Genomic DNA, 72089 nt, shown 5'->3' on the forward strand with positions numbered 1-72089 from the left:
AAAGAAACAAAAGACTACTGCTGGAGCTGCCAATGTTATATTAAACAGCTAATACGAGGGTAACCCTATAAGGGAACTTTTTCAAAAGCAGGGAAGAAATCACGCTACATGATCTGGTAGTGTGGTAACCATTGTTGCAATTCCTCCTATGAATCCTTCTCCTCTTACATCCCCACATTCACCGAAACCATCAACCTAGGATACTTTTGGTGTAATTGTTTAGCATGGTCCTCTTGGGGGTTCACTGAAGTTTATGTCTACTAGTGGTAAGACACAAACATTATTTCCATTGTGTAAGGACTTGAGTATACTTCAAGAAGCTAAAAAGTATGTTTTTCCTTCTACATCATCTAGTTGCGTGAAGAAACCATCATTGAAGGAACTTATATTATCCTTTTAAGTGGCTTTGGCTGAAGCTGGTATGGTCAGTGGAGGGCTCACTGAAAGTATTAATGAGGAGGAGATAAAAAAAGATGGAGTCTAAGAATGCCTATTAATCCACCATGGGGGCTTTGGAAAGGGCTTGCGAGTTGCAAAGGCAATTAGATGAAGAAAATAGGAGATTGGTATATTAGAATAATATGCTAAAGGATTGCCTCACTGTTTTTGAAAAAGAAATCAAAAAATTACATTGAGATATTGGAGGTATGTGAGCTGATAAAATTATTTTGGAAGAGACCCTGAAAGCCATAGGTGAGCAGCATAAACTTTTTGTGGCTAATCTGGAGAAGAACCATTAAGAGGCCTTGGAAAAATATAATGCTGACACAATGCAAGCTTTCAAGATTACCTGCCAGATTTAAAGTCAAATTTTCTACTGCATGCCCAAGTGGTTGGCAGTCCCTTTAATGCTCCCAGGGTAAATTTTAATGCTCTTGGTCACCTCACGGGTGCTTAATTGAATTTTGATATTCACTTCCCTTCTGTAGTTTCTTGGGAGGAGTTTGTTGGAGAGTGGAAAAATTTCAACAAGCTTTATTTTGCTGATATTCCTACTGAAACAAACATAGCTCCTACCACTGGATGTGAAGGAAATGCTATCGAAGAAGAAGAAGAAGAAGAAGAAGAAGAAGAAGAAGAAGAAGAAGAAGGAAAATGAGAAAGAGAAGGAAAAGAAGAAGGAGGAGAAGAAGAAAAAGGAAAATGAGAAGAAGAAGGAAAATGAGAAGGATGAGGAAGAGAAGAAGAAGATGAAGTAGAAGAAGAAGAAGAAGAAGAAGAAGAAGAAGAAGAAGAAGAAGAAGAAGAAGAAGAAGAATAGCTCACTGACCCTAATGATACTAGTGTCAACTCATGATTTCCTTTTATTTAATATACTTGCGATCTTTTGAAATGGAAAAACTATCTTTGCTTAGTGTTTAAACCTTGTAGTGTTTGATTGTGATTTTGTTCGAGCAAATTGCATAACTAAGTTGTTATCGTAAATAACTTAAATAATTTTAATTTTAATGGTGATTAGGAACCATTAAATTATTCAAATCAACTGTGATTTGAAATCATTGTACCTAAGTTGTGATCGTGAATCAACTAACCCAGGAAAAATTATTCAGGATCGTGAATCAATGAACTTAGGCTGTGATCGTAAATCAGTGTTAGGAGTAGTGATAATAAATCAAGTAACTTAAAGGAGATTGTTCATGATTGTGAACCAATGAACTTAGGTTGTGATTGTAAATCAACGAGCCTTAATAATATCAGATGTGGTTGTAAATTAGCGAGCTATTTGGAGTAGTGATAATAAATAAACTAACTCAGAGAATATTGTTCATGATTGTAAATCAATGAATGTAGGTTGTGATCGTACATCAGGGAGTCAGTTGTGACTCGTAAATCAGTGAGTTGTTTAGAGGAGTAGTAGTAAATCAACTAACTCAGAGAAGATTATTCATGATTGTAAATCAATAAACTTAGGCTTTGATCGTAAATCAATGAGCCTTAATAATATCAGCTGTGACCATAAATCAGGGAGCTATTTGGAGTAGTGATAGTAAATCACCTAACTCAGAGAAGATTTTTTATGATCATAAATCAATAAACTTAGGCTGTGATCGTAAATCAGCGAGCCTTAACAATATCAGTTGTGCTCATAAATTAACTGTCACACCGTAAAATTGGGCCTAGGATTTTTAGGGGTATTTTAGGGATTTTAGGTCTACTATGCTCGAGAATTGCATAACATGGTTAACCAAAAATGTTTTCATTTATGGCTTTTTTAAAATCAAATCAATTTTTGAAAATAACATCGAAAATACTTTCAATTTTTAAATAGGGATTGATTTGTAAAAGGGTCTAAATTATGAGTGTTTATAAGACATTTAAACCAAATTTAAAAAATACAACCTAATATCATCCCCCACCTATAGGTTTCACGTTACTTTCTTCCCCTTTTATTATTGTTGTCCCTTACTCTCCCAAGCCTCTCCCATTCGATTTTATTTTACAAACCTTAATCCTTTTGATTTCTATCATCACCTAAGCCATAAATCTCCATAGAATTTCAAGAAAAACATTTAAAAACACCATTGATTGTGTTATCTCTCAAGTTTTGGGTTTTTCAGATTTTTGACTAAACCTCCGTTTTTCTTCCCTCAAAGATAACCATTCGTCTTACTATTAGTTGTAAATGTTATATGGTTTGTTAAACTGAGTTTTTAGCCATTAAATCGCATGTTTCAAATAAAAGTCAAAAATTGGGTCATTAATGGTGTATTTCAAGATTTTGAGTAAAAACATGGTTTCAAAGTGTTTTTCAATTAGTTTTGACATGATTACAAGGTTTCTAAAATGAGTTTAAAGTTTCATTAATGATTTCCAATATTTTAATAAATTTTCATGAAAATTCCCATAACATGTTAAAAATTTTGATACCATGAATTGGGTATGTTTGTGTAGTTTAAGGGTTGAAAATCAATCGTATGTGAATAATTAGATGAATGTAATTAGTTTTAGGGAAAAATATTAAGTTTAGATTGAGATAATTGAAGTTCAAGTTTGCTATGTCGAAGGATTCGATTTCAAGATAATCTATTTTAGGCTTGTGTTTTTGCTTATTTTAAGAGGGTCTTTGGTTTTATGTTGATTATGCTTTTTGTGTGATTTATTTGGTTGAAGCTTCAGATTCGTTAAGACCTCCTACAAGTTAGGGAAATGCTAGTTTGAGCTTTCAATGTCTCGATGAAAGCGTAATTGGTCAGTGTTTGGAATTGATGCTCGTAGACACGATTCATTGTATAAATTTGGGAGTTTAGAAGTAGTGTAAACCCCTATTCTAAATTTTGAGTGTAAGCTTTTTCATACCTATGTTTAGATTGTGAAATATGTACTTATTTGATGTGAAAATGAGAACTAAAATTTGATGCCATGACATGTGTTATATGCTTGTGATGCTTATTATGAAAGTGGAAATGTAGACATGCTATGCATGTCAAGTGACAGAATTAATGTTGTGACTATAATATGAGGTTGCAGTGAAAAACTACAGAAAATGGTAAGTAAAATGTGTGTTTAATGATGGATATTTTGGCCTTGTGATTTTTGAGACCGTTGGATATAATTGGCATGCCATAGGATTGTGACTACTCACCTATATGTGTTGTGTTTTGGGGGCATTAAGGCCTAGGAAAATTTTGGAGAGATAAGGGAATGTGAGCTAAGCTCCATTCATCAGGATATGTTTGGTGTGTTAGAGAGTGCAAGCTATATGCTACACTTTTTGGGATATGTTCGACTCTATGAGTCATTTGCTGTAATGGAGATCTGTGTATTCGATGTGTAGTGATAGAGCCCACTTTTATGTTTCATAGCTCAAGTGCCAAATTATCATAAAATGTGAATATGTTTAATGTGATATATGTTTAATTGAGTGTGGGATAACTAAGTAAATGAATAAATGAATGTCGCATGAACAAGTAGTATGATACTAAAGTTTGAGATGTTGTAATTGTGCTAAATGATTGTTTCGATAATGCATGTTGACATGTTTTCATAGTAGCTGTTCTGATCATTCATTGAGCTTGTAAAGCTCACTCACTCTTTTTTAAACCATTGCTGATTAGTTGTGTTTCGGTTTTAGCGGTGTGGTTCCAAGGTAGTGATCTAAGCATGACATTTGAATTATTTCGTAGGTGTTTATTTGTTCGTTTATATTATGGGGGAAATAAAGGCAATGTGGTAGAATATTTTCATAAATGTTTCCATGATGTTTGGATATTTTCATAACTTAATTGTCCTTAGGTTTTATGGATTTTGTTCTTGTTATATCGTTTGCTTGCTCGGACATTTCTACGATGCTTTGAGCTATTAATATAGATGTTTTGATGTTCTTTTGATAATGTAATAGTTGAATGTTGAATTGGTATAAGTTGGAATGATCTAAATGCTTAAATATGTTGTATTTTTACTGTTTGGAGCAAGGGTATCGATATTCATGTTTGAAAATTGATACATCTATATTTTTTGAAAGTGCAAGAAGTTAGTAACGTAATTTGGTATTGATACCATATCACAAGTATCGGTACTCGGGGTAAAATAATCGGTACTTTATGAAAGGTATGAATAATTTTTAGGGTTTTAATTTTTAAGCAAGAAATAGAATGCTTCTTTGGTATCGATTTTCCAAATAGTATTGATACCTTTGATATAGTATCGATACCTATGTGATTTGTTTCAAAATTTTGCTGTGGTTCTAATGCATGTTTAATTCGTGTTATAAGATCACTTGATGTATGATTGCATGTTTAAATGATGAATAGAATATGTATGACCCAAAACTCGCACAAATGGTAAAATAGAGGATGCTTTGCTTAATAATGTGACAATTTATAATGTGTATAATGTATGGTGGTGTAACATCTTGATATTCAGGCTCGACTACCGGGCCAGGTATAGGGTGTTACATTTGGTGGCAGCAAAGCCTAGGTTCATTAACACTCAAACCTAGGTGATTGTTTTGTGAATTGGGTTGCGAAACCCAAGTGTTTACGTTACTCTAATTGTTTAAATTGCTTTAAAATTTCTTTGATTGTATTGCATATGGGGTAGGAATGGGAACACATTACTTTAATCCTAAAGTTTTCTTTTAGGAATGTAACTTGGATCATTTCCCCACCACTCATACCCTTGCTTATTTTTTTTGTGTGGTAGATTGTTAGACATGCCTCGTAGACGCGTGAATGTGAATGCTAATGCTCAAGAGGATGGTACATCTTCTGCACCTCCTACTCCGCTGCGTAGGGTGTTGGCCCTCTGATGGAAGCTACGATAGGAACATTTTAGAGGATTTCTGGTGCTAACCCTACTCTTGCACCTGCTAATCGAGGGTTACCGCTTGAACGTCTGCAGACGTTGGGTTGTAAAGAGTTTTCTAGAGTAAAAGAGACCAATTCAACCGTGGCTTAGTACTGGTTGGAAGGAGTTGAAAGTATCCTCGAGCAGATGTCCTATTCTGACGAGGAGAAGTTGGGTTCTACTGTATCCCTACTCGATGGTGAAGCTTATCACTAGTAGAATATGGTTAAGAGAGGTACTACTACTGATCGTTTGACTTAGGGTTATTTTCTTAAGGTTTTTAAGAGGAATTTTATGGGTGAGCAGTATATGGAGGCTTGTAAACGTGAGTTCCTTGATTTGATTCAAGGTGATTTGTTAGTGGTTCACTATGAGGAAGAGTTTGTGTGGCTTAGTCACTACGCTCCTAAGGTGGTTCTTTCTAAGGGGGACCGTTGTAAGAGGTTCTGTTTTGGGCTTAATCATGAGATTCATGTTTATTTGGTAGCTCAGAACACAGAGATGTTTGATGAGTTGGTTGAGAAAGCCAAAGCAGTTGTGAAAAATTTAACTAAACTGCCTCGTTCTGTGGTTACTGAATCTGGTAAGAGGATTTCCAATGCTTTATCTGGTCGACCGTATAAGAGAGGGCGTGATAGTCATAGTTCTGGTAGGGGTGCAAGATGTGGGTCTTGACCGAGTTAGTCTCGGTAGTAGAGTAGTGTTGTGGTCAGTATTGATAGATCCACTGGTGGTTCTGGTTGGCCATTTTTTGCACACTGTGAGTATAGGCATCTTGGTGAGTACTGCTAGTTAACAGGTGGCTGTGTTAAGTGTGGTTTGAAGGAACATTTCCTGAGGGATTGCCCAAATAGAGTGAAAATTTCACAGGCTCAAAGTTCGGCACCTACTTCTACGCCAGCTATAGGCCGTATTCGTGGTAAAGGTAGAGACCGATTAGGCAGCGAATTATTGCTCATATTGTTGCTACACAGGTTAAGCTTAGAGATCTAGTTCAGGTTTATGCTATTAGGGAGCCGAAAGATCAGGATTCTACTAATGCCATTGCATGTACTTTCACTTTGCAGTCTACTCCATTATTTTCTTTGGTTGATTCTGGTTCTACGCATTCATATATCTTGAGTGAATAGGTTTGTAAGTTAGGGAGTCCTGTAGAGACTATTGATTTGGGTATGACTGTTATTAGTTCTTTCGGTGATAGTGTGGTAGTGAATAAAATTTATCGTAGATGCCCTTTATGATTCAAGGGCACGTTTTCTCTGTTGACCTTATGGAATTGGCTTTCTACGGTTTTGATGTGATTCTTTGTATGGGCTGGTTGACTGAACATAAGACTAAGGTAGATTTTGAGACAAAACAAATTACTTTGAGGAATAGTGATAGGTTGGAAATTGTCGTTGTTGTTGAAAGACCAGAATTTATGTCTAATGTGGTTTCAGCTATGAAGGTTGAGAAAATGATGGGAAAAGGTTATGAGGATTATTTAGCTTATGAGATGAATTAGATTAGTAAGGAGTTGAGAGTTTAATATATCTGTACCGTTAAGGATTTTCCTATCGTGTTTCAAGAAGAACTACCTGGTTTGTCACCAGAACGTGAAGTTGAGTTTGATATTGAGCTTTATCCTGGTATTGCACCGGTGTCTATTGCGCTTTATCGCATAATACCAAAAGAGCTCAAGGAGTTTAAGATTCAGTTGTAAGATTTGCTTGACAAAGGGTTCATTCGACTGAGTGTATCTCCATTCGGTGCACTGTCAATGTAAAATGATGTGCAAATTGTGCAAGTATACACGTTAGTTCAAGTAATAAAGTGGTAAGTGAGTATCATTCCCACAAGGATCGAATTGAAGCATAAAAGTTGTCAAGTTACTATAATAAAATACGATTAATGCTATGGTAAGTATGCAGTGGTAATTCAAAGGAATAATGATGTATGTGATAGATGAAATTGATGAATAATTGGAAATGCTATGGCAAAAGTGAGAGCAGAAATGTAATGGTAATAATGAGAATTCTTATGGGAATATTATATAAATGATCAAGTAAATAACTAAGAATGATATGTGATAACTCTTGAAAAGAGTTATACTTCATGCCTCTAGATTGAATTAACGGTTCGTAATTAAGTAAATATGTTTGCATTTTTAGGATATTTTTAGAGCATTACATAAAAAAACTTGGATTGTACTATAAATGTCATTATTTGTTACTTTTATTATTGGCGAAGAAAGGTGTTGGTTGTTGTTGGCAGTAGGTGCAGGATGAAGAAGAGAAGAGAGAAAGGAGAAAGAAAATGAAAGAATTGAAATATTGACATGACAAAATGTTGGTTACACTGCCAACAAGAATGCCATGCAATTCCAGGAAGATGACGCAACACTTAGTCCATGTCACTCTCAGCCAGCTATACTTGTACCCGATAAACCACTCTAAAAAAGAGGAAGCAAAAAGTGTGTGCTGAAAGGGAGGGACTTGCCTATAAAAGAGGAAAGAGAAAAAAAAAGACGAAGATTTTTGGGAAAGAGGAATTGGAGAGCAGTTCTTTCTTTGCATCAAATTCTCATGGAAAATTTCAAAGAAAAGATAGGAGGAGGTAGCAGCTTACAGAGAAAAAATCACAGATGCAAGGAAGGGGAAGAGAAACCTACCCTGGGTTTTGCATCAAATCTCAATGTTAAAGTGAAAGCTGGAGTAGCGAGAGCTTCCTGTAGTTCTGCCTTTATTTTTTGATTTGAACTTTGTGATTCATAAACTTGAATGATAATGTTGAATGGTTTTGTTTTGGATTTAAATGTCCAATCCATGAGCTAATTCTCATTGGGTTAGAATTATTTGGTGAATTTTTACTATCTCTAATGCCCATGGTCTGGTTGTGAATAGATTACTGTTTCATTCAATTTATGATTATTTTAAATGCATGCATGCAAGCTCTAGACATAGATGATTGTATGGTATGTTGTTAGATCTAATTTCATTCAATAGATTATTTGATACATGCGACTGTTCGAAAGAATATTTGTAGCACTCTAGACGTAGAAGTTCTGATCTGTGTAGGGAAAAGAATGATAGTTTGGATATCATTTTTGAGTTCTCTAGACATATAAAAACTCAAAATAATAGCTTAAAGTCTGACTCTCGAAAGAAGCAAACTGTAGTAGTGAATCCCTGAGCAGTAGAATAGTCAAGATTTTTCCATGGCATTATTATGATACAAAAATAAAACCAAGTAATTCCAACCTTTATCATTCAGCAGTACAAATCCTCCTCACTTTTTCTTTGAGAATTGCCACAGTATTTCAATTGCCCTAGCATTTTTTTATATTCATAATTGATTTTATTAATCCATTCATTAATTCTCTTCATCAATTTTTCATTTGTTTCTTTTGCACAGTATAATTAGTCAATTTCATAATAATAGTATAACCATTATTTTTTAATCAATTCTGATCCTCGTGGAGACGATACTCACTCATCACTTTATTACTTGATTCGACGTGTATACTTGCACATTCGCATTATATATTCAAACGCGGCAATATGGTAAAGATATGGCGACAAAGAATAAGGATAGAGTGATGTTGATTCATAGTGCATGGATAATAGGTAGGTGATATGTGTTTGTTTCATATATTTTGGCCTTATGATCTTGAAATCGTTAGATATAGAAGGCATGCCATAAGATTGTGAGTACTCACATATACGTACAGTGATTTTGGGATTTGAGGCCCTGAGACATGTTAGAGGGATAAGGGAATGTAAGGTAAGCTCCATTCAACGGGACATGTGAGGGGAAATAAGGAGAGTTTTAGCATTATGCTTCACTATTGGGATATGTTTGACTCTATGAGTCTATGTTTGGTGTGTTGGAGATCCGTGTATCTAATGAGTTATGATAATGCTCACTTTTATGTTTCATAGCTCAAGTGCCAAATTATCTTAACTTATGAATATATGTGTATTGTGATATGTGTTTATATGACATGTGACCATTATGCAATTTATCAATAAAGATGTTTTAGAGTATTATGGTATATGCTTGAATGTTATATGACTTTACGAGTATTATGACATATGCTTAAACGTCATGAGATTCTATGAGTATGGTGATATATGCTTGTATATTAGGTGACTATATGTAAAATATGGTATATGCTTAAAAGTGAATATGTTTACCATGTAAAAAAACTAGTAATAATGCACAAGTAAGAATATTATGACACTAAACTTGGAACTATTAAGGTTGTGTTATATGGTTGTTTCATTAATTCTTGATGAGCTGTTTGCATGGTAGTTGTTCTGGGCATCATTGAGCTTGTTAAGCTCACCCACTCCCTTCTTTAACCATTGCAAATTAGTTATGTGTCGGTGTCAGCAGTATGGTTCCGAGAGGTGATCCAAGTAAGACTTTTGCATTATTTCGTAGGTGTTCTATATTTATTTACGTTTTGGGGAAAAAGGCAATGTGGTAGACTTGTTTATAGCCATGTTAACTTCTAGACATTTTGCTGGTTTTTGGTTCAGAATATAAGGATTACATGTTATTATTATACTTGAGTTCATGAGCATGATGATGGATTGACATTACTTGCTCGAACACAATTTTGCGATATTGAACTGCTAATTAGGTCGTTGAATGATTATTTGTCAAAGTAATTGATGTAAGATGTTTAGGAACTAAATTGGAATGGATTAATTGCTCATATATGCTTCATTTTTTAGGTCTGGGGCAGAAGTATCGATAATCGGGTTTTAAAATCGATACCTCTATGTTTTGAGACATGCAGGAAGTCAGAATAGAGATTTGGTATCCATACCTTTACTTGAGTATCGATACTCCGGGTTAAAGTATCGATATTCCATGACAGGTACCGATAATTTTCAATACTTTGGGTTTTTAATCGAGAAATAAAATGCAAGTTTGGTATCATTTTTCTGGGTGGTATTGATACCACTTAACGAAAATATTGACACCCTAGTGTTAGTATCGATACCTACGTGACAGTTTTAAGATTTTGTTAAATGGACCTTATGCATGTTTAATTATTATTTTAAGACCTTTTGATGTATGTTCAGCATGTATAATCAATAAATAAGAATATGTTCGATCAAGAACCTATACGAATGATTATATGAAAGAAGTATCGTTTAGAATGAGCTTTTACTTGTTGTGTATGACATGAGACGGTGGTATGGCATCCGGATATTTGGGATTGGCAACCGAGCCGAGTATAGGGTGTTACATTGGGGGGGCTTATTTCAGTTGTGGATCTAGAGATCACCTAGTTAAAAATTTCCCATCTAAGCTTGAGTTTAGTACAGAGTAATCTATTAGGAGCCCACAGAAGTTCCAAAATGAGAGTAGATCAAAGATGGCAACCAAATCTAGCTTAATGAAGGGTTCGTAGAGAAAGAACTATAGCAAGATAAGTTCTGACACCTTAACTCCCTACGAACCCTTCATTAAGCTAGTTATAACTAATATTTATACTTTGATTGACCTTGGGTTTACTGATTCTTTTCTCGACAATAATAACTTTTCTCGACAATAATATTTATGCTTTGATTGACCCTGGGTTTACTGATTCTTACTATGTACTAAAGTCATAAAGGGTCTTAGTCTTGAGGTAAAATATTCTGAGACGAATGTACTAATAACAAATCCTTTGGGTTAGAGTACAATAGTGGATAAGTTAATCAAAAATTGTCCTTCGTTTGTTGGCGAGCATGTGTTTTTGGCAGACTTGCTATTATTGAATTTCCACGAGTTTGACGCTACTTTGGGATTAGATTGGTTGACTAGGCATAATGCTTTGGTTGACTGTCGAACTAGAGCTATACACCTTGCAAGTGTAGGGGATGAATAAATATTGTTGTTAGGTAAACAGTCAGAATTAGCGAATAGTATTATTTTTGTGGTGTCTACCAAAAAACTAATTGTTCAGGGTGTAGATGTCGATTTGGTGTATATCTTGGATACACCCGAGTCTAGAAGTGAAATTAGCCAAGTACCTATAGTGAGGGAATTTCTGGATGTGTTTTTAGTTGAACTGTCTGGTAAGCCCCATGAAGGAGAAATAGAGTTCTTGATAGAGTTAGAATAAGGGAAAGCTCCTATATTATGCAAACCCTATAGAATGATGCCATTGGAGCTTAGGGAATTAAAGGAACAATTTCAAGACTTGTTGAGTAAGGGTTTTATTAAGCCCAACGTGTCACCTTGGAGTGCGCTGATTTTGTTTGTTAAAAAAAAGGATAGATCTATGCGCTTGTGTATAGATTACCGATAGTTGAACAAGGTCATAATAAAGAACAAGTACCTGATGCCAAGATTGAATACTTGTTTGATCAGTTAAGTGGGGTTTTAGTTTTCTCCAAGATCGATTTAAGGTTACGGTATTATTAGATAAAAATCAGGGATGATGATATGCCAAAGACAACCTTCCGGTCTAGATATAGTCACTATGAGTTTTTGATGATGCCATTTGGGTTGACGAATGCACCAACAGTGTTCATGGACTTAATGAACAAGGTATTCCAGCCTTACTTGGACCAATTTGTTGAAGTCTTCATTAATGATGTACTTGTTTATTCTAGGAGTGACAGGGATCATGAGAAGCATTTACGAATTGTGTTGAGAACCTTACATGAACATAAGTTATATGCAAAGTTCAATAAATGTGAGTTCTAGCTGAAAGAGGTGCACGTCCTGAGATATGTTATCTTTGCGATTGGTATTATGGTAGACCCTGCTAAGGTAAAGGTAGTTTTGGAATGAAACTCACCCAAGAATGTATCTGAAGTTCACAACTTCCTGGATTTGGTTGGATACAACAGGAGGTTTGTAAAGGATTTCTTAATAATAGCATCGCCTTTCACCAAGTTGTTGAGAAAGAAAGAAAATTTTGTATGGAGTGATGAATGCCAGCAAAACTTTGAGGAATTGAAAACAATCCTGAATAAAGCTCCAGTGTTAGCACAACTAGAGCCTAGTGTTGAGTGCACGACTTATACTAATGCCTATTTGAATAGGTTAGGATGTGTCCTTATGTAGAAAGGACGGGTCATAGCTTATGCATCATGCCAACTGAAACCTCACGAGAAAAATTACCCTACGCATGATCTGGAATTAAAACAATGGTCTTGACATTGAAACTCTAGAGGCATTATTTGTATGGGAAAGACGCCACATGTTTTCTGATGATAAAATTCTAAAATACTTGATTACACCAAATGATTTAAATCTATGCCAAAGAAGATGTCTGGAATTGTTGAAGGACTACGATCTAATCATTAAGTATCACACTAGGAAAGCAGATGTCGTAGTAGATGCTTTGAGCAAAAAGACTATGGTGACCCTGTTGTCCCTTCGAGCTAAGGTGACCATGTATAGTGATAGAGTCCTGGTGGCGGAGCTTGATGTGAAACCATCTTATCTCTCTCTAATAATGGAACAACAATTGAAAGATGTCTAGTATAATAGGTTTAAACAAAGGATGCTGTCCAATAAAGTATTGAACTTCATATAGGCAATGGTGGCGAGCTCAGTTTCAGATACAAGTTACTTGTTCTAGTAGGATGTGGGCTGAAAAAAGAGTTGTTAAGGGAAGCTCACTAGGGACCTTTTTTAGTCTTCACTAGTAGCATTAAGATATACAGAGATCTAAAGGACTCCTATTGGTGGTCGGGTATAAAGAAGGAAATTTTGGAATATGTCTCAACTTGTCTAACTTGTCAAAAGATTAAGGTGGAACATCAAGTTCCTTCTAGAAAGCTTTATCCTTTGGAAATTCATGAATTGAAGTGGGATAAGGTCACCATGGGCTTTGTTTCGGGGTTACCCTTTAGTCTGTCAAAGAAGAATGTTGCCTGGGTAGTAATTGATAGGCTTACTAAGTCAGCTCATTTTCTTCCAGTAAATACTACCAATTCATTGGGGAAATTAGTTGAATTGTATATTGTTGAGATAGTATACCTGCATGGGGTACCTTCGTTCATAGTTTCTAACAGAGATCTAAGGTTTACATCAAGGTTCTGGCATCAGTTACATCAATCGTTAGGAACTAAGCTGAAATTCAGCATTGCGTTTCACCCTTAAACTAATGGCCAATTTGAGAGAGTTATTTAAATCTTGGAGGATATGATGCATTTTTGTGTAATCGATTTTGGAATAAACTGGGAGAAATATGTCCCTCTGGTCAAATTTGCCTATAATAACAGCTACCACGCTAGCTTGAAGATGTCTCTATTCGAGGCCTTGTATGGTAGAATGTGTAGGACACCTACCTATTAGATGGAATTTAGCAAGAGAAAGATCGTGGGTCTAGACTTGGTACGTGAAATAGAAGAGAAGGTTGTCATCATCTGTAGTTACTTAAAAGCAACACAGGACTGACAGAAAACATATGTAGATTTAAAAAAGAAAGAAATCTTTTTTGAAGTAGAAGATGAAGTAGTTTTGAAGGTCTTTCCATGGAAACAAATTATCCATTTTGAGTAAAAAAAAAAATTGAGTCCGAGTTTTGTAGGGCCGTATGAGGTTTTGGAAAAGTATTGGACCAATGGTGTATAGGTTGGCTTTACCTCCTGAGTTATAAAGATCCACAATGTATTCCTTGTATCAATGTTAAGAAGATATAGATCCAAGCCTGATCATGTGATACATGTTAAAGAACTTGAAGTTGAGTCGAGCATGTCTTACGAGGAAGAACCCGTTTGTATTCTAGCCAAAGAAATTAAGAAGCTGAGAAAGAAAAGAATTCCCTTGGTGAAGGTGTTATGGAGGAATCATGGCACTGAAAAAGCTACTTTGGAAAGAGAGAGCTTAATGAAATATCAATACCCTCAGTTATTTTTAGGTATGAATTTTGAAGACAAAATTCCCTGAGAGGGGGAGAGTTGTAACATCCCACCCGACGAAGCCTGAATGTTCAAACACTGTTTGTAGAAGTAAGGTATATAGAGCAAGTTCAGAGTAGGTAGGTATTAAATTCAACTAAGTATAAGAATTCTTTGAGTGTGCCTTCGGGCGAAGTCTGCATAGGTCGAGCTTGATGGTTTTTTAAACTCTTTTAAAGAGTATACGCTACCCCAACTATTAGACAAAACGTTAAGTCATTAGCGTTAAGACCCTATTTTGAAAGAATTTTATGCTTTATTATTTTTTATTATCCTGGTTGAATAATCTGGTTAGACGAACGAGAATTTGGTTAGTATAGGACTAAGTTTCTGTAACCTGTTAAACTTACAATTATGAAGATAGAGAAGTGCTTAGTCAGAAGGAATGATGGGTTTGGAGGAAAATCAGACTTATCCACTAAGGTTTCCTTCCGTGTATATCTGTATAAAGTAAACTTTGTCTTCTCAAGCAAGTTTTATCTTTCTTTGGCAATCACATTTTCTTTGCAAGCTTTTTTTGCAATGTTTTCTCTCGAAAAACTCTAGACTTAGGATTTTCTTGAAGACTTGGGGTCGTTGTACTCAACTAACTCCATCGTCGTTTGGTACCCACTTAAGAAACTCTTGAAAGCCCTCATGATAAGGGCAAGAGTCTTATTGTCTGATATTGCTACAATTTCTAATAAGTTCCTTCTTACTTCCATGTGTGTGTATTACGTTTTCATTTTTGTCGGTTGGGGTAAGCACTCTTATCCTATGAGATGATGTGTTAGTGCACAAGTAATAAAAAGTACGTAGTTACAAGTCTGAGTTAGCTGCCTGTGTAAATGGAGTAAGGGCCTTTCTTCGTGCTTAAGCCATCACCCATTGTTTCTGGAATAAACAATGTGAACTGAGCTATGAAAATAAAATCATTTTGATGCCTTCAATGAAATAAGCATTGAACTGGCAGATCGCGATGCATGAAAAAGGATCATGTAGCCTCTGGTAAGGCACGTGTGAATGCAAACGAGATTGGCAAATCATGATGAAAAGAATGAAATAAATACAAAGGCTTGATCACAGATTTGGGTGTAGCTAGCACGAAGGACGATATCTGCATGGTTGCATGGGCGCAATGTATGTGCCAAAGTAATAGTGTCTGTAGTAAATTCTACTTGTGAATGGCATTCGCTAACAAGAGAATTGTATGATTTGCTAAGTTGGAAATGTTTATTGATATTATATATATATATCTATTGATATGTTTGCTCTAGGACTCACTAAGTTCTCTGAACTTATGTTGTTACATTTCCTTCTCAAGATCACTGATGACGTAAAGACCTTCTCGAAGACTACGCTAGAGGACATCTATTCTGTGAGATTTCTAAGTATTTTGTATTATGCATGACAAAGAGGGTGGTGTCAAGATGGTGTCAGTCAGAGACTAAATTTTTGTATTTTAAAGCTACTCTTTTGAAATTGTTAGTTTAATGAAACCTCAACGAAGGGATCATGTTTTCTTGTGAAGTAACGAATTATTTATGTTGAATGATTATTGTCAATATAATTATATGTGTATGTTTATAACACCGTAGTCAAATATGGGTTACGCTAAACATGGTTTTAAGAGCTTCTAATGGAGCTACATTGTTCTTCATTTTTCCTTGGAAATGTATAACCTTATTTATCTCTAATTTCGCAAGGAATTAACAAATCACATTTGTTTGAATTTTATTTTTATGGGGACCAGGCATGTACAAGTTTAAAGGAAAAAGCATTAAGTCAGTAACGCGCCAATCATAGGTCTTCCTTAAGGATCGAGTTTGAGACATTACATAGTCTCTCTTAGCTTCCTACGCAAGGTCTCAAAATCACCTCGTAGAGTCTGAAGTAGTGTACATTTTTCCTTACATTGTCTTGATACTTCTTCTTCATGGAATCCTGAATATGCTTTGTCGTATCCTTGTAAAGAATCATCTCAATGATTGAACGGGCAATTGCTTAGAATAGATAGTTCTTGGCCTTTAAGTCTTTCAGCTTCTCTGCTTCCATCTCCACCATTTGTGCATCTGACAAATGAGTTCTAGCTTTTGGCTCCTGAATTCCACCCTCAACTATTGACCAATATTCTTTTAACCTCAAGAAATTTTCCATCAGCATGCTCTAATGATCATGCAACATTGTATCTAGAATAGACTGCACAAAATGTTTTATCAACCTAGCTCTGGTACCACTGAAACAAGCTAGAAGAGAATATTTAACATAGAGAAGATGGAGATAAACTTGAGAAATTCATTCAAAAAATAACTTCAGCAGCTAAGCCTTTATACAGTCTTACATAAAAGCGAAAACGTGGACATAAGACCCATTAACTAACCATTGAGAAACAAAATAATCCCACGAAAGACTAAACAAACTATTTTAAACTGTCTGACTTCCTAAAAGCAAGAACCAACAATAACGAACCAAACAAAACACTTAACATGGTGTGCGTATTGTCAACATAGACACCATTTCGTACTATTTTTTATTGATCCTTTCAAGCTTGGAATCTATTTGTGCTATTATTCTCTATTTGTTTTATTTAAAAAATTGGGTTATTTGGTTTAAGGTCCCTTATATTTTTGAAATATATTTTTTTTAAAAGCGATATATGACCTTTTACAATTGGACCATATGCTTTGATAATGTAGCTCATTGATAAATAAATTAAATATTGAAATATTGAAATAGATATTTTCAAAACAGATTATTTTAATATTATAAAGTATATGAACCAAATATAAAAGTATTATTTTTTCTTTTGAGGCTTTGGTTTCTTCCTCCCCAATCACTCAGATACCAAATCATTAAAAAAAATTACTATCAAACATTAAGGGCTAACACATCTACAATGCCTTCGATGTATGTTATTTCTATGTGTTGATGTTTTTGTCTTTGACATGTTACTTGCATATATTTTTCTTTTTTTAGTTTGGGCAAACTTATCTAATTAAATTAGGGTAAATTATATTTAATATCATTAAACTATTAGTATAACAACATACCTTAAATCCAAGTTGGTCTAACGATCGGTGTTAAAGATTGAAAAAAAAAAGTTGTTTAGATTTTGGTTCATAGATTCATGACGTTCAAAGCTATTTCGTGAAAAAAATTAAATTGTGGAAGAGAAGGGGAATGAGCACTTTTAAAAACAAAGAAGGCCATATAGCAATGATTTTAACAACCTAGTGACTTAAATGAAAACTTTTGAATAATTTGATGACCATTTTGTAACTTTTTGAAGTTAAGTGACCAAAACATAAATTTACTAATAGTTTAGTGACATTTGGTGTAGCTTAGCCATTAAAATATACTAAATTATGAGATATTAAAATGTGGGTGAAAATTTTATACAACTAAATTTATAAAGTTTTATATTAAAAACAAATGAGAGTTTAATTAAATTGAAAAAGTTTGATGTTTTGAAAATAATTATGTCTTGTTTTCAGATCATACAATAATTTAAGTTGTTGTTTTTTATAGATTTTTTATAAAATTTAAAAGGTCAAAATACTCTTAAACTAATATTTATTAGTTTGTGAAACAAGAAAATTTTAATTACTTTCTAACTGAATTGATGTTTGGTTAACTCATAGCATCAACTTCATTATATATTTTATATATATTATAGATAATGACGTATTATTTTACTAGTTTGTTTTAAATAAAAACATATTGGCTTAAAGATGTAAAAGTCCTCAAACATTTTCAAAAAAAAAAACAATTAAGTCATTCCTCTTTTTTTTTGCGCTCAATTGGGTACTTAAATTTTCAAAATGTATCAAAAAGACTCTAAATTTTTTTTATAAAAAGAAAAGCAATTAATGTAACAACCCGATTCTGGGCCTAGTCGGAATAGTGGTTTCGGGACCACAAATCCGACAAGGGAAAATATGGTTATTCTTATATTTTTATGGTCTACAATTTCACAGAAAATTTTCGTAAAAATTTCGTTCGAAAATTTCGACGTTTGGGCACTCAATTTAGTCAAAAGGACTAAATTGTAAAAAGTGCAAAAGTTGAGTTCTACATGTTAGAAGTGTCTAATTGTTATGAAATTATAAGTTGGGGGTCCTTATGTGGTAATTAGACCATTAGTGGTTGATGGACAAAAATAGACATAAGAAATGGGTGAAATGGATTTTTTTAAGTGGGGGCATTTTAGTCATTTGGTAATAAAAAGAATAAAATGGGAAAAAGATGACAAAAATCATCATCTTCTTCATTAGGACGAAATCAGCAAGGGGGGAAGCCATAGTTAGGGTTTTCAAGCTTCCAAGCTCGATAATCAAGAAAGACGAGAAGACTACCTCAAACGAGGAAAAGAAAAGATAGTGGAGTAAAGTGCAAAATTACGATATTTTGCACCGAGGTAAGTAAACATGTGATTTAATGCATTATTTGGATATCGTTCAATATAAGTTGAGATTTAATTGAACATAGAATAAATGTTTGGCAAAATTCTAAAAATGTTGTTAAATTGGGAAAGGTGGTAAGGTGTGGTAAAACACGGGTTTTGGTTGAACACTCGGAATAGGCCGGAGCATATTGCATATAAAGGGGTTCTTGTGTCTGATTCCCTAATTATTAGTGGTTGCTAAGTCTGATCCCACCGTATTTTAAATGTGAAAGGGGTTGCTAAGTCTTGATTCCCAGGGGTTGCTAAGTCTTGATTCCCTATTCATTGGTGGTTGCTAAGTCTGATTCCACCGCATCCGAAATGTGAAGGGGTTGCTAAGTCTGATTCCCCAAGGGGTTCTTGTTCTTGATTCCCGATTCATTGGTGGTTGCTAAGTCTTGAATCCACCGATAACAGTTAACATTCCGAGTGTTCAACGAGTAAATTGGGAAGGTGAACATGTGTATATGGTGGACGAGTTTATGGGAGGAATATTGGGTTTGATATTTAATCAACCCATGTATGTGATGGGAGGAAATATCAAAAGTACAAAAGAAACAATGTAAACACAAAACTGTTTTGAACAACAGCAGTTGGGCAACTTTGAAAAATCACCATAAATGGTGAAAAATGAATTAGAGGCTGAATGATATATGAAATTGAAGCTGAATGTCTCTAATTTTATATGAAGAAATAGAGCAATCAAAAGAGTTGTATATTTCGGGATACTTGAATTTTATTGAAACAGGGCTGGATTGATTTCGAAATCCCATGTTCCAACTTTGGAAAATCACCAAAAATTTTACAAAAATATTTATGGCTTGAAATTTATATGCTTGGATTCCTTATTGAGTCTATTTTTAATAGAAACAAACGAGAACATTTTTTGAAATTTGTATAGAGTTATGTGAATTTTAGTAAGGGGAGGTCAGGACTGTCGGACAGTGAAACAGGGGAAGATTCAATGAATAAACTGTACTAATTGGCCCGACCAAAAATTCTGAAAATTTTATGGTGCAAAGGTATATGAATCTAGTTTTGGGAAAAATTTACGGAATTCAATTTTGAGCCCTGTAGCTCCAGATAAAAATAAATTGGTGACCATGACGCAGAAAAACAGTTTGCTGGAAATTGAACAAACAATAGATTTAATTTGTGATTAAAATTGTTTTATGGTGGAATCAATGTGAGAAATTTATTTATATGTCATATGTTTACTTACTAAGCTATATGCTTACTCGTTTTCATTTTCCCCTTGATTATAGTGATATCCATCAACTCGGAACTTGGACGGAGTCAGACAATCATCCACACTATCATCAACGTTTGGGTATTTTGCAACTAGTATTCCGGAAATATGGCATGTATAGATGACTTTATGTAATGTGGCGTAACTATGTATATATATATATGTTATGATTCGGTTTAAATTGTGGTGTTTATTAATGGTTAAATTGTGTATGATTATACAACTGAATTTGCTTGGGAATATTGAAATTGTGTTTGAGATATTGCAGGAGGTTTTATGTAAAAATAAGCAGAAATGCTGCCGAATTAAAAAAAAATCTAGTAATACCTCATACTCTGTTCCGTTAAGGAATACGGGTAAGGAGTGTTACATTTTAGTGGTATCAGAGCTACGATTTAGTCGATTCTCGGACTAATAAAATATGTGTGAAAGTCAGTCTATACATGCCATGAATATATTGTGATAGTGTGATGATTTCTGACAATTTAAAATTTTGTTTTATATAGTAAATGGACGCTGACCGAAGTGTGGCAGATGATGTTGAAAGTATTGCGCCGGCTCCCGCACAAGGGACCGCGCGTGAAGAGAGTAGACATGAGACACATAGTCAGGACGAGGCTCGGGAAGCCTTCCTTCGAATGATGAGTGTTGGTATACAGAATATGTCCGTGTAAATCCGAATGTTCCACCTCCTCCACCCCTCCTATTCCTCAACCGGTTCCCGTAGCTCCAAGAAGTGCTGAATTGGTGAGATCGAGTAAACCACCCATAGATAGAATTCGAAAGCATGGGGCTGAAGATTTCAGTGCTAATGTTGATGATGATCCGGAAAAAGCCGAGTTTTGGCTTGAAAATACTATACGGGTATTTGATGAATTATCTTGTACTCCTGAGGAATGTTTGAAATGTGCTGTGTCTTTACTGAAGGATTCGGCATACCGTTGGTGGAAAACGTTAATATCGGTGGTTCCAAAAGAAAGAGTTACCTAGGACTTCTTTCAGGAGGAATTCAGAAAGAAATATGTAAGCCAGCGGTTTATTGATCAGAAACGCAAGGAGTTTCTCGGATTAAAACAGGGCCGAATGTCAGTAGCAGAATATGAACGGGAGTTTGTCCGGCTTAGTAAATATGCCCAGGAATGTGTGCCCACAGAGGTTATGATGTGTAAAAGATTCGAAGAGGGGCTAAACGAAGATATCAGATTGCATGTTGGGGTTTTAGAGTTAAAAGAATTTGTGGTATTGGTTGATCGAGCCTGCAAGGCTGAAGAATTGAGTAAGGAAAAGAGAAGAGCGGAGATGGAAGCTCGAGATGTAAGAAAAAGGTCGACGAGCAGGACCTTTCAACCCCAATCGAAGAAGCTTAAAGGGATAGATCCACGACCAACTGGTTCAGCTGGGTACTCACGTAGAGACCGAGGGAGGTCGATTCGGAGCCGAACTCAAGCTACCTCGGTGGCAAGTGTGGGCAATGTGGGAAATACTAGACACGAGTGCCAGCATGTGGCGGTGACATCTTGGTGAGTGTTGGGGATTTAAACGAGCTTGTTTCAGGTGTGGTTCTCAAGAATACTATATAAGAGATTGCCCTGAGAGAATAGAGGAAGAAAAATTGCAAAGAGCTGGATCGGGTGATATTGTTAGTAGAGGCAGACCACCGAGGAATGTTGGGAGCAAAGCTAGTGGTAAAAGTGTGGTGAAAGATGCAGCTGGGAGATCAGACACTAGAGCGCCTGCCATGACTTATGCCATAAGCACTCGAGAGGATACCTCATCTCTTGACGTGATTACTGGTACATTTTCTCTTCATGATATTGATGTGGTTGCTTTGATTGACCCTGGTTCTACTCATTCATATGTATGTGTGAATTTGGTGTCTAGTAAGAAGTTGCCTGTTGAAAATACTGAATTTATAGTTAAAGTATCAAATCCTTTAGGCAAATGTGTCATAGTCGATAAGGTTTGCAAGAATTGTCCTCTGATGATTCAAGGTTACTGTTTCCCGGCTAATCTGATGTTGTTACCATTTGATGAGTTTGATGTTATTTTGGGGATGGATTGGTTGATATTGCATGATGCCAAGGTAAATTGTAGACAGAAAATTCTTGCCTGGGTTACCTCCGATTAGAGAAGTTGAGTTTTCTATTGACTTGTTACCTGGTACTACACTGATTTCTATTGCACCGTATCAGATGGCTCCGACTGAATTGAAAGAATTAAAGGCTCAGTTACAAGAGTTGACAGATAAAGGATTTGTAAGACCGAGTTTTTCTCCTTGGGGTGCTCATGTGCTATTCGTGAAAAAGAAAGACGGTTCTATGAGACTTTGTATTGACTATCGTCAGCTCAACAAAGTGAATATAAAGAACAAGTATCCTTTGCCGAGAATTGATGATTTGTTTGATCAACTAAAAGGGGCAACAGTGTTTTCAAAGATTGATTTGAGGTCTGGTTACTATCAGTTGAGAGTTAAAGAGTCCGACGTGCCGAAAACTGCTTTTAGAACGAGGTATGGACACTATGAATTTCTGGTAATGCCTTTTGGGTTGACTAATGCTCCGGCTATTTTTATGGATTTAATGAACCGAATTTTTCGGCCATATCTGGATAAATTTGTGGTGGTGTTCATAGATGATATTTTAATTTATTCTCGGGATGAATCCGAGCATGCAGAGCATCTGAGAACTGTGTTGCAGATTCTAAGAGAAAAGAAATTGTATGCTAAATTTAGTAAAAGTGAGTTTTGGCTTCGGGAGGTCGGATTCTTGGGACATATAGTTTCAAGTGAAGGTATTCGGGTTGACCCAAGCAAAATTTCAGCAATTGTTGATTGGGAACCACCAAAGAATGTATCTGAAGTTAGAAGCTTTCTGGGCTTAGCCGGGTATTACAGACGCTTTGTCAAGGGATTCTCGATGATTGCTTCTCCTATGACTAAGTTACTACAGAAGAATGTCAGGTTTGAATGGACCGATAAATGTCAGCAAAGCTTCGAGAAATTGAAGGCTTTATTGATCGAGGCACCAGTGTTGGTACAACCTGAGTCAGGGAAGGAGTTTGTAATTTACAGTGATGCATCGTTGAATGGTCTTGGGTGTGTGTTGATGCAAGAGGGCAAAGTAATAGCTTATGCTTCGAGACAACTGAAACCACATGAGAAGAATTATCCGACGCATGATTTAGAATTGGCTGCCATTGTTTTTGCTTTAAAAATTTGGCGTCATTATTTGTATGGTGAAAAGTGCCGAATCTTCACTGATCATAAGAGCTTGAAGTATTTAATGAGTCAAAAAGATTTGAAATTGCGGCAACGAAGATGACTCGAGCTAATTAAAGACTATGAGTTAGTGATTGATTATCACCCTGGGAAAGCTAATGTGGCTGCTGATGCCTTGAGCAGAAAATCTTTATTTGCTTTGAGAACTATGAGTACGAGATTAACTTTATCTGATGATGGTTCAATTTTGGCTGAATTGAAAGTTAGACCGTTATTTCTTCAGCAAATTCGGGAAGCTCAAAAGAATGACAGTAAATTGCAAGCCAGGAGAGCTCAGTGTGAAGCAGGTGTTGACTCAGATTTTCAAATTGGTTTAGATGATTGCCTGATGTTCCAGGATAGAATATGTGTACCGAGAAATGATGAGTTAATCCGGACCATTTTATGCGAGGCACATAGTGGTGATTTGTCAGTTCATCCAGGTAGTGTGAAAATGTATAATGATTTGAAGAAATTGTATTGGTGGCCGGGCATGAAGAAAGACATCTCGAAATTTGTATCAAAGTGTTTAATTTGTCAACAAGTGAAAGCTGAGCACCAAGTACCATCGGGTTTACTTTAGTCGATAATGATTCCAGAATGGAAATGGGATAATATCACGATGGATTTTGTGACAGGATTGCCTTTAACTTCAAAGAAGAAAGATGCTATTTGGGTAATTGTTGATAGATTGACAAAGTCAGCCCATTTTATTCCGGTACGCACTGATTACTCACTTGACAGGTTGGCGGAGTTATATGTTGCTGAAATAGTGAGATTACACGGGGTGCCTAAATCTATTATATCGGATAGAGATTCGAGGTTTACATCGAGGTTTTGGATAAAGTTGCAGGAAGCTCTGGGTACGAAACTGAACTTTAGTACTGCGTTCCATCCGCAAACTGACGTGCAATCAGAAAGAGTGATTCAAGTTCTTGATGACATGCTCCGGTGTTGTGTTCTAGAATTTGAAGGCAGTTGGGAGAAATATCTACCATTGGTTGAATTTGCTTATAACAATAGTTATCAGTCGAGTATACGAATGGCACCGTATGAAGCATTATATGGGCGTAAGTGTAGAACTCCTTTATATTGGACTGAACTCGGTGAAAATCAGATTCATGGAGTTGATTTGGTGAAAGAAACTGAAGAAAAAGTGAAAATAATCCGTGGCTGTGCTTCGGATCGGCAAAAATCATATGCGGATTTAAAGAGGAAAGAAATTGAGTTTCAAGTGGGTGATAAAGTGTTCTTGAAAGTATCCCCATGGAAGAAAATTCTGAGATTTGGTCGTAAAGGCAAATTGAGTCCACGTTTTATTGGACCGTATGAAGTTATTGAGAGAATTGGACCAGTAGCTTATCGATTAGCTTTACAGGCAGAGTTGGAAAGGATACATAATGTATTTCATGTATCGATGTTGCGACGCTATCGTTCGGATCCTTCACATATAGTCTCTCCTGCAGAGATTGAAATTCGACCGGATATGACTTATGAGGAGGAACCAATAAAGATTTTGGCTCAAGAGGTCAAACAGTTACGGAATAAAAGTGTAGCCTTAGTGAAAGTGTTGTGGCAAAAACATGGAATGGAAGAAGCTACGTGGGAACCGGAGGAAGTTATGAGGAAACAGTACCCAAACCTCTTTTCCTGTAAGATTTTCGGGGGCGAAAATCCCTAAGGGGGGAGAGTTGTAACAGCCCGATTCTGGGCCTAGTCGGAATAGTAGTTTCGGGACCACAAATCCGATGAGGGAAAATATGGTTATTCTTATATTTTTATGGTCTACAATTTCACGGAAAATTTTCGTAAAAATTTCGTTCAAAAATTTCGACGTTTGGGCACTCAATTTAGTCAAAAGGACTAAATTGTAAAAAGTGTAAAAGTTGAGTTCTACATGTTAGAAGTGTCTAATTGTTATGAAATTATAAGTTGGGGGTCCTTATGTGGTAATTAGACCATCAGTGGTTGATGGACAAAAATAGACATAAGAAATGGGTGAAATAGATTTTTTTAAGTGGGGGCATTTTAGTCATTTGGTAATAAAAAGAATAAAATGGGAAAAAGATGACAAAAATCATCATCTTCTTCATTAGGACGAAATCAGCAAGGGGGGAAGCCATAGTTAGGGTTTTCAAGCTTCCAAGCTCGATAATCAAGAAAGACGAGAAGACTACCTCAAACGAGGAAAAGAAAAGATAGTGGAGTAAAGTGCAAAATTACGATATTTTGTACCGAGGTAAGTAAACATGTGATTTAATGCATTATTTGGATATCGTTCAATATAAGTTGAGATTTAATTGAACATAGAATAAATGTTTGGCAAAATTCTAAAAATGTTGTTAAATTGGGAAAGGTGGTAAGGTGTGGTAAAACACGGGTTTTGGTTGAACACTCGGAATAGGCCGGAGCATATTGCATATAAAGGGGTTGCTGTGTGCTGATTCCCCTAATTATTGGTGGTTGCTAAGTGCTGATCCCACCGTATTTTAAATGTGAAAGGGGGTTGCTAAGTGCTGATTCCCCCGAGGGGTTGCTAAGTGTTGATTCCCCTATTCATTGGTGGTTGCTAAGTGCTGATTCCACCGCATCTGAAATGTGAAGGGGGTTGCTAAGTCTGATTCCCCAAGGGGTTCTTGTGTCTTGATTCCCGATTCATTGGTGGTTGCTAAGTGCTGAATCCACCGATAACGGTTAACATTCCGAGTGTTCAACGAGTAAATTGGGAAGGTGAACATATGTATATGGTGGACGAGTTTATGGGAGGAATATTGGGTTTGATATTTAATCAACCCATGTATGTGATGGAGGAAATATCAAAAGTACAAAAGAAACAATGTAAACACAAAACTGTTTTGAACAACAGCAGTTGGGCAACTTTGAAAAATCACCATAAATGGTGGAAAATGAATTAGAGGCTGAATGATATATGAAATTGAAGCTGAATGTGTCTAATTTTATATGAAGAAACAGAGCAATCAAAAGAGTTGTATATTTCGGGATACTTGAATTTTATTGAAACAGGGCTGGATTGATTTTGAAATCCCATGTTCCAACTTTGGAAAATCACCAAAAATGTTACAAAAATATTTATGGCTTGAAATTTATATTCTTGGATTCCTTATTGAGTCTATTTTTAATAGAAACAAACGAGAACATTTTTTGAAATTTGTACAGAGAGTTATGTGAATTTTAGTAAGGGGAGGTCAGGACTGTCGGACAGTGAAACAGGGGAAGATTCAATGAATAAACTGTACTAATTGGCCCGACCAAAAATTCTGAAAATTCTATGGTACAAATTTATATGAATCTAGTTTCGGGGAAAATTTACGGAATTCAATTTCGAGCCCTGTAGCTCCAGATAAAAATAAATTGGTGACCATGATGCAGAAAAACAGTTTGCTGGAAATTGAACAAACAATAGATTTAATTTGTGATTAAAATTGTTTTATGGTGGAATCCTGTGAGAAATTTATTTATATGTCATATGTTTACTTACTAAGCTATATGCTTACTCGTTTTCATTTTCCCATTGATTATAGTGATATCCATCAACCCGGAACTTGGACGGAGTCAGACAATCATCCACACTATCATTAACGTTTGGGTATTTTGCAACTTGTATTCCGGAAATATGGCATGTATAGACGACTTTATGTAATGTGGCGTAACTATGTATATATATATGTTATGATTCGGTTTAAATTGTGGTGTTTATTAATGGTTAAATTGTGTATGATTATACAACTGAATTTGCTTGGGAATATTGAAATTGTGTTTGAGATATTGCAGGAGGTTTTATGTAAAAATAAGCAGAAATGCTGTCGAATTAAAAAAAAAAAATCTAGTAATACCTCATACTCTGTTCCGTTAAGGAATACGGGTAAGGAGTGTTACAATTAAGCCCTTTTTTTGGACTCAATTAGGTACTTGAATTGTCAAAATTCATTAAAAATGCCTTTTAACTTTAATAATTGACCCTTAAGGTTAACTACCTCTAATTTTTTCAGTTAAAGCCACCCGTGTCACAACCATAATATGACATGTGGCAAAAAAATATAAAAAAATAAAAATAAATAAAATTTATAAAAATTATTGAATTTAGTAAAATATAAAAATATTTTAATTTTATTAAAATTAGAAAAAAATTATAAAATCTTGAAAAACTATAAAAATTTGTCAAATTTTATAAAATCATAAAAAAGTTATAAATCGTATAAAAAAGACCCTTTAACAGTTGACCGTTAAAGTTAATAACTTCTAGTTTTTTTTAGTTAAAACCATCATGTGCCGTAACACAGTACGTGACATATGGCAAAAATGACAAAAATAAAATCGATAAAACTATAGAAAATTATAAAATGTTTCTTTTTGTACGATAATTTTATAATTTTTACGACTTTTATATTTTTTATATTTTTATAATTTTCTTATGACTTTATAAAATTTTATATTTTATGATTTTTATAAAATTTTATATATTTTTACGATTTTTAATTTTTTTCTAATTTTAATAAATTTTAAATATTTTTATTAAACTTTAATTTTTATAAATTTTATTGATTTTATTTTTATAATATTTTTATCACATGTCATGTTGTGGTTACGAAATGTGGTGACTTTAACTGAAAAATTAAAGATAAATAACTTTATTGGTCAACTTTTAAAGTTAACGATCAAATGGTTTTTTGCGATGGTTTAAGTACCAAATTAAGTGCAAAAAAAAAAAGAGTTCATTTGCTTTTTTAAAAAAAAATTAAAGACTTTTTACAATTTTAAATCAAATATTTTCAATTTTTTTGTTCAATAAATATTTTCATCTAATAAATTAAAAATAATGAATTTTAATATTTTTTTTGAAAGGACACCTCATTTAAAAAATACAAGACACAAGAATCCCATCCTCCAAGAACTAAACAAGGACATAGTGAATGACGACAACATCCCAAAAAGAAACCTCGAAAGCTACTTTAGTTAATGAACAAAAAGAAACCTCGAAACCTATTAGAATATATAGATATAAAATTAAATGAAAGGTCACTTTAAACTTTTGACAAATATGAACTAATCTCGGTTGTTAGTATCTCAAGTCAATGAAAAATCAACTTCTACAGGGAAAAAGTGAATTTATACTATTCTCAAACAAGAAAATAAATAAGATAAAAAAAAGTAACACAACTGTTGGAGAGAGCTCAATTTGAGATTTAGTGGCTTTCACTTTAAACTTTTGACAAATGTGAACTAATCTCGGTTGTTAGTATCTCAAGTCAATGAAAAATCAACGTCTACAGGGAAAAAGTGAACCTAACAAAAATGACAAATTTGGTCTCTTTAATAACAGTTTCATATGCAAAAATGGGTGAGAAAAGTGGTAAACATTTGATGGGAATGCTTACTGTTTTTCAGGAAAATGGATGCTATCCACACTTTTGCCAGAGAAGGAGAACTGGATAATTTGCTTAAATGCATTGAAAGTGGTGTTTCTGTGCATTTACAAGGTTTTTTTCTATTTAGTTATTTTTCCTCCTTTAAAGAAAAAACTAGACTTGCATACATGTCTGAAAGACTTTGCTTAATCAAGTAACTTGTTTGCATTTGATGCTTGCAGACAGTGAAGGCAGGACCCCGATGCATTGGGCTGTAGATCGTGGCCATCTTAAAGTTGCCGAAGCACAGGAATGCTGATGTGAATGCTAAGGTAATTATTGTATCGCTGTTACGGTTTTACTGGTATTCACCTCTTAACCTATTTGTGTGTGCTGAAACTATCCCTGTCTGATGTACATTTAATGCACGAAAACAAATGTAAAATAACTCTGTCTCGACTCAGGTTCTACTCATCCAAATCGGATTCTCCCGTTGAAAAGAAGCCTGACCCTATTATAGAATCTGCTTCAGTAGCTGAAGCCCATGTCAAGGATGTAGCTTTGCTCGTTGATGATGTGAGTAATAAAGGTAAAAATGGGTTAAAAAATATTGGATTTGGGTTTCTTTTTGGCAATTTGTTTATTGTGCTTTTGTTTAGATGATGAGAAAGGAAAGTCAAAATAAATGAACAAGTTTGATTTTTATTTGATTGGTTTGTTATGTTCATGTTAGTCTGGTAAAAAGTCTTAAACTGGGTCTGAGGATTTAATCTGTGCTTCTTCTTTGCTAGAATTTACTCTTTTTTTTTATTTGGAAATTATTTGTTTGGTTGTTGAGAAAGGAAGGGAAACTAAATCATGATATATGTATATATTTGTTTGGATAAATCATGATAGTTTGTTTTTTTTGTTATGCTGTTTAAATTTGTTAGTTCTTTGGTGCCAAAGCTGAAAACCCGAAACAAGAAGTACTTTGAAGGGGATGAAGAGGCACTCCCTTCAATTCTTGAGGCCATTTTGCAGAGAAAGTTGGCTGGGAAGCATGAAGAGACCGATGATGAATTGATGGATGAATTGGAAGTGCAACCACGAGACGATGTGGATGATGATGAGTTCGAGTCAGATTTTGATAATTTGTACTCGACTGATGAAGAGATACTTGCAATACTTACAATGTTTTTGATGAAATAAAATGTGGATAGAAAACCTGTCAATACTTGCAATGTTTGTCCATAATGTTTGTAAACTAGAAATGACCCTAGTCTACTTCATTTTTCAAAGCCAATTGCTTGCGATTGCATGTAAATGTCACTAGAAGGCTGTTGCTAAGGCTTAAGTATCTGTTTTATGAGTCAGTGTTGGTTGTTTCAAGTTCACTTTAATGTCACTCTGTTTACTGCTTTCTAGTTTGTATGGTAAGTGATTTGTATACTAGTTGTTTCTCTTGAATATGCATGCAGAACTTACATATTAGTAGTTACAAACACAGATTTGCTGCTTGATAACATATAGATCTTTTTTTTTTCATAGTTTACCATGGTTGCTTTATGCCTATATGATTGTTCATAGAAAATTTTTTTTGGAAGAAGCCTATGCTTGACATTTGTTTAATCCATGTTTTCTTAGCAAGTATCTACATTATTAATCTATATTATATAGTATTATATATTATGATTTTATTAAATTCATATAAGAATATTTAATATTAAGAATTTTATTAAATTATATTTAATAATAATTATGTTAAATTATATTTTATAGTATTATATATTATGATTTTATTAAATTCATATAAGAATATTTAATATTAAGAATTTTATTAAATTATATATTTTATTAAATTATATTTAATAATAATTATGTTAAAATATGATTAAATTATTTATTATTTATATTAATAATCTTATTAAAATTTAATAACAACAACAATAATCATCTACCTAAAAAAATTCTGCTAAGAGGTATTCTAGTCATTTTAGTTTTTTTTCCTTATGCTATTACAACATCATTCCATTCAACCAAACACAAGAATACTATCACGCCTCTATTCCATTACATTCAACCAAACAATTGAATTACTATTATGTCTCTATTCCATTACATCTCTATTCCATTACCCCTCTATTCCATTACACCTCTATTTCATTACAGCGAACCAAACATGGCCTTGATATAAAAAGTAATTTTTAAATAATAAACAACACTAAACACTTAATTTTTAGGGTCAAAAATATTTTTCAAAAGTACTTATTTAATCAACCCAGGACCACTTTTTTTCAACTTTTGGCTTTTGCCAAAATCACTTTCAACTCAACCCCCAACAATTATTTTTAATTTTTCCCTTGTAAACTGGTGTACACATTCCTTATTTTAAGATGCAAATATATCTCCATTTTTCATTTTCCTGGAACAAATTTGGCTATAGTAGAAGACTTTCCCATAGTACATATTTTGTGCTTATTCTTTGAAACAAAATTTATATTGTATCAAAATATTAATAATAAATTATTTTTATATTGTATTATTATCATATTATGATATTATATGATAATATTACTCAAAACATAATATATCATAATATTAACTAATTTTAATATCATTTAAATATATATTATTTACTTTCCAATATTATATTTAAAATAAATCTTTTATATCTTCAAAAGTATTTTTTAATAACAATATTATATAAACACTAAAATTTTAAATCAAAATTTTAAAATCACTTTCACACCACACTTTTCAAGAGCAATAAAAATTTAAGGCTGAGTATATTTTGGTGATGGTATAATAGCACTTATATCCTTGGTTTAGTGATGTGGGCTTTGGTTATTAATCCATTTAATCCATCAATTCTTGGTTCCCTTCAATTATGTCCCTATACTTTACATAATAACTTATCTGGTAAATTACTAGTAATTCCCTTATTAAAATCACGCGGTCCAACCTAATAAATTTGATTTTAAAACTGATGTTTCTTACTTCAACAAAAACCATTCCTTCCAATTACACTTTAACACTTGTTAATCGAGACTATTATTTTTATTATTATCACGAATTGATTTGGCATTCCCGTCTTGGCTCCATACCTTTAGTTTCGTGTATAGTTTATACATACCCAACAACCCTAACCCACCGTAAAAGAAAAAAAAAATACAAAGAGAGAGAAAGAAAATGTCTCCAACCTTAGCTTTAGTGTTTGCTCTCCTTGGAACTCTCTGTTCCTTCATCTACATCTTTCGCCCCACCAAATCCCGATCAAACCATAACAAAAATGGGCAGAAACTTCCTCCTGGTCCCCGCGCCCTACCCATAATCGGCAACCTCCATATGCTAGGAAAGCTTCCTCACCAAAATCTTCACCATCTAGCTAAAAGATATGGCCCCATAATGTCACTAAGGCTAGGCTGTGTACCAACAATAGTGGTATCATCACCTGAAGCAGCTGAACTATTCCTCAAAACTCATGACCTTGTATTTGCTAGCAGGCCTGGAATACAAGCCGGGGAGTACTTGTCTTATGGTTCCACGGGCATGGCTTTTACTCCGTACGGTTCCTATTGGCGAACTGTTCGGAAATGGTGCACTTTGCATCTCCTTAGTGCTTCAAAAGTTGAATATTTTGCCCCAGTAAGGAAAACGGAGCTAGGGTCGTTGGTTGAATCAGTAAAGGAGTCAGCGGCAGCGCGTGAGACGGTGAACCTTAGCGAGAAGGTCGGCGAGCTTATTGAAAAAATGATGTGTAAGATTATATTTGGACGATCCAATGATGATAGATTCAACTTGAGGTCACTGATTGATCAAACCATGCATCTCTCTGGAGCTTTCAATATATCAGATTTTGTGCCTTATCTTGCTCCACTTGACCTCCAGGTTTGTCTTTTTCCTTCTACCATTATCACTTTGGAATATAATTGTAATGATACATTAGTTTAAGAACTACTACTATATATTAATAACATCTCTAGGGATTAGGACGAAGGCTTAAGAGGGCGAGTGAGTTAGTTGATACAGTATTGGAGAAAATAATTGATGAACATATGCAAGGGACCGATGCCGAGGATCGAAAACCCCATAGGGATTTCGTTGATGTGATGATTTCCATGTTGAATCAACCAATGAACCCTCACGACAAAGATGAAACCTACATAATCAAGAGAAAAAACATCAAGGCAATACTATTGGATATGATTGCAGCTTCATTTGAAACATCAGCTGTAGCCATCGTGTGGACATTTTCAGAAATTTTGAGGCATCCTCGAGTTATGGTTGCTCTTCAACATGAGTTGGAAACTGTGGTTGGAAGGAATAGACTTGTCGAAGAGTCGGACTTATCGAAACTAACGTATTTGGATATGGTTGTGAAAGAAGGTCTGAGATTGCATCCAGTTGCTCCATTCCTAGTTCCACATGAATCCTTAGAAGATATTGTCATTAATGGATATTTCATACCGAAGAAATCACGGATCTTAGTGAATATCTGGTCAATGGGTCGAGACCGGAATATATGGTCTGAAAATGCAGAAGAATTCTTTCCGGAAAGATTCATTAATAATAACATAGATCTTCGTGGACATGATTTCCGGCTCATCCCATTCGGATCAGGTCGTAGAGGTTGCCCTGGAATGCATTTAGCGCTAATCAACGTGAGTCTAATTTTAGCTCAATTAGTCCATTGCTTTAATTGGGAGTTACCTGATGGGATGTTGCCCGATGAACTAAACATGACTGAAATCTTTGGTCTTTCATTGCCAAGGGCTACTCATTTGCTTGCAAAGCCAACTTACCGTTTACTTGGTTTAGCAACCTAAATAATAGCAGATAAGATCAAAATTTGTGTTGGTGTGGTAATATTGGAATAAGTTGTCGCTTTAAATGAGATTTTAAGAAATTTAAGTTTTCATATTTTATTTTCTTGATACAATCTTTTACTTATAAATTCTTTTAAACCATTAAGTAAGAAGAAAATATTTGTTTATGCGTGCTTGAGCTAATGTACTCTTAATTGTTACATAAAAATGAGAGTGTCAATCAAGTTTTAGTCCACTTTAAATAACATTTTGACTGTACTTTGTCATTGTTATATTTTATCATTATTATTTAAATAAGAAAAATTATCTCATATATAGTTTAAGAAGTTTTTGGACTCTATAAGCGGATTTAGGGTGTAATAACTTACTTGTAGAGTTTAAAAATAAAAAATAATATATAAATAAATATGTCACTTGTTACACCCTCAACTCAATTGTAGAGTTTATAAAACTCCATAGGCGAATGTATCAAATAATTACCTTTAAATACATATATACTATTTATATTTAGAATTTGGGATAAATATTAAAATTATACATGAATTTTGATACAATTTGTATAACGAAAAATTATGTCACATAAATAATGGGTTAGTGAAATGTAAAAATTAACCCAAAATTAAAATTTAATTATATCAATACATCAAATTAAAATTAATGTATAATGTTACAAATTATATCAAACTCCATCTATAATATTGATAGTTATGTTTTACAAATTTTATTATACTTATAACTAAAGAAACAATTAAACTCTTTAATTTTGTATTAAAAAAGGGCTTTTTACCTAAATAATATAATAAATAAAATTAATTACTGAAATGATATGCCCAATTTTACTCATAAAAGCCATTTATTTTAATATTAAAGTAAATATATTTTACCCAAAGTAAAGCTATTTAAAAAATATAAACTAATTCAAATTTTATGTTGATGTGAATTTGATGAGAATACTTTATTAAATAAAAAAATAAAATTTTTAAATTTCTTGAGAGTGCTTATATACTTGATATTCTTAACTACTCTTTTGAAATTTTGATTACTTTTGAGATTTTATGTTGATGTTAAAGTGTATATAATTTTATTGCATCAACAAAAAATAAGATAAGAGCTTGAAATTCAAAAATATATATTTACTTTAATATTAAAATAAAAGGCTTTTATGAGTAAAACCATAAGTTAATGGCTTATTTAACTACAAAAAAATAGATTAAGGGCTTGTTTAAATATAATATAGTGAATTGAAGTGGAATAAAAATAATAATAAATAATGAGGCCTTACAAGGCAATTAACCATATTTAAAGTTTGGTGCCGCCACACTGTCAGACGACACTCTTTTCTTTTTTTTTTAGCAGCCATTCTAAATAGAACAATTTGCATAATAGATTTCTGAATACTTTAGATCATTACATTTCAGCACCAATAAAACTATACTATTTTGATAAATAATCTTATGGGCATACCATTTTAGTTAATAATTTTATTTTTTATATTATTTAGATAAAAAAAGCCTAAAAAAAAAAGGCTTTTATCTAATATATTTTTACATAAATTAATTTTTAACGGAAAATGTGCGACGTGAGCCATGTGATGGATGTTAACGTTTAAAGTTTAAATATATAGAATAATAATATATTTTTTTATCAACGAAACGTGGTGTCGAATTTCAATGCGAAATTAGAAAATAACAAATGGCAGACCATCACTGACACGTTTGTTTTTTTTGGAATTTATGGTAGTTTTTTAAAGGTTAAATTATTTTTTGGGTTGAATTTGGTAATATTTTTCAATTGAGGCCTATATTTTTTTATTTAAGGCTTTATTTTTTTATTTTTGTTTTATTATTTCTGCATGCGGGCCCAGACAATAATTGGGTATTACAGTTGCCCCTCTTTGCTCGTTATCGTGTAACGACAACGGAGCAAAAACTTTTAAAAATGGCCAATTTTGCCTAGTCATACTGGATCTTGGTGCTCTTCATCTTCCAGTAGCCTCATTCTATTCTACTACATCTTCAGAGGTATAGGAATTGGTGCTTCGATCCACTCCACTGCAACGTCAAAGAGATAGGACTTGTACCTTGTAGCTTCTCCAAAGAATAAAATTTGCTATCTTTAGTCTATTCCATTGCAACTTCAGGGAGACAAGACTTGTAGCTTCAACTTATTCTAATGCAACTTTAAAGGTAAGTTTGATGCGATCTGCTCTGCAACTTCATAGGATTGGTTTCTTCTGTCCGCTCCACTGCAACTTCATGGAGATAAGACTGGATGCAACCTGCCCTACTACAACTTCAGAGAAATAAGATCTGTGGTTTTAATCCGCTCCACTGCAACTTCAGGGAGATAAGATTAGCTTCTTTTGTCTGCTCCACTGCAAAGTCAGGGAGATAAGACTTGTGGTTTTAATCCGCTCCACTGCAACTTCAGGGAGATAGGATTAGCTTCTTCTGTCTGCTCCACTGCAACTTCAGGGAGATAAGACTGGATGCGATCTGCTCTTCTACAATTTCAGAGAGATAAGATCTGTGGTTTTAATCCGCTCCACTGCAACTTTCGGGAGATAAGATTAGCTTTTTCTGTCTGCTCCACTGCAACGTTAGGGAGATAAGACTTGTGGTTCTAATCCGCTCCACTGCAAATTCAGGGAGATAGGATTAGCTTCTTCTGTCTGTTCCACTGCAACTTCAGGGAGATAAGACTAGATGCGATCTGCTCTTCTGTAACTTCAGATAGATAAGATCTATGGTTTTAATCTGCTCCACTGCAACTTCCGGGGGATAAAATTAGCTTTTTCTGTCTGCTCCACTGCAACGTTAAGGAGATAAGACTTGTGGTTTTAATCCGCTCCACTACAACTTCAGGGAGATAGGATTAGCTTCTTCTGTCTCATCCACTGTAACTTTAGGGAGATAAGACTGGGTGCGATCTGCTCTCCTACAACTTCAGAGAGATAAGATTTGTGGTTTTAATCCGCTCCACTGTAACTTCCGGGAAATAATATTAGCTTGTTCTGTCTGCTCCACTACAACATCAGGGAGATAAGACTTGTGGTTTTAACCCGCTCCACTGTAACTTCAAGGAGATAAGATTTGTGGTTTTAATCTGCTCCACTGTAACTTCAGGGAGATAGGATTAGCTTCTTCTGTCTACTCCACTGCAACTTCAGGGAGATAAGACTGGATGCGATTTGCTCTTCTGCAACTTCAGAGAGATAAGATCTGTGGTTTTACTGATCTGTTCTCTGAAGAACATGACCTGTACAATTCATTTTATGAACCTAATTATGCCTAATGATTAGGATGTCATGATCAAAATGAATCAAATGCTCCTAACTAGATTTGTATGCATGAATGTAGAATGTCATTTTTTCGAGAATGATCCTTCTCTATCGTTTAGATTGTCATTGCTCGAAGTTTATTAAGGTTTTGTCACTGACGTGCCACAACACTTTCTTGTTCGGCCAGCGTCTCCAAAGAAATACTTAATTAGGTTGCCCCTACTATAAACTTCAAAGTTCAATCTACTGGGATGCAAAATTTGTACCATCTTTCTTCCACTGTAACTCAAGGGTAGAAAAATCTGGCCTTTCCTATCGCAGTCCAAGGATAAAGAATGTGAAGCTCTTTGGTCCTTTTCATCGTTTGAATGCTTATGCACTAATGAATAATTCTCTTCTCCAAGAGTAACCTCCTTTTATTATTCGATGATTTTTGCTTGCTTGTTCATTTAAAATTTATCACCAACACGACATCTTGTCATTTTGTTCAATAAATATCTTGACAACAAAATTCGAAGGGATAGTTTTAATTTAGACTTTTCCTTCTTAGATTTCCAACCTTTGAGCTTGGTGCGTTCTAAACAATAGTCTTGTTTCAGATTACTGTATTATTCAGAAACTTCTAGAGTAATATGCAAAACTTCATTTGTGAAAGTTTTATTAGTCCATTAATCATTATTCTATTGCAACATGCTTGCAAAAGGACTGAATAAGAAATTAATTTGGGCATAACTCGAAATGATTAAATTATCAAAGATGATAGAAAATGAATTGATTAAGAGCAGGTATCTTGAAAAGAACAAAGTTTTCCAAGAACAGAAAAGAATAAAGTTTTCCAAGAACAACAAGTAACATGAAATCCAAGTGCCCCAGATATCACAGCTTGAACTTCTCTGTACAAACTTCTAGGAACCGTTTTGAGCAAGATAGGTGTTTAGGAGATCTACAGAACTTTGTCGATGCCCCAAGATGTCACCTACCGTTTCCTGTTGATTTAGGTATAGCAAAATCATCACATGCCCCATTCTGATCAAAATTTGAATCGCCCTTTTCGGGTTTTTAACTCAAATCCCCTTTGGTCTCAAGGCGCCCTTTACGGGTTTTTCACCCTGGCCTCTCCTCTCTTTTTTTATTCACCCTTTGCGGGTTTTCACCTTAGTCTCTTTTTAGGATTCAAAGCGCCCTTTGCGGATTTTCACCTTGATCCCTCCTCCTTTTAGGCAAAGTACCTCTTGACTGCATCCGAGTTTATAGGGTGTGGCAAGTTTTTACCATCCATCTCACTCAAGATTAAAGCTCCTCTGGAAAAGGCCTTCTTTACAACATATGGGCTTTCCTAATTTGACATCTATTTTCCTCTAAAATCTTTTTGTATAAGAAGGATCTTTTTCAATATTAGGTCCCCCTCGTGGAATTCTCTTGAATGAACCTTTTTGTTGTAGGCTCGCATCATTTGCCTTTAATACATCTGACCGTGTTGAATAGCTTTTAACCTTTTTCTCTCTATTAAATTCAACTGATCGTATTAAGATTGGACCCATTCTGCTTCATCCAACTTAAACTCCGCCAATATCCGGAGAGAAGGGATTTTAACCTCAATAGGTAAAACTGCTTCCATTCCATAAACCAGAGAGAAAGGTGTTGCCTCGGTCGAAGTCTTGACAGACGTCCTATAAGCAAAGAGAGCAAATGGTAATTTTTCATGCCAGTCTTTATACGTCTCAGTTATTTTCCCCACAATTTTCTTGATATTTTTATTAGCTGCTTCTACCGTGCCATTCATCTTTGGGCGATATGGCGACAAGTTATGATGCCTGATCTTGAATTGACTGCAGACCTCCGCTATTGCGCTATTGTTCAAATTCAGTGCATTATCGATTATGATCCTCTCAGGCATTCCATATCGGCATATGATCCCTTTTTTCAAGAATCTACTAACTGCTGACTTCGTGACATTTACATATGAAGCAGATTCCACCCACTTGGTAAAATTGTCAATAACCACAAAGATGAAACGATGCCCATTAGAAGCTTTCGGCGATATTGGCCCAATGACGTCCATACCCTACATAGAGAAAGACCATGGAGAAGTCATAACATGAAGAGGTGAAGGAGGTACGTGTATCTTATCACCATAAATTTGACATTTATGACACTTCTTAGCATAATTGATGCAATCTCTTTCCATAGTGGACCAGTAGGACCCGAATATCATGATCTGCCTGGCCATTGTGAAACCATTTGCATGTGTTCCGCAAATACCCTCATGGACCACTCCTAGAATTTTTCTAGCTTCCACTGTGTCCACACATTTTAACAGTACCTGATCCCTTCCTTTTTTGTATAGGATTTCCCTGTCGAGGACATAGTTAGTGGCTATTCTTCTCAATGCTCTCTTATCATTCTCTATCGCTTGATCTGGATACTCATGATTTTTCACATATCACAATATATTCAAGTACCAAGGATAATAATCTTTTTCCTCTTCTTAACACTATAGCAATGAGCTGGGGTTTCATAAATGCTCATTTCAATAGGCTTCACGTCCTCTAACTTGTTCACTTGGATCATAGAGGCTAGGGTGGCCAACGCGTCAGTCATCTGGTTTTCATCTCGAGGGAGATAACAGAAAGTGATGTCATCAAACTTGTCCATTAATTCAAGAACCATCTTTCGATAATTGATCAGTTTAGGGTCTCTTGTTTCCCACTTTCCTTTGAGTTGATATATCACCAATGCGGAATCCCCATTCACTTTTAACACTTTGATTTTACGTTCAATAGCTGCACGAATGCCCATAATACATGCTTCATATTCTGTCATATTGTTCATGCAATCAAAATCCAATTTGCTAGCAATAGGATAATGATCTCCGCTTGGAGATACCAAGACTACCCCAATTCCGTTACCCACAACATTTGAGGCTCCATCAAAGTTTAGGTTCCACATATGATCTATTTGGGAATTTCCTTCAGCAATTGCCACATACATCAAGTCCTCGTTTGGAAAATCAAAGTTCAAAGGCTCATAATCCTCCAAGGCTCTGCTGGCTAGAAAGTCAGCTATTGCACTTCCTTTCACGGCCTTTTGACTCACATACACTATGTCAAATTCAGAAAGCAAAATTTGCCATCTAGCCATTCTCCCGTTTAAAGCTGTCGACTCCATCATATACTTTAAAGGATCTAACTTTGAAATTAACCAAGTCTTGTGATAAACATGTATTGTCGTAACCTCCGTGTTGTCCAAACCAAAGCACAACATAATTTCTCAATAAATAAGTACCTCGTTTCACAATCAGTGAATTTTTTGCTGAGATAGTATATTGCCATTTCTTTCTTTCCTACTTCATCATGTTGGCCTAACACGCACCCCATAGAATTGTCCAACACCGTTAAATACAATATTAATGGCCTTTCTGGGCCAGGTGGTGATAGCACTGGAGTATTGGACAAGTACTGTTTGATCTTGTCAAAAGCCCTCCGACATTCCTCATCCTATACACCCGGATTATGTTTCTTCAAAAGACAGAATATGGGGTCACATTTCTCAGTTATTTGTGAAATGAACCGGGCAATATAATTCAGTCTTCCTAGAAAACCTCGAACCTCCTTCTGAGTGTGTAGTGGAGGAAAATCTCATATTGCCTTGACTTTGTCTGGGTTGACCTCAATTCCTTTTTCACTGACTATGAAACCTAGTAATTTCCCTGATCTAGCTCTAAAGATGCATTTTGTTGGATTAAGCTTAAGCTGGAACTTCCTCAATCTCAAAAACAATTTTCTCAAAACATGAACATGCTCCTCTTCAGTTTTGGATTTTGCAATCATATCATCGACATAAACCTTAATTTCTTTGTGTATCATGTTATGGAATAAGGTCACCATGGCTCTTTAATAGGTTGCTCCCGTATTTTTTAATCCAAAAGGCATCACTTTATAGCAAAACGTTTCCCACAAAGTGATGAATGTGGTCTTTCCCATATCTTCCGGATGCATCTTTATTTGATTGTATCCAGAAAAGCCATCCATGAAAGAAAACAGTGAATAGCCTGCCGTGTTATCCACCAGAGTATCAATGTGAGGCAACGAGAAATTATCTTTTGGACTGGCATTGTTTAAGTCCCTGTAATCTACACACATTCGCACCTTCCTATCTTTTTTAAGGACATGGACAATGTTGGCTATCTATTCTGAATATTTGACCTACTGAAGAACCCAGCATCGAATTGCTTTTTGACTTCTTCTTTTATCTTTAGCACAATATCTGGCCTCATTCTCCTGAGCTTTTGTTGAACTGGCTTATGATCTTCTTTTATAGGAAGACGATGAACCACAATATCAGTGCTTAACCTAGGCATATCCTGGTATGACCATGCAAAGGCATATTTGAATTCACGAAGTAATTCGATAAGGTCTTGTTTAGTCTTTACGGTAATGTCAGTTTCGATCTTTACCTCCTTTCCTTCCTCTAGGCTCACTATTTCTAATGATTCTTTGTGAGGTAGGATTTGTTTATCCTCTTGTTCTACCATTCTCAACAAGTCTGGATATACACCACCGTCTATGTCATCTTTAAAATCCTGAAATCCCTTTAAACACCTGTCTTGCTCAAAAGGAGATTCTGAGCCTAGAGTAGTGTCACTCATATCATTGATACACAGGGACCTATGATAGATGCCAAAGAATATATAAAGAATGTATGAATTTATGAATAATTCTTTGTAAAATATGATTATGAATAAATAAAAAAATGATGTGGAAGAACATCCAAAAGAATAAAAAAATGAATAAAAGAATATTGGCTCAAACAAAAATGTATTTTATTAGAATAATGACGTTCAGACACAAGCCCATTTCACTAAGAAATTCCTATCATTTTTAGGCTAAAAATAACAAGAATGTTCTGAACATTACTCTGGATAAGCTCTAAAAACTACATGGATTTCCTCCGCAGTCCAATTTTTCAGCTCACTTCTAGGTTCATAAGGGTGAATCTCTAACAAGCCCCCTTCTTCAACTGAGTCTATGGCATTGATGTGGATAGTTCCTAGCTTTTCTTCAATACTTTTCTTTTTGGGCCTCTTTTGCTCGGGATGAATGAATCCCCGTAATACAAAGATCTTAGATATGTGGTGAAAAGTCATAGGCTCCCACTTAACTTCATCTCCACTCAGGCGTGCCCTTCTTCTCTCCTGCCTTTTTTCCATTTCCCTTCTCTTCTATTTTATTTTTGGTCTATAGCCTAAGCCAAAGTGATCAAACTTGTCTTTCAACATTGGAGCTTCAACTTCTCCATGAAGATATCTTCCTAATCCTTTTCCTGGTAAAGCCCCTCTTCCCACCATCAATTGAAGACCCATTTTTGTAATCTTAGATATTTTTGGCACTGGGATTATGCTACCCTCTGTAATAAATGTTGCATTCACGAACTCTAATGATCGAAACGAACATTCCACTACCTCATCATTGGTCTCCACATATGGTGCATCACAAGTTATTGACGCGATAATACCCTCTTCGGCATTTATTGTCACCAACCGTCCATCTGATACTAATTTCAACTTCTGATGTAATGACAAAGGTACAGCCCCTGCCGAGTGTATCCAAGGCCTTCCTAACAAACACTTATAGGAAGGCTTGATATCCATCACAAGGAAGTCCACCTCATAAGTAGTTGGGCCAATCAGTAATGGTATCTCAATTCTTCCCATAACCTTCCTTTCTGTTCCATCGAACGCCCTCACTATATTCTGACACGTCTTCATATGTGAGCTATCCACAGGTAATTTATTGAGAGTGGATAAGGACAATACATTCAATGAGGATCCATTATCAATCAAAACTCGCGACAATGTGTACCCTTTACACCGAGTAGTAATGTGCAGAGCCTTAATGGACCCATACCCCCAGGTGGTATTTCGTCATCATTGAAGAAGATAAAATTATCGGCACTTATATTGTTGACCAACCTATCCAACTTGTTGACAGAAATATCATTAGCCACATATGTTTCGTTCCACACCTTCATTAATGCACTTTGATGAACTTCTGAACTTAAGAGCAAGGCTAACACAGATATGCGAGCTAGATGTTTATGCAGCTGTTCCACTACACTGTACTCGTTGTGTTTTAAAAATTTCCAAAATTCTTTTGCTTCTTCTTCTTTTATTGGCTCATTAACCAATGGCTTAGATTCAACTGCCTTCTCCTTCTTTTACTTTGCAGTCAAAATTTTCCCTTCTGCCGGTTCTGCTCGGGCATTTATCAAATCGTAGTGCTTCCCACTACGTGTATAAAAACCCTCCTCTTGATTTCCTTTTGTAATACTGACCGAAGCTTCCTTCCCGGGATTGTTACATTGCTCTCATAATTCCAAGAGACCTTTTTACTGTCTTTATATGAGAAATTTACTGGTTTCTGAATCCTCGTCATTGACTCCAACGCGCATATGCTTCCTTTTTCCTCCACTTCTTCATAAAACTCAATTTCTTTATTATCCATCATGTTTTGGACTCTGAACTCTTCACATCCTTGGATTCCGTGCCCCACCTCATGATGGAACTCACAATAATTTTTAATCTCACCCCCTTCTTCGGAATCTGAGATGATTAACCCTCTTATTTCCATCTCTTTCCAAAACCATTTCAAAGGGGTTTTCACTTCAGGAATATTTGTCTTGACTCTTTTTCCCATATTTTCACTTATAATGTTTACCCCATTATCAATATGATTGGGCAACAGATTTTCTGTACCAGGTGCATCATCCACCTTGACAACACCCATATTAATAAACCTTTCAACAAGCTTCTTAAAAGTAGTACAATTTTCTATAGAATGCCCCGTAATTCTCGCATGGTAGTCGCACTGTACATTCGCATCATACCATTTGGGATACGGAGGTTGTAAGGGGTTTAAGAAAAAAGGGGGAAACAACGTGTGCATTGAATAAACTCTGATATAGCTCTTTATATGACATTGGAATCGGTGTGAACTAGGGCTTCTTAGTACTTTGTCTTACACCAGATTCTTGTCTTGATGAACCTTGCTGACTAGCAACCACCTTTCTTGGCTGATTCACCGTAACCACTTTGTTGTATGTATTTACATTGTTTAGTTTATTTTCCTTTTTCTTATTAGGCCTGCCTTCTGTTATTTTCTCCAACATCAATTTTTCCGCTCCTAATGGCACTTTCAATCATTTCACCATTCATGACTATGTCAGCAAAGCTTTTTGTGGCACTTCCAACATATGTGTGATGAATGGGGCTTTCAATGTATTTATAAAGAGCATTGGCATTTCTCTTTCCAGGAGCGGTGGTTGGACCTGGACAGCAACCTCTTTCCACCTCTACGCGTACAGCCTAAAACTTTCATTTGACTTCTTTTCCATGTTTTGCAAGGTGGTTCTATTAAGAATCATTTCTGCTACGTGACTATACTGCTTCATAAAAGCCTGTGCCAAATCTCTCCAGGAACCAATCCTGGTACGGCTCAATTGATTGTACCATTTAAACACTGCCTCTGTGAGTCTATCCTGGAAGCAATGTATTAATAATTGGTCGTTATTGACATATCCAGTCATTCACCTACAAAACATGGTGATGTGGGCTTCAGGACAACTGGTCCTATTATACTTCTCGAATTCTGACATCTTGAACTTGTAAGGGAGCACCCAATCTGGGACCAAACTTAAATCCTTAGCATTAATCCCACGATATCTCTCAGTGCTTTTCATTGCCCTAAATTTCTCTTCAATCCACTTCCATTTTTCCTCTAATTACTTTGGTAATTCTTCTTTTGTCTTTTCCTTTTCGACCGCCTCATCAAAATCGGGGATAATAGGATTGACATGGTTATTCTCAGGATTAGAGCCCGATTCGGTTTGGAAATTCATTAGCCTCGTATTGTCGGCCTGAAACTACTGAGGCTGAATTGTGACAGAGGGCTAACGCGGGTATACCTCAGCTTGAGTCTGCACATATGGAGGGGTAGAGCCTGGAAGTTAGAGAGGTCCATCATCTTCTCCCTCCTCAACATTAGCCATAGGGCCCTTTCCTTTATCTTTTATTTTAGCCAACAGTTGCACTAACTAAGTCATCATGTTCCCTTGGGATTCCATCATCTTGTCCATCATACTCTGCTGAATCCTCTCGAGATACTCCTGTATTTGCTGCTGAAGTTGATCCTGCATTTCTTTTTGGAACTGTTCGAGCCTTTCCAATCTTTGGTCCATATTTTTTGATTTTGCCCGTGTACTGTAACGGTGTTTAATTGACTGGTTGGTTTCCAGGTTAACTGAGGAATGATTTTAATCAATTAGAACCTTTTAAAATTTTTTAATGCATATAATGCAATGCATGAAATGAATGCAAAAGGCGTCAATTCTAATTCAAGTTCATTCAAAAAACTTTATTAGAAAATAAATTTCTTTACATAAAATGAACTACAAATAAGGCTTTGCCCTAATACTCAAGACCTTAATCCTCTTAAGTAACGAGGCCAACTCCTGTCCCTAATCTGATTCCAACTCATACTTCACACTCAACGTATCAGCCTGTATTGCCAAAGTTTGCAGGTAATCCGCTATCTCTCGAATCTGAACCACAGCTTCTCCCATAATATAATCCCTATTTCTAAATTGATTTTGAAAGTAATGAAGTTGCTCAGTCTGATGACCCTCATTTGCTTTTAAGTACTCAATTCAGACCTCATTATTTCGCAATGTTGTTTCTAACTCTTCTATTCTTTTCTTTATCTCTTCAATCTTGCTTAAACTTGCCTTCAACTCTATTACAGAATTCTGACTTCTATATTGACGAAGAGATCTTTCCAACTCACCCACTCTATTTTTTAGTTCACCTTTTTCTCTTTGGTTCTCTAACAAGCTTTCTTCTAATACTTTATTTCGTGCTTGAACCTCTTGGAATTTCCTTTCCCATCAGTCTGGCTTGTTTCTTTCTTCTCGAATCTCTTCACGCCATTGCTCCAAAGTGTTTCTAAGCCCATCAGTTCTCATTGACAGACACAGCTTCTTATAATCCGTCTTCAAGTCATCTAGGTCTTCTTCGGCCTTAGTTTTCCCTTTTCTTAATTTCTCAACCTCGAGTTTCTGAACATCTACATCCAATCTCAAGTTCATTTTTTCTTCCTCCATCTGTTATATCTTCTTTTCTAACTCTGCATTTCTTCTTTCAAAATCCTGCTTTATGATCTCCAGCTCAGAAGGGACAACCCACAAATGTTCCTCTATCGACTGGCTATTTTCTGAACTTGACCTAGGAACATTATCATTGATCCTCTTAACCCACCATTCATTATACTCGGGAGTTGTCACCGGACCCACAGCTAAACTCTTCATTTGGCGAGTCTAATTCCATACATTGGACATTTAATGAACCTTTTTTGTACCATCACCCTTATATGGGAACTCACCCTCAGCTAGTCCCTAAGTTGTAGGCACGAATTATCTTGACCTATATTGCTTGAGTACTAGCAATGGGGCATAACCAACAGCTCCCCAAATTCCCAGTAGAGGAACCTAATCAAAATCTCCGCATCGATACAGGATCTCATCCGGAAGCAGCCATGGAGCTCTCCACTTGATGTCCTCCTCTTGCAAATTCTGAAGAATTGCCATCCATTTTCCCTGCTAACTCCTTCAATGGCAAATAATTTACAGAGAAGACCCGATATGAAACATTATCAACCTTTCAAAATTGACCGTGGAACTATGCGAGTAGGAGTTGCACACATCTAATGAACCTACCTTCACCCGCCTTTCGGCATGCATTCAGTGACCTGAAGGTTTATGCTAGAATCACCGGGACTGGTGTAACTCTTTTATCTAATCGGTCGAATAGATCAGTGATTGCTTCGTCAACGTGACCTAAAGCTTTAGGGAAGACAACCAAACCATATATACTCAAAGCAAAGACATCTACCCTCTTCTTCGTATCTAGGTGTGCTAAAATTAGGTCCTTCAAATTCTTCCAAGGAATGCACTTGCTATCCCCCTTTTGATTGATTCGAGCCGTAACCCACTGCTCACTCATCCTAGTTATATTCATCAGCTTTTCTAAAAAGGTCGGCACATTTATAGCTATTTAGTAGATTCTGTCCACCTGAATCTTCGAACACCGAAGTAGAGCCGTGTATTCCTCTACTGTAGGCACCAAATCAACTTTCCCGAATGTGAAGCAACTGTAGACAGGATTCCAAAACTGGGCAAGAGCTCGAAACAGATGCTTGTGTACTTTCACATCAAGTAAATAAGGCAAATCCCCATAATTAGAATAGAATGGCTGTCTAACATCATCATTCTACTGATCCCAAATTTCTTTCAACTCTTGCAAGTTGTTCTGAGTTACGCTAATACGCGTGAAATCCCATAATTCTGATACGTAACCCTCACCCAAACTATCACCTTTTCCTCACCGTGTCATCTCAGACTAAGTTTGGACAGCCGCATTATCTTCCACTTTATCAAGAAACCCTTTTTCCATGATAAGTTTTCTATCTAGTATCCGAACATGGAACAACGGCTTTTATAGTGAAATGCCATGTAATTGTAATGTCATGCAATCAGAGTAAAACACAAAAATTCAGTATCATGTATAAACATACAATACAACTAAAAAATAAAAACTCTTGTCAGGTATCTACTAGGGTTAAGAGTAACTCTACCTAGGGTAAGTTCCTAAAGTTCACTATATGAGGTTTGGCTTCTAGAGAAAATGTACTTGAACCAGTAGATTTCTCGATCCTCACCTGTTATAGGCTCATATGGACCAAGTTTGGTTCAGGGGAATACATTTCCTTATGACTATATGGAGATGAAAATCTCACGAAGGCATAAGTACGGATGTATCCCGAAAGCGATCCAATATCCTATACGGAGGTGAAAACCTCATGAAGGACTAGCTTCTCACTCCCACTTAGAAGGGTAAAATTAACCAACTTATGCAATGCAAAATGCAGATATACATTAACAGATATAGACCAACCAAACAAGCATATCATGATAAAAACCAATGAATGCAAAGGGAAAATCGTGATTTAAAACAAATTTGATTTTTTTGACAAAAAGAAAAAAATAACCAATTTATGGCTCGACTCTCAAAACTAGTCCCAATGGAGTCGCCAAGCTGTCGAAACCACTTTTTGAAAACAAAAATTAGTTGTTGACTTAAAGATGAAAATTGGAGTCGCCACCAATCTTTTATTGAAGTGTGATTGGATCACCTAAAAAATGATCTTGGCTACGAGTTTTAGAAAAAAAAGGGGTTCGAGAGTGAGTTACATACGAGGAAGGATTAGTACCCTAGTAACGCCCAAAACTGGTACCAAATTAATTATTTAATGTCTTAAGGTCAAATGAAAAAGATTTGAAAACACGATTCTTTTTAAAAGAAAATTTGAATAAATTGACTCGAATGATAAGACCCTCTTATTTCGAAGAAATAAAATATTACACCTAGTGAGTTAGGGTGCAACATTTCTAATTCTCGAAACTAAGTTTGTCTTTTGACTTTTATAACTCTTGCATCTAAGTTTGAGAAGGATGTTCGGTTATTTAGGTCAAATGAAAAAAATCAGAACCCAGTAAGTCAGGGTTCAATTTCTCAAAATTCTAAAATACCAAATATTGCCTTTATTTTTAGAAATCCTTAACTCAAGGTAACAAAATGTCATATCCAACGAGTTAGGACACAACATTTTGAAATCCCGAGAATCAACTTTGGTTTGAAATTTTTATGCTCTTGTTGAAGAAGAAATATTCGGTTATTTAAATTCAACGGGTAAAATTGAAGCCCAGTAAGTTAGGGCACAATCTTTTCGAGAATTTGGGATACCGAATATATTGAAAACTTATGGATAAAAACAATTTCAATATTTAAACCAAATGCAACCTTTTAAACGAACTAAAAATGCGATGGAATGATAACATACAATGCAAAAGGATAACTCGAAATTAAAATGTATCCTAATAAACACAAATAATCAATAGATAAATACAAACAAACATAGCAACAATAACCTCAACCCTACATTATGCAAATACTAACATTAAAGACTAATAAATTTAAAGTCAATTTTGAAGGAAATATTGAACCAATTAACACAAATAAAGTACAATAAAAAAATAAAAGATACAAAAGGAAATTTAAAATCATTAATACAAACAACAAATTATATGTATAATATTTCAAAACAGACAATATATATATATATATATATATATATATATATATGAGTTTGAAATAAATTATAATAAAGATAAAAGATAAATATTATGTGAAATGATAATATCTAAATGAATTTTAAGATAAATATCGCTTAAAAAGAAAACCACAATAGGTAGTACACAAAATAATATACATATATTTATTTGAATAAACAATATATAAAAACTTTTAGAGTACCAATAATATACATATAGAATAAGAAATAACTTAATATGAATTATATATGTATCTATAAAATAGTATATTATAAAAATATTTTCATATAAATCTTTAAAGCATAGAAACATATAAAAAAAGACTTTAAAAACATATTATAAAATAAAACAAAAAAAAATGTATGCAAGTTATATTCAATTTACATAAAAAATATAAAATAACACACGATAAATTTAAAATAAAATGTTAATGATGAATTTAAAATAATATTAAGCTTAAAGATTAAAACCCTAAAGAGTAATAAAATAATAATTAAAAAATAAATTAAATTAAATATTGGACCATATTGAAAACAAAACAAATTTTGGAGGAAAAATGTAATGGATCCTAAAATAAAACGAATAAGGACTAGATTGGGTACGCGCTAAAGAGGGGAGGACCAAAAGGAAAAATAAACCATCCTTTGAAACGTGTCTTCTTCGCAGCATGCCAGGGATTAAATTGTAATGCGCAAAAAAAATTAAGCAGGCTAATTTTAAAAAAATAAAATAATGAAAATAGGATTGAATTGAAACAACCAAAAAATACGGAAGGACTGCACGTGCAAATAATCCATTTTTAAGAAACGCGCGGATCCTAGCTATGGGTCGGGTCAATGCACGGGTTCTGACGTTAAACGATGCCGTTTTGGGCTATTAGAATCAACTCCAAAATGATGTCGTTTTACAGAGCTTATAAAAGTCAAAATTAAAAAAAAAAAATTTAAACCCCTTTTTCCCAAAAAACTGAATTCTTTTCCCCTTCACTTTCTGCAACAGCCCCCAAGGCCGACTGAACTCCGGTCGTCGGACCATTGCGGCGGCCGCCGGTCGCCGGTGACGGCGCCGCCGCCCGCGGTGGCCGAAAAATGAAAAATCACCACTTTTTTTTTATTTTTTCAACTCCCGGACCCATGGAAAGCCGATTTTCATCGGAATCGGCACCTCCTCCGCCATAAAGGTATGATTTTTAACCTTTTTTTTTATTTTCGTTTTCTTTAAAACAAAATAATAAATAAATAAATAAGTGAATAAATGAGTCGAAAAGAAAAATAACTACCTTTAAAATTGATCTTGATTTGATTTTCTTCTTTTCTTTTTATTTCTCCCTCAAAAAAATTACATAGAATCGGGGTCTTTTATAGCCCAAAATCTTCCTATTTTCTCTACTTTTACATTGTGTTTGTGTTGGTATTGGACTCTCCTAGTCCATTTTGCAGGCAAACGTGGCGGAGGGCTGGTTCCGAGTCGTCTGGCTGACTCACGTCTGAGGCGAGGAAAGGTGAGGCTGCATGTCTTTGGGCATGTCTTGACTTAGGTTGTTGCTTCGAACATTTGTTTTGGGCCATATTGAAATTGGGTTAGGGTAAATCTTAGGTTTTGGGCCTATAATAATATTAGGCCATGTAAATGGAACTTAAATATTGGACTTTATTTGTTTTTTTATTTTATTTTCTGGTTTTGGTTTATTATTTCTGCATGCGGGCCTAGGCAATAATTAGGTATTACAACCTCAATGGTAAATGAAGTTTAAATGCATGTTATATAAGGAAGGCTTTATATTATAAAAGTTTAGATAACAATTTACAGAAGAAATAAAGTATATAGGGATGAAAACTAAAATTTAGCTATTATTATATATCTAAAAAAAGTAAAAGTATAAAAATGAAATTTAAGGCCTTAGGTTATAGATTCATATGATACAGTTTCTTGGTTGCTTTTATCCAACTATATTATTTTTAAAATTTCCTTTTGAAATTCTTTTAATTTATATGTTCTAGTTGCTTGAAAATTAGAAATACATCATAAATTTATTTCAGAATTGTGAATACGATATTTAAATTGAATCAATTCATTTTTAAAAAAGGCAACTGAACTACTCACATAATTATAATATAGTAAATTTGCACTTTCATAGTGTAGACACTCAATTTTGTCCGAGCTCAATTAGAGGCCCATTTGTTTCCTTTAAATTTTTGTTTTCTTTTAGACCCGTTCGAAGCCCACCTGATTTTGGTCAATTGGATGCCTTTGTTTTTCTTTTCGTTTTCTTTCCTTTTTGGGCCTACCAAGGACCCAAATTATTATTATTACCATTACTACTACTATTATTAAATATTATTATTATTTTTTACAAATAAATAAGATTAAAAAATAGTATATATACATGAAATGAAAGAAAAAAAAGGAGGCTTTTCATATTCTATTTTTTTAAAGGTAAAAGAAAAAAACAACAACAACAAGCATGCTATTTCTTTTTCTTTTCTTTTTGCCATAGACATGTCATGAGGGATCGGGTTTTTGGCTTCGATGAAGGGGATGTTATCGGACCGTCGGTCCTCCGCCCCTAGGAGCCCTAAAAATATCGTTTTTTCGCTTCCCTTTTCTAAAATAAAGATTTTTAAAAAAAAGACTTGATCTTGAGAAAAGTTTTGATTTTTAAAAAAAAAAAGAAAGTTTAGATTTTGAAAAATAAAAATATGTTTTTTAGTCATTTTAAAGGAAAAGTTTAATTTTTTTTAAAACAAAGTTTAGATCTTTTTCAACTATTTGAAATAAAGTTTTGATTTTAATAAAAATAGTGATTTAAAAAAGAATGTTTAGATTTTTAAAAATAAAAATATTTTTAGTCATTTTAAAGGAAAAGTTAAAAATTTTAAAACAAAGTTTTAATCTTTTTCAACTATTTCGAAATAAAGCTTTGATTTTTAAGAAAAGTAGCGATTTTTTAAAAGAAAATTTTGATTTTGCAAAAAAAAGAAAACTTCCGGCCACCGTATGCGGCAGCTCCACCATCGAAGCCGAAGAGTCGTACTCTCCGGTGATGGAGCCATGACCAACATAGAAGGATGAAGAGTTTTTTTTTGAAGAAAAAAATGAGGTTAAAATGAAACAATTAATAGATTATTCCCACCCCTTACTTTTTAAATTTTTAAAAATATCTAGTTTTTTGCAGCGCCGCCCTCATTCTCTAGCCTATTTACACTTGTAACCCTTTCATTTATTTAAAACTTTGGTTTAATTTGAAATTTCAAAATTAAAAGCAAGTTAATTACTACATAAGTCATCTATCTTCCACATTTTTATCTTTTAATCCCAAAATCAAGCTGTCATTTTGTTTTCATCTTTAATAAATTATTTACACTTATATCTTCCTTTCATTTGCATTTATACCTTATATATTTAATGTCAATTATGCACTTTATTTTATTGTTTTATATTTATTCACACTTGTATAATTTTTATTTATTCTTATTTCGTCTTTATTTATTTTCATGTCTATTTATATTTATGTTTATTTACACATTCTCCTTACATAGATTTTAATATTATTTGTTTATGTTACTTTGATTCTTTTATTGTATTATGAATAAGGTGTATTATTGTTATTATGATCATCATCATGTTAAGGTCTTATATATTTCATTTATTTAAATTTTCTTTTTATCATTGCCCTTTTGAAAGAGTTTTAACTTTTCATTAATTTGAGCCAATTTAATTAAATTTTCCTATTTTATTACTATTCGTTTTAAAAGAGAGAACTTTAGATAATTTTTCCATCCTATATAAATGTTGATATGAAGTTAGTTAAATAGGTGTTACATTTTAATGAAACCATAAGGTTTTTACTTTTGAATTTAGGTTGGTCTTTTAGATCTTATCTACCATTTACCCTAGAAAATTATAAATAATATGTAGGATTTTTTAGGGTTTTAAACTAATTTTAAATATCATATAGGATTCCTCTTTAGAATCTTAAATTAATATGTAAATATTCTTTAGGACGTTGTTCAAGATTAAAACTAAAGATTTTTGTAGGTGAATTGTAAATCATGAGTAGGTCTTTCCAAGTATTTTATTTTAGAAACTTTTAAGAAAGCTAATAAATGTTATTTAAGATATATTATTTTAGAATTTTGACTAATTTAAAACTTAGATCAAGAATTTTAAAGTAAGATAAATCATAAACCACATATAGGATACTTTTGTAAGATCTTGATAGGCTCAACATTATTAATTAAATCTTTTAAATAATAATAATAATAAAAGATCATAAGTTGTAGATGGATTTTAATATTTCTCTTAATTCATTTGTAATTTCTAGGTTTTTTAGAATTCTAAAATAGAATTAATTTTAGGAATTGAAGGTATTTTACTAGAATTATTTAAGTATCCTTTAGGGTTCCCGTTAAAAGTAAAAATCTCTAATTTAGGTTTCAAAATGGATAAGTTTGGTGAACACATCTTAATCGAGTTACAAGTAAACTGGAGACATTTTCTTTAGAGCTTTTATTTAAGATTTCCATACGATTTTTGCCTAGATTAAGACATTAATATGCTTAAATAAAAAAAAAACCTTAGCTCCTAAGACTCCGTAGGACTATCCCTGGATAGGTGTTGCGGGGGTGCTATAACCTTCCCCACACGTAACCGTACTATCGAAGCCAAAATTTGGTGATGTAATCGAGTCTAGACTTTTAGGATTTTTTTGTAGTATTAATTCTAGACTTTTAGACAATATGTGGCTAACCAACCTAGCCCTAATTAGTTAGTGGCGACTCTACATTAATTTAGGCCTTCAGTGTCTAGTTTTACTTACTAGGCCCTCGTACTCTTATGTAGGGAACGTTATGATAACTTGGCGACTCCACTAGGGACGTTAGTGAGTTGACTTACTTAGGTTTGAGAGCTAGGTTTTTTAGTATTTGTGCATATTAGATTTTGTTATTCATGCAGTAATTTATTTAATTGTCTAATGTTGTTTTAAACTGTTGAATATCTGTTAAATATTGATTTATTTGTTCATTTCATTTACTTATCCTATTTTGATATGTATGCCAATGTGTTTGTTTATTCTTTTATTGATGAAATTGATTAATGTGTATGTCGACTCTACCGTTGTGGGGCAGCTATAATTTTCATTCATGTTGCATCTTACTTTCGCTCCTATGCTCAGGCCCATCCCATTTAGGAGGAGTAGCCTTAGGCTTTCGTGTGGCAATATGTCACCACATAAGTTTAAGGACTGCTCCATGGTTAAGAAAGACATAGATGTTCGTGTAGCAAATGCTACCATGTACGCTATGGAAATCTTACCACCCAAGGGACAACCTTTTTTATAGGGGAACGCATCCCTATAGATGCCGTATTTAAGCCTTGGGTTCCTCGTGCATTAGAGTCAGCCATAAGCCAGCATGTAATGACCATTTTAAATGTGAGGCTTAGACATAAGAGTTGTATCTTACCCCTCGTAATAATACCCTTTAGGACCTCATGAGCATTTATTCGTTTGTTTTGTGTTTGAATTTGTTCGCAATGCTTTATGATTTAATTTCGCATTTTTTTCATTTGTCTTTATTATTATTTTATTGACTTTTTTTTTTGTCTATGTCTCTCCATGGCATAATTCATGCATCGTTTAAATACTTTGGGCACAGTGTCGCATCTATATTCGACATGAACACACTTTGAGAAGATTCAGTTATTCTGCATGGGGTAGAAAATATAGGGATAATAGCGAGAATGTCAAAGGATAGTAAGAGAAGAGAAGGCGATTGCCAGATAGCTAGTTTTGACTCAGAGTAGAGAAAGAGCACAGTGCTTGTATGGATTGTAGGAAGAATTGCGAAGATGAGTTAAAGGGAATATTGCAATCATGGGACGAGGCTAAGAAAATGCACTTTCGGGACAAGTATGGAGATATAGCACAACTTTTGTTTGTTAAACTGGATGATGCCTTATTGAAGGCCATGATACGTTTTTGGGATCCCACTTATAGGTGTTTTACACTCAATGAAGTGGATACGGTACCGACTATCGAGGAATGTTCTACCCTTCTTCATTATGACTTTAGAGATCCACTTAGGATCTATTGGAAGCAGAACGTCGATTTTCGGAGACCCTTAGCCAATCTAACGAGATTACCTGTAGATACGATGAAAGTAAGATTAAAAGATAAAAATGGTCCCTGCATTTCTTGCTCTGACATTAAGGATGCTATGGGAAAGGCCAGCGGTGATAGACATTTGGCATTCTTCGCATTTGCCATATAAGGGTTGACTGTGTTCCCAAAAGTTTTGGGATATGTGAGTGTGGAGCTAGTTGATTTTCTGTTTCAGATTGAAAATGAGTGAATCCTACTCTTGCAGTCTTAGCTAAAACATGAAGGGAATAGAGGAAGAACTACGAATACAGTTCGAATGACGTCAACGAGAAAGATCTGACTTATTCGCTAAGATTCAGAGGTTGGAGGCAGATCTGAGTCTGTGGACTAATGAACTCCAGAAAGCACGAGAATAAGAGCGAACTTGGAGGAGGGAGTCTAATGAGAAAATTGTTGTAATGGAGGTGTTGGAGGAGGAAATTTTTCGTTTGACTAAAGAATTAAAGACAAAAGAAGAGAAAAACAAAGAGGTCACAAAAGAATATACGAAGCTTTTGGAGTGTTTTATCACTATGGAACAAATGGTGGTAAGCCGACAAGAGAGGTGTTTGCAACAATGCACAGGGAAATTCAGGTTTTCGCTTAGCAAACTGAAGACATATGTGAACAGATTGAAGAACTCAAAAAAGAATCTACCCCTTTTGCAACTAGGAACGAGCCTACAATGAAACTTTTAGAGGTGGCTCAGGCACATTACCAAAAGTTCATCAAGCTCATGATGAGGAAGAAGAAGAACGACGAGTAGAGATTTGACCTATGGCAATAGGATCGAATAGGATTTTCTTTAAGTGTGAATGAAAAATGAAAAAAAACTTAATAAGCCGAATAGTTTTCAAACCTTCCATGAAAGAAAATGTTTATATTCGAGTATATTTACGATAATGTGCCCTAATTTCAATCAGCCATTCATCCATTCATTCACTCATTCACTCATTTGTTTATTCAGAAACATTGTTTGAAAAAAATAAAAGAAAAACATTTTTTATGACAAATCCAAATAATTTTCTAACTTTGGAAATAAATGCCATTTGAAAAAGGACCAAGGATAGCTCACTGGTATAACACTTGTAACATCCCAAAAATTGGGTTAGAAGAAATTGAGTTTTTAAACCAAAAGTGGTCATCCCTCAGTTTGAGTTTAGACTTTGGAAATTTTTGACAAGTAAATTGATCTGGTTCAGTGGTTAAGTGTTCTAGGTATGTGTGTGATGTTCTGGGTTCAAATCCTATTTCTCGAAATTTTTTTATTTTACTTAAACCCTTACCTTTGAACGTTGGTTTATATGTTAAAACTCAGTCAATTGATGTCAAGAATGAGCCTGTTGGCTCAATGGCTAAGCTTCTGTATACTCTTTGTTCTTGTGTTCGAATCTCGAAGAAAGAAGTAGAGAATGTTTTATTTTTGAATTTCATTGTGTGGTATTTAGTTTCAGTTTGTTATTTAAAACCTTTTAGAAACCTCCGGTGAGTTTTTTTTCATTTTGTTCTTTCTTTTTCTGCCAGGTTTTTCTTTCATTCCTTTCCCGTTCTTTAGTTTCTTTGTTTTGGTTTCTTACTTATAAAGCGACATTTTTTTATTATGTTACGTTGCATTGATTCTATACAGGGTCTGACTTCTCCTTCTAGTTAAATTCGTTGGTCGGTAAGTTCAATTTTAAAGTTTTGGTGTCAAAAGTTCTTCAATGTAACTTCAATTTTGGAATGTTAGCTTTTAGTGACTTGACTGCGAGTTAATCATTTGTTGGACAATTTCTTGTCATTTAGGGACGGGAACTCATCCTTGTTGCTTCTGCTTTGAATTCGTATTAGGTGGGTATTGAAAACCCCTTCTTTTTCAAATTTTAGTCGTAAAAAATAAGACTGTCGAAGCCACACGACCGTGTGGTAGGCCGTGTGAGCCACACGGGGGTGTGTCGGACCATGTAACTCATTTTTCATAAAAATTAGAGGCACACAGGCATGTGCCCAGGCTGTGTGTGGTTATGTGTTATGCAAGGTTCACATGAGCCAATGACACCGGCGTATGTCGAAGTCGTGTAAGTCACTGATTACTGATTAGGACCACACGGGCGAGTGTCAGGCAGTGTGGGACACACGAGCCAACTATCCAAGCCATGTGAAACCATACGGGTGTGTGGACCAATATTTGAAAATTTCCCTTCGGGCCACAAGCATCGTTTGAAACGAACGCTGACCTACTATAGGGTCAGTATGATCTGAATTAGGCTATATAACTTGATATTTGATGATTTGATGATTAAAAACTTGTGATTTGTATGTATATCTGCTATTTTTGAACCTAAGTAAGTAGGGTCAGTCAAAATGTAGTGTGCTCTTGCTTAATGCAGGCAAACTGTCTAGGTATGATTTGTATTCTATTAAGATGGTACACCTCTACGTCACACTGTTGATTACGAAATTGTGATATGTTAATATATTGAATCAATTGGTATTGATTCATATATAAATAACCATGTATGTGACTTCATAACAATTTGATGCGATTTGTTGAGGTTTGATAAATTTGTTTTATAAAGTATGGACTCAATGCCTACTGATTTTCTGTTATGGTTTGATAGCATATATACATGCTTATTACATTGAATCTGTATATGCATACTATGAAATACTGCATGAGATTTGGGATTATGTGAAAGGAAGAAGTTTCTGGCAGTTTATCCACAATTCTGTTATGACAGCTTGACTGCAATATTGTGGTTTGACCACATGTATTTGATCTGGTAGTTTTAACTGCAAATTCAGGTGGCACTGTCCACAGTTATCCGTTTGTGTGATTTGGTTGGACGAGTTCTTGGGAGCTCTATTTTAGTGTGTAGTGGAGTTCGGTAGGATGTTTTCTGATAAATCTACATTTTAATGGTTTTAAAAAATACTATAATGGCATAGACATACATTTTCTATTCTGTTTAATTCTGCTCGGTTCCATTCTGCTCTATTTTGTTCAGTTCAGTTCAGTTCTGCTCTATTCTGTTTAGTTTTACTCAGTTCTATTCTGCTATGTTCTACTCTGTCCTGTTTTGGTTGGGTTGTGTTGTTCTACTATATTACACTTGCTATTAAGTTTGATGTGTTTACACTAATTTATATATTATGTTTGTTAACTATAATTGGTGTTTGTTACACACTGGGTTTTTTAGCTCACCTTTTGGTTTTATCTTTGTGTGTTCAGGTAAGCCTCTCACTTAGGACCGAACGACGTGTGGGAGCTTGGATTGTTTTACAATAAAGTAGAAATGTTTGATCTTGTAGGTTGTAATTTGTCTTTGTGCTTGTTTGGGTTTTGCTAAATTCGTCAGTAGTTGATATTTTTTAACATGAAACTACAAAATCACTCAAGTCGACAAAATGGATTTCGGTTTTCAAAATAAGACTTTAAAAAGATTTTTCGCTAATAGTCGATTAAACTTTGAATGTTCTGGATACTCAATGAAATCAGTTTTTGATGTTTTGAACGTTCTGGATACTTAATGAAATCTGTTTTTGATGTTTTGATGTAACTCCTCCATATTTGGTCTTAACTTCTAGGCCGGGTTTGGGGTGTTACATTTAAGGTACGTTTGGTTCACTCTAATAGAATAGGGCTGTAATTGAATAGAGCTGTAATGGAATAAAGGTGTAACCAATAATTCAATTGTTTGGTTGAAGGAATGGAATAGAGCTGTAATAGTATTCTTGTGTTTGGTTGAATGGAATAGATGTTGTAATAGTATAAGGAAAAGAGCTTAAATGACCAAAGTTACCTTAACATAAATTTTTTTAGGTAGATGATTATTGTTAAATATATTTTATTAAAAAATAATTTAATCATATTTTAACATAATTATTATTAAATAAAATTTAATAAAATGATATATAATTTAATAACATTCTTAATGATGTGAGCTTGCCTACGAACCAAGTAGAGAACGAACAAGAAGACATTAAGCTACCTATTGGTCCGATAACGCGAGCTAGAGCTAAACGATTCAAAGATGCTATTTCAGCACTTGTGGAACGAATTGAGGAAAAAGAAGCAAAGAGCTTAGAGATGAAGTGAACATTTTCAACTTCTTTGAAGTTGAATTTCGTTCCATCTAATTAATTTCTTCTTTGGAATTTTTGAACCATTTAAATAAGCTTTAATTTAGTTTTACTACGACTTATAAATATGTCTTCACTTAATATAAGTGTTTAATATGTCTTGATTTAGCCAAATTAAAGATGTCTTGATTTCATTTAGTTTGTCTAAATTATTACATGTTTTAAATCATCAAATTAATTTATGTGTTATGATTTGTTAATATTTAAGTTGTCTCAATGTTATTTAGGATGTTCACATTATACTTTAATTAGTTCAATTTGAATTTGTTTTGAATTAATTAAGTTCATGTGTTTTATTGTAGGTGCAGCCGAATTAGGAGATTCATTGGGAAGATTCATGCATGAAGATTCAATGAATGAGAACATGCATGTGCAATTGGTACATTTCAAGCATTGAAGTGAATTAATTTGGTCATTTTTCAAAGCAACTATTCACCAATTCATCACCCCAAGTCATGGCCGATTCTATTCTCAAGGAGGCATTAAGATGTTCACACCGTGTCCAGCCATGTTCACACCTTATGGCCTTTCAAAACCGTCCATTCACACTTCCAAAGGGCTGGTCAAGTTGCTAATTATTGCTGGTAATTTTTCAGCAAGAGTTGCTTCATGAATGACCTTATTAAAATCCATTGGCCGAATGTAGCTGCTGCCAATTTTCCAAGTTCGTTGAAAGCTCTTCCTTGGTCTAAATTCAGCCGAACATTGATTCAAGACCATTCATGAATTTTAGCTCAAGATTAGTTCAATGTTTACTTAGTTTTTAAGATTTGAAATTGTCCATTCGGTTACCTGCACTTAAACTATAAATAGTTGCTGAATTTTTTTGTAAAAGGACTTTTGACGAATTTCTGAATGAAATATCATTTTAGTGAGGCAATTCACTCTCTTTATTCTTCAAAGCTCAATTGACTTATCTTTACGAGTGGCGTCAATCTGACTTTGTTTAGAACTTATCACCCTTGGTGTGGCGTTCACAAATATACCGAAGGTTCCTATTTTGCTAAATAGAGGGTCTCGGTTTTATCTACCATCCTTTTTCTTTTTCTTTGAAACCTTTAAGCCCGGGTCCTTATTTGTTAATAAGGGTTTGTTCTTGTTTCATTGGAAACCATTTATTCCCATTTTGCTTCCTAAGCCATTTACAACCATTATAACTCATCTTATTGAATTTGAACTAAATCGACACTACCTAAATTCGATCGGGAACATAATACGACTCGTCACATCACCCGAAACGAGCTCGTATCACTTAATATATTTATTATTATATGAATTAAATAATCATATTATATAATATTATAAAAATAATAGATAACCTATTTTATTATTTTTAAACTGTAATACATATTTAATGTACTAAAATATCATTATGAAATAAACAATTTAATTATTCTAAAAAAAATATTAGAAGTAATAAATAGCTTGAGAATTATATTTCACATTAGCTTGAGAATTATATTTCACATCCAAACATAATATTCATATATTAACAAAAAGTTACATGATTTCATTAGTTTATATGTCATAATCCATATGTTATAAAATTTTACAACATCAAAAAGTTACAACATTGTAATGACATTCTATCATGTCATTATACCATCCAAATAGTACAAACAAAAAAATTTACAAAAATATCATCAACACAACCATGATTTTTAATGGTCAGTAATAAATCTTCTGGCCCATTCCAACCGCACAGAAAGATGTAAACTAAAGAAAATGAGCATTTGCATTTGATGATTTGGAGTTTTGCTCAACGCGTGATAGAACTCATCCTCAGTTAAACCTTCTACTTCACATAATGTTGGATATAATTTTAGAGCACTTTCTTGAATGGTCATTTCTGACTTTTGTTGAATTAGCACTTTGGAGGCAACACTCCTACTGATGTATCGCCTCGGAATTTTTATTTTTGTTCTTGCGAAGGTGTGACACAACTGTGTATCTGCTTCAGTGGTTAAGTATTCTGGGTGTGTGAGAGGTCCTAAGTTCAAGCCAGAACTTGGGAAAATTTTAGTATATCTTTGGTCAGTAGGCTTTTAAGTAAAAGTTGACAAATAATTAACAGAATGGGCCTGCTGGTTTGGTGGATAAGTGGAGTGTTGGTGTGAAGGTGGTCCTGTGTTCAATTCACTGTGATGGCGTTGAGATAGTATTTTTGCTCCAATTTCGGCTAAGAGTTGTGTTGGGGCAAAATTTTGAGTAGTCCTGTTTTAGTGAGTCAATAGGGAGTGGTTTTATGAGATAATGGGGGAGAGGTTATCAGATAATAATCTGATTATCTTTTTGTTGTAGAAAAAAAAGTAGAGTTTTAGTTTTCTCTCTAATTAACCAAACTTTTTCTGACGTTTTTCTTCTTCTTTTTTCCCTCCTCTGCCGATTCTTTCCCCTAGTGGCTGCCAAAATTTCCATTAATTTTCCCATTCTGTTTCTTTCTTTATTTTCCAATTAATTTGGTTGTTCAATTTTGGTTGCGTGTGTTTGCTAAGTAATAGTTTTTTCTATTATTAATCGTTCTTGGTTAATCTCTAAAAGGGGGATTCCTTTTTGGTGGTTAAGAGTTAATCAAGAGGCTGGTGGTTTTGAATAGACACAGTGATTCTGCAAAGTTGTGCTTACTCAAGCGAGGTAAGGGTTTTGTTATGTTTTTAGTCGAGTTCCTTCCAAAATTGGTCAATTAAAAATAAATTAAGTAATTAATCTGGAGATTTGTTGGTTGATTTTTAGGTTCTGGAGGCTTAGGAGTGCTTATGTATCACAAACGATACCAGGTGTGTACCCGAAACGCAGAAAATAGGATTTGGCAAAAAGCCGAAATTGTTTGTTGTCGATAAATAAAATAAATAAGAGAAAATGATGCGAAAAATTGCAGAGAAAGGAAATAAGGGTGTTATAAACTTGGAAATCAACATTTTGCACTAAAATAGTTTTGGACAGCAGCAATAGTCTAACTTTGAAAAATTGTCAAAATTGTGTAAATTGAATTAGAGGTTGAATAAAATATAAAATTAAATTTTATTGAGTCTAGTTTTTCATGGAAGAAACAGTGTAAGCAATGAAATTGTAAGTTATGAGATATAATGAATTTTGTGAGACAATGTCAGAATGGGTTCGGGTTCCCCTACTCTGACTTTGGAAAAAATCATCGAAAATTTTAAAAAAATAATTGGGGGCTTAAATTTATATGTTTAAATCCTTAATGAGTCTATTTTTAATAGAAACAAACAGAAACATCATTCAAATTCCGTACTAAGAGATAAATAATTTTTAGAGAGGAAAGGTTGAAGCTGTCAAAGAGCAGAATTAGATAGATTTGAAGATTTTACTGTACTTATTTGATAAACCTTAAAATCTAAAAATTTTATGGTAGAAAGGTATTTGAGTCTAGTTTCGAAAACATCAAGCGGATCTTAATTTGGAATTCTGTAGCTCAAGATATAAATAATCTAGTGAAAATGAATCAAGTAGACAGCTTTGAATGAACATATAAGTAAATAGTGAAAACATAAATGAATATTTAGCTAGCATGGGTTACATTACAAATGGATCACACAGCCAAGGCCAATTTCGGCCGAGTGGGCCACACGGGCACACACAGGTGTGTGGGCCCATTTTTACCGGAATGTTTCTAAGGTTGCACGGGTCGCCCAAGTCGGCTGTGAACCTACTGTAAGGTCGGTAAGCACTACTTAGACCCTTAAATGTGTGAAATTGATTGAATGATATCTGTACTGACCATGTTAATATCTGAACTGAATATATATACTGAAATTGCATAATAGCATATCATCTATTGTATGTTGCATTGCATTGGGTTGATGGTTGTTATTCGGAGCAAGTGTATTGAAAGGCTTTAAGCCTAATTTACTGGTAGCTTAGCTGCAAACTACTGTTTTGTGTTGTATTTGGTACTACTTGGAGTGTAGGGATGGGTGGGTTGATTATATCCCCACATGGAGTGTAGGGTTGGACGGAGATGGTGTGTAGAGGCTGGATGGGTAGGATTTTGCTACTACACAAATCATATCGCCATCGATCTTGTGATGGGCTAAGGCCCTCTTGCATTTTGACACTATCTTGAGATGGGCTAAGGCCCAAACATCATCGACATTGAAAAGGGCTTAGGCCCAAGACTGTTCAACTGTGCACTGTGAATATTGTTTGTTTGTTTTTTTCTGTGGGATTACACACTGAGTTTACGTAAACTCACCCTTTTTGTTTAATGTGCACAGGTAATCCCCAGACTTAGACGGATCGATGCGACGAATGACTCAACGGTGACCACAGTAATTTTTAGGCTTTATGGTTTTCAATTTACGTTTTATGATTTAATTATTATTGATTATTTGGGTTGTAATTTAAGGACCCTCTGGGACTTTGGTTTTAAATTTTGAGTTTTTACTTATTTATTTTACTTTATGGATTTATACCTACTGGTCGTAGGAAATTCAATTTTTAAAAAGTTAAAATAGTTTCTAAACGCATGATCACTTAGTCTGTTTTATTAAAGCTTCCACGATGAGGGATGTTTCAAAACAAATGTTTTAGATGAATAAAGATGACTTCCTAAGTTCTAACAAAGGTTTATTGAAGATAATAACATGGAATGTTTTCAACGTAAGAACGGGGTTTCAAAAACACTATCGTGTGACATTGCCAGATATGGCCATAACGTCTAGGCTGGGTTTGGGGTGTTACATTTAGTGGTATTAGATCCAGGTTGTAAAACTTGGCTATGGATTATGGGTTTTAAATTTGGTCTTTGAAAAATTTGTTTTTAAATGATTTGAAATATTTCTACTGGGTATGTGGTGCACCAAGTCCCCGGCGCCGATCCTATAAGTGTTTTGAAACTGATACATGCTATGATATTCTGAAGCTGATATATGTTATGATATTATGAAACTACTGTAGGTAGTATACTGTGAAAACACTCTAGGTGGTGTATGTTAAGACTGTAACAAAACTGATAGAGACTGCGATTTACGAAAATCACTCTGAATTACTAAAACTGTTAACATAAAACATCTGATAGTAAATACTGAAACTGAAACTGATGCATAAAAATTCGTAATAAAAATAAATCTGAATAGACATGAGCGCACGAGGTTTTCGTGAAGGTGGTACTCAAGGCTGAGGTAGAGGTCGTAAGGGGGTTCGATCTGAGTCCTCTTCCCTGGGTAATATACTGAATTTGGACACGAGTGAGACACCAGTGTCACCTTCTTTTGAGACTGAGTCTCATGATCGCATGGTTGGGGACGACACATTGTCCCAGGCTATGTTGAGGATATTGAAAAGGGTCGTATTGAGAACTGCGGAGGGTAATGAAGTAGTTGTGATTGAGGAACATAGGAATTAATTGGCTAACGTGATCTTTGCACTGGTAGCTAAGAAACTAGTTCGCAAGGGATGTGAGATGTATTTGGCCTACGTAAGTGTTTCCACTTCTGGGGACTCTATTGTAAAGGACATCAGAACTGTGAGAGATTTCTGGACGTCTTTCCTGAGAAGTTACCGGGTTTACCTCTGAACCAGGAAGTGGAGTTTGGGATTGAGCTTTTCCCTAGTACAGCTCCGGTGTCTATCGCTCCCTATCGAATGGCACCAAAGGAGCTTACGAAGCTTAAGGCTCAAATTCAAGAGTTATTGGATCGTGGATTCATCCACCCTAGTGTGTCCCCGTGGGGAGCACCGATACTATTTGTTAAGAAAAAGGATGGATCCATGAGGATGTGTATTGACTATCGATAAGTAAGTAAGTTGACTATTAAGAACAAGTATGCATTTTCGAGGATTGATGATTTGTTTGACCAGTTCTGAGGGGCGTTTGTGTTCTCCAAAATTCACTTGCGTTCTGGGTATCATCAGTTGAGGGTTAAAGAGGATGATGTGCATAAGACGCCATTTAGGACTCGTTATGGTCACTACGAGTTCCTAGTGATGGCATTTGTACTTACTAATGCATCGATAGCTTTCATGGATTTGATGAATCGAGTGTTCAGCCTTACCTGGATTGGTTTGTAGTGGTGTTCATCGATGACATGTTGGTTTATTCGAGGACTGAGGATGAGCATGATAAGCACCTTAGGATTGTTCTTCAAATTTTGAGGGAAAAACAGCTCTATGCTAAGTTTAGCAAGTGCGAGTTCTTATTAAGTGAAGTAACATTTCTGGGTCATGTGGTGTTTGCTGAGGGGATTCAAGTCGATCCTCGAAAAATTAAGGCTGTATTGGATTGGAAGCAGCCTAAAAATATGTCTGAGATCCACATCTTTTTGGGGCTGGCAAGTTATTACCGACGGTTTATGGAAGGATTTTCATTGATTGCAGCACCCTTGACTAAGATGCTACGTAAAGGTGTACAGTTTGACTGGACTAATGCGCAGCAAGAGAGCTTTGAGAAGCTTAAGACTATATTGACTAAGGCTCCTGTTTTGGTACAACCTGAACCTGGAAAGGAGTTCACGGTTTATAGTGATGCATCACATGTCGGTTTGGGATGTATGTTGATGCAAGATGGTAAGGTGGTTGTATATGCATCTCATTAGCTTAAGACGCACGAGGAAAACTATCCGACGCACGATTTGGAGTTGGTTGCCGTAGTCTTTGCATTGAAAATCTGGAGGCATTATTTGTATGGTGAGAAGTGTATCATCTACACTGATCACAAAAGCCTCAAGTATCTTCTTACTCAGAAGGAGCTGAATCTAAGGCATCGAAGATGGGTTGAGCTGCTTAAGGATTACGACTGTACCATTGAGTACAATCCTGGCAAGGCCAATATGGTGGCTGATGCATTGAGCCATAGGGCTATGACTGATCTGAGAGCAATATTCGCTCAACTTAGCTTGTTCGACGATGGGAGTTTTTTGGCTGAGCTTATGTCAAGCCAACTTGGATCGAGCAGATTAAGGGTAGACAACTAGAGGATGAGTCTTTGGGTCTTTGGTTCCTACAGATTGAGAGTGGTAGCACTACGGACTTTGGGTTGAACTCTGAGGGTGTGTTGTGTTTCCGAGGCCAGATATGTGTGCCGAATGATTCGGGTTTGAGGCAGTCTATTTTGAGAGAGGTGCATAGTAGCCCTTATGCTATGCACCCTGGCGAAAATAGAATGTATCGAGATCTTCGAGTGTTGTATTGGTGGCCAGGGTTGAAGTAAGAGGTTACAAATTTTGTGGCTAGATGGCTGACTTGCCTGCAGGTTAAGGCTGGGCATTAGTTACCTTCAGAATTGCTGCAGCCGATTAAGATTCTGCTATAGAAGTGGGAGTGAGTAACGATGGATTTTCTTAGTGGGTTTCCTTTAACACACACTAAGAAAGATTCAGTGTGGGTCATCATGGATCGATTGACTAAGTAGGCATACTTCATCTCGGCTAGGACAAATTATTCTTTGCAGAAGTTGGCAAAGCTCTATATTTCTTAGATAGTGAGATTGTATGGGGTACCAGTTTCGATCATCTCTGATAGGGATCCTTGTTTCACGTCACGGTGTTGGAAAAATGTGCATGAGACTCTGGGTTCAAGGTTGGACTTCAGTACTGTGTTCCATATTCAGACTGATGGTTAGTCAGAGAGGGTGATTCAAGTATTGGAGGATATGTTGAGGAGTTATGCTATTGATTTCCGAGGTAGTTGAGAGGATTATCTGCCGTTAGTGGAGTTTGCCTATAATAATAGCTTCCAGTCTAGCATCCAGATGGAACCTTACGAGGCACTGTACGGTCGTAAGTGTCGCACTCCATTATGTTGGACAGAGTTGGGTGAGCGACGTGTTCTGGGTCCTGAGTTGGTCTCTGAGACAAATGATAAGGTTAAATTGATTCAGGATCGTTTGAAAGCGGCTTTTGACAGGCAAAAATCTTATACGGATTTGAAGAAGAGTCAGATCAAGTATTCTGTGGAGGACTTCGTTTTTCTCAAGGTCTCACAATGGAAGAAAGTATTGAGTTTGGTCGTAAGAACAAGTTGCTTATTAGTTGCTTATTAGTTGGACCTACCTCCGACATTGGATAGTATCGATGATGTGTTCCATGTCTCTATGTTGAGGCGTTACCGCTCTGATCCTACTCATATTGTCCCTGTTGAGGAGATTGAGGTTAGGCCAGACTTGACCTTTAAGGAGGAGCCTGTCCAGATTCTGCATCGTGACGTAAAGGTTCTGAGGAGGAAGTCTATTCCTTTGGTTAAGGTTCTATGGCGTAATCATAGCACTAAGGAGGCCACGTGGGAGCCTGAGGATGCGATGCGTCAGCAGTATCCTTATTTGTTCTGATAAGGTAAATTTCGAGGCAAAAATTTTTTTAGGGGGTGGAGTTGTAACGCCCCAGAATTTCTATTTTTGGTCTTACGAAGGTGTGACGCAACTGTGTATCTACTTCAGTGGTTAAGTGTTCTGGGTGTGTGAGAGGTCCCAAGTTCAAGCCAGGACATGGGCAAATTTTGAAATTTTTATGAATAAGCCCTACCTTTGGTCAGTAGGCTTTTAAGTAAAAGTTGACAAGTAATTAACAGAATAGGCCTGCTGGTCTGGTGGATAAGTGGAGGTTGGTGTGAAGGAGGTCCTGTGTTCAATTTTCTGTGATGGCGTGGAGACAGTATATTTTCTCCAATTTCGGCAAAGAGTTGTGTTGGGGTAAAATTCTGAGTAATTGTGTTTTAGTGGGTTAATAGGGAGTGACTTTAGGAGATAATGGGGGAGAGGTTATCAAAAAATAATTTGATTATTTTTTTGTTGCAAAAAAAAGTAGAGTTTCGGTTTTCTCTCTAATTACCCAAACTTTTTTGACGTTTTTCTTCTTCTTTTTCCCTTCCTCTACCGATTCTTTCCCCTTCCGTTTCTTTCTTTATTTTCCAATTGATTTGGTTGTTCATCATTGGTTGCGTGTGTTCGGTAAGTAATGGTTTTGTCTATTGTTAATCGTTCTTGGTTAATCTCTGAAAGGGGGATTCCTTTTTGGTGTTTAGGAGTTAATCAAAGGGCTGGTGGTTTTGAATCGATGCAGTAATTGTGCGAAGTCATGGTTACTCAAGCGAGGTAAGGGTTTTGTTAGGTTTTTAGTTGAGTTCCTTCCAAAATTGGTTGATTAAAAATGAATTAAGTAATTAATCTGGAGATTTGTTGGTCGATTTTTAGATTCTAGAGGCTTAGGAGTGCTTATGCATCAGAAACGATACCATGAGTGCACCCAAAACGCAGAAAATGGGATTTGACAAAAAGCTAAAATTGTTTATTGTGGAGAAATAAAAGAAATAAGAGAAAATAATGTGAAAAATTGTAGAGAAAGGAAATAAGAGAGTTATAAACTTGGAGATCAACATTCTGAACTAAAATCGTTTTGGACAGTAGCAGTAGTCTAACTTTGAAAAATAGTCAAAAATAATGCAAATTGAGTTAGAGGTTGAATAAAATACGAAATTAAAGTTTATTGAGTCTAGTTTTTTAGGGAAGAAACAGTGTAAGCAATGAAATTGTAAGTTTTGAGATATAATGAATTTTGTGAGACAAGGTCAGAATGGGTTTTGGTTCCCCTGTTCTGACTTTGGAAAAAATCATTAAAAATTGTAAAAAAATCTGAGCTTCATTTGAAAATTTTATGGTAGAAAGTTATTTGAGTCTAGTTTCGAAAACATCAAGCGGATCTTAATTTGGAATTCTGTTGCTCAAGATATAAATAATTTAGTGACAATGACTCAAGTAGACAGCTTTCAGTGAACATGTAAGTAAATAATGAAAACATATATGAATATTTAACTAGCATGGGTTACATTAAAAATGGATCACACAGCCACGGCCAATTTGGGCCGAGTGGCCCACACGGGCACACTTGGGCGTGTGGGCCCATTTTTACCGGGATGCTTCTAAGGTTGCACGGGTCGCCCAAGTCGACTGTGAACCTACTGTAAGGTAAGTAAGGGCTACTTAGACCCCTAAATATGTGAAATTGACTGAAAGATATCTGTACTGAGCATGTTAATATTTGAACCAAATATATGTACTAAAATTGCATAATAGCATATCATCCATTGTATGTTGCATTGCATTGGTTTGGGGGTCGTTATTCGGAGAAAGTGTACTGAAAGGCTTTAAGCCTAATTTACTGGCAGCTCAACTGCAAACTACTGTTTTATGCTGCATTCGGTACTACTTGGAGTGTAGGGATGGGTGGGTTGATTATATCCCCACATGGAGTGTAGGGTTGGACGGAGATGGTGTGTAGAGGCTGGATGGGCAGGATTTTGCTACTGCATACTTTTACTGCCAGTGATACTGTGATGGGCTAAGGCCCAAACTGTCACTGATATTGAAAAGGGCTTGGGCCCAAGACTGTTCAACTGTGCACTGTGAATACTGATTGTTTGTTTGTTTCTACGGGATTACACACTGAGTTTACGTAAACTCACCCTTTTTGTTTAATGTGCATAGGTAATCTCCAGAGTTAAACAGATTGGTGCGATGGAGGACTCAGCGATGACCACAGTAATTTTTGGACTTAATGGTTTTCATTTATTTATTTTACTTCATGGATTTATACCTGCTAGTCGTAGGAAATTCGGTTTTCAAAAAGTTAAAGTAGTTCCTAAACGCATGATCACTTAGTCTGGTTTATTAAAGCTTCCAGAACGAGGGATGTTTCAAAATAAATGTTTTAAATGAATAAAGGCGACGTCTTAAGTTCTAACAAAGGTTTACTGAAGATAATAACATGGAATGTTTTCAACGTAACAACGAGGTTTCAAAAACACTCTCGTGTGACATTGCCGGATACGGCCATAACGTCTAGGCTAGGTTTGGGGTGTTACAACTGATGTCAAGGCCAACGGTCCGTATGTTTTCCGCCAATAAAGTGACAGCATCAGTAAATGAAGTAGAAGAAATATGATCGCTTGCATCAGAAATATTTTTTTTCTTTTTCGAAAATGTGTAATCACCTTAGTTTCTAGGTGGTTATGGCTGAAAGATCCATGCCATCCAAAGAAACATTAGCTTCGCATCCATGGAAATCATTTCTTTCTTCATGAGTATTTGTAGTAGCTACATCTTCAATATCTATTTCTTCAATAATATCAGCGGCTGTTTGAGCATCTCTCCTAGTGGCTCGATCTATTGTGTAGATGACAGTAAGTTGGTCATAATAAGGGAAACTATGATGTTTGAATTGACTGGATTCTTTATGACTTTATAAAAACGAGGAATTCATATTAGATATAAGTTTGGTCAAAACAATATAATAAAGACTTGAAATAATTCTTACATTTATATATGAGTTCCATACAGCATCTTTAGCAACAACAAGCTGCCTATGCTCATCCCAACCAAGGCCGCTATTGTTTTTTCCACTAAGCATCCTTTTTAATGTCCTAATCCTCGATTTAAGATTAGGTTTAGCCTTCAACATGGCCTAGGGTAAAAATTTTTCTAACATTTTTTCCAACTCATTTAAATAACCAACTTTGAATCCTGTATTTGCATTAAAGGTTCCAACATTGTACAAGTCAACCATACATGCAACCAACGCAGCATCTTCCTCTGGAACCTTTTTTCTTTTGGTTCCTCGAGAATTTTGGGAAGAAACACTTGGTTGTGAAAAACCTGACATAACTATCTTAAGAAAAAATGCAAATTAAAATTAATTTCAATATTATGAATCAAAAGGTTAGCACTTTATAAAATTATAACACATGATGAATTAAAAGAAAATAAATTATAATTCAACAAGTCTAGTACAATACAAAAAACAATTCAAACACCACCAAAGTTTCATAAACTAGATACATGAAATAACATAAACAAATTAACATTTAATATTTTTACCCTAAACCTAACTAATTTCTAGATGCTTGCCATTCATCGAACATTTGGTTGGCTAGTTCCATCCTCCAAGTAGCCCATGCATCTGATGGATGAATATTTATGATATCCGGTTCATCATCATCTCTCACATTACTAGGTAATCCTTCTCCCAACTCCATTTCAATAGGATCAAGACTTCTATAGGTTCGAATAAAATTATGGAGCAAAAAACATTCAATAATGACTCTATTAAGCACCTTCACAGGATAGATTGATGGACTCCTAAATATTCCTCATCTAAGTTTTAATAACCCAAAGCATCTTTCAATAACATTACACGCTGAAACATGTTTCATATTAAAAATTCTTTTGGAGTACTTGGCTGGTAACCTTGATGCCACTCATTCAAATGATATCTTTGTCCTCTAAACAGCATAAGAAATCCCTCACAATTTGTGTATCCAACATCATTTAGATAATAACAACCTATAAAAATTTTTTATCATGATTAATTTCCCAAAAAAGTATGATATTAAAAATTAATTCAAATTCCTTTAATTTTGCACTTTACCATGAGGAACTTTTAGTTCATGTATCCTACTAATGGCATCTCGAAGAACCCATCCATCAGCAACAAAACCTTTCCAACCAGGAAGAACATAAACAAAATGCATATCAGGTGTAAAAACACCTAACATATTTGTTGCTATGTCACATTTTCGCTTTCAATATCTAGGTTTATCAACTGTTGGAACCCTAATCTTGATGTGAGTTCCATCTAAAACACCTAAGCAATTCTACATCACATGTATAAAACCTCAGGTTAGGATACTATATTTAAATCTAAATTAACTAAATTATGTACGAGCTATATATAGAACTCACTCCAATACCTTAAACCATTTCCACCTTGGGTCTGTAGAATTAGTTGTAACTGGATCTGCCTTTTTAAATAACATATCTTGTAAGCGTATGACAACATTTAAAACATTGTGAAATGATCTACTAACGGTTTCCCTGGACCTATTAAAGTGATGCTTGGTAACTCGATTTTTAAGGTGATTGGAAATGATGTGTTAAAACATTGCCACTTGCTCATCAACAAGCATGTTCCTTGATGACTTTAATCCCCCTAAAGTTTGTAACATCTCACATAGTTTAAAAAAGGTAATTCTATTCATTCTAACTTGTTCAATACAGGTCTCGTCACTAGCATATACAAGTATTTTCAC

At 34.9% G+C, this 72089-nt stretch overlaps 1 protein-coding gene across 1 annotated transcript; it reads left to right on the plus strand.

Annotated features, from left to right (window-relative positions):
• Positions 1 to 31566: 31566 nt before the first annotated feature.
• Positions 31567 to 33398, plus strand: LOC105798691 (cytochrome P450 CYP736A12). Its single transcript, XM_012628852.2, has 2 exons — positions 31567 to 32347; positions 32443 to 33398. Exons 1-2 carry the CDS (start codon positions 31649 to 31651, stop codon positions 33283 to 33285), a joined length of 1542 nt encoding a protein of 513 aa, XP_012484306.1. The 5' UTR covers positions 31567 to 31648; the 3' UTR covers positions 33286 to 33398.
• The last annotated feature ends 38691 nt before the right edge of the window (positions 33399 to 72089 follow it).

The sequence above is a fragment of the Gossypium raimondii genome, chromosome 9, assembly GCF_025698545.1.
Source record: "Gossypium raimondii isolate GPD5lz chromosome 9, ASM2569854v1, whole genome shotgun sequence".
Taxonomy (NCBI): domain Eukaryota; kingdom Viridiplantae; phylum Streptophyta; class Magnoliopsida; order Malvales; family Malvaceae; genus Gossypium; species Gossypium raimondii.

Coding starts and splice junctions, on each gene's coding strand:
- LOC105798691 (XM_012628852.2), top strand. CDS start 31,649: ATGTCTCCAACCTTAGCTTTAGTGTTTGCTCTCCTTGGAACTCTCTGT. Junction 32,348..32,442: donor TTGCTCCACTTGACCTCCAG/GTTTGTCTTTTT, acceptor TAACATCTCTAG/GGATTAGGACGAAGGCTTAA.